Raw genomic sequence first — 61,036 nt, forward strand, 5'->3', positions numbered from 1 at the left:
TTATTTCTTTTGTTGCGCCATTTGTTCGAGAAGCAATCATTTTAGCATAGAGCTAGAGAGAGAGAGAGAGAGAGAGAGAGAGAGAGGGAGGGAGGGAGGGAGAGAGAGAGAGAGAGAGACATGTTTGTGTATATATTAAATAAATTGTCAAATGCGGCAAACTTGTTTATTCAAAATGGAGTGAAATACTTCCAAGTTACATTTACATAGTCATACGTTCCCCTTTCACCCCTAGTATGTTTTACTTTGTCATTAACATTTGGCACGTAGAGGCAGCGCCTTAGTTCATATTAAGATACTAAATTTATGTATTGACATGACTAACGATGTTTAACAGTGATACAATTATTACAATGGATGGGCTTAAGATATATGATATGATATATTTCGGTTCCTTGGGTACGTGTGCACGTACCAAATGTGCCCCCTCTGACTTCAAAACTATAACCCTCCCCTGATAAAGATTTTAACATGATACCATTTGAGTATTTGAAGGATTACTAAAGTAACAATAAACACGTTATTACATGCGAATCGCGCAGATAAAACAAACAACTGCGCATTTAAACCGACGATAGGCGGTAATGGAGTGACAACATTTACTATCCAGTTTATTACAGTGCGTTTACAATAAAAATAAAATGAAGGATTAAAAACATAAAACTCTGAAAACGTTTATCACAATTTTCTTGTGATTGACGAAAACAGTGAGTATATTTATTTTATGTTTTTATAAAACTACTGACAAAACCTATTTTGTTGCCTGTTTTCTAATGGCTATAACTATAAGGAATATACAGTGAATATATATCAAACTTCACAAAAAGATAGTTCTGAAGATCTTTCACGTTCAAAATAATCTAATAGTCTATATTTGAAACTCAGAATACCTACATTAAAGTTGACCACATATGAGAGCTTAACACAACAGTACCACCCTTTTCTACCCTGGAATCCGCAAAACGACTGAAATTCGATACAGTGTCCGGAATTATAATATCTGTCATGTGTTTTTGTTCCGGATCGAAACATCCGACCCGAGGGCACCTGCGTTGCCAGCTAACGAGGCTTGCCGAGCTACCGGCTACGCAACGTGCCCGAGGGTCGGATTTTTCGATCCGGATCGGACACACATGATATATATTTTTTCTAGCATACCTTGAATTACACTTTTTTGTGAAGAAAAGCGCAGTTTTGTAAATTTCACCAAAAAGCACGTGCGATGATGTTAGCTGACGTCATGACGCGCATTAATATTTATTCACTGCATACGTCAAGAAGTTCCTTCAGTATCACGTCTTTTAAGGGTTATTTTGTTGTGTTTTGTAGGTGTGTTTTTGTAAAGTTAATAGTTATGGAACTAATCTATTGAAATCTCATAATTATGTTTACATTAAATGTAAAATAAAAGAAATGAAAAGTATTACGTCACAGCGCGTGACTCATCTGGCATGGGGGATGCCAGATGGAGTTTTCCAGCACGGCTGAATTCACCGGAAATGCCTATCCGATGTGCTAGAATACTGCATACGTTTTAATTGTTATAACTAACGCGTAGCGAGACGTACAGAAATATGTAGGACCGTTACGGTTATATGTAAAAATATGCAAGATAGATTTTTGGAATATTTAAGCCGACACAGAACCTTTTTAATAAAAGGTAGTGTATGCCTTCGTTGCTTTAATCCAGACCAGGCACAAAGTAAATATATAGCGAACAAGCGATACTATCAATATAATACTTGAACATAGAACATCGTCAATAAAAATAAATACTAGATAGTTCATAATAAATACAAATTTAATACAGCATATCTCACATATTTACATATTACGGTATGGAATTCCAGACAGAACTATCTTGAACAGCATTTTCTGTCCGTAAAGGTCCTCTAGGGCTTCAGCAACCAGGTGACTATAAGAAAAAGAAACAATACATATGTGTTTTTACAGAATGTTGAATTGTATTTAGAAGTATTGAGGGATAAGTCAAAAATCTTGATGAAACTGACACACTTTTTTTCCCATTTGCCTTGTGATATTTTAAGTTTTGTTTAACTGCTAATAGCTTTAGTTCTTGATGTAATGCTCAAATAAAAGAGCAAACCAAATAGTTTAAAAAATGACAAACATGCAGAGGTTGTTGTTTCATTTGAAAATGATATAATCTCATGGCCGCGATCGGAATTCAATTATAACCGGCATGAAACAAAGTAATGTAGGAACGAAAACAAACAGAAAAGATACACTGAAAAGACTCAAACTCGCTCAAACAATGCTCCTGATTGGATACATTTTCGTAAAGAGATTGTGAAATACTAATAAATTACCGCATGATGTCTGCTTCAATTTAAGTTTGGCTGGATGGTCTGTCATCATCACCATCTCCAACTTGTTGCAAACAATAACAAATTTATAATAAATTATTAAGGAATTGGATAACTAAAAAGATGCACTATACTGGATTGATGGAATTACTAAAAAACTTATTTTCATGAGGACATTCACTAATGGCTTCGAGTTAGGTTGGTAAAGCTGGCGTTTACATTAAATTGTGTTGGGGGAGATCGGGGATGGATATCAAGTGTGTGAGAGGGGGGGGGGGGGCGCAAGAGCTGTAAAAAGGTCTCAATTACTACTCGCATAACCAGGGAACACTTAAAATTTTCATTATCATATATATAATTTAAATATATAATTGTAAGCAAGGGGGTGGAGGGCTTTGGTTTAAACAGGCAGGAGAGGAACATCACACTCAGGGAGTTGGACCCAATTTCCGTCCTCGCTTTAATAGTTTTCTTGCATACTCGACATGTGTTTCCGGTCATGTTTCCACTTCCCATGATAGATGAGTGAGGTGCAACAATAGGCCACTTATTATTTCTTTTAGTGTATGGTTTATGGCGGGGATGGTTTAATCGGTTACAATTGACTAGTACATTAATTGTTTGTATAAGATTAAAAAGACACATGAGGATTCAATAAATACTACATACATGTATAAAATTAGGTATAAATGAACGCTGAATAAATTTTCTTTCTCTTTTACAATTTGCAAGGTTTACCTGTCAATCAATAACAATACAGCAATAAATAAGACTAGCCAAATCACTGTTCATTTTTTTCATTCAGTAATACATTCGATCTTAAAAAAGAACAGCATTGTGACTCACGTATTTAGAAAGTACAGAAAGTGACGTTTCTGTTTGTTACTGTGTGTTATGGGTCATAATGCAGATCGTTCAGAATATTCAAAATGGCCGTAGCCGTCGGCATGACATTAACAAATTGTTTCACCTTACTATAAGATCTTGTTTAGCAGCTTAATATCCCAAACAATCGTTGTAAAACCGACACTTAACCGTATAATCTGATGCTAACAAACACAATATGAGAAAACCTTGTGAAATAAAAGTAGAAATGGCAATATTTACATTGTGTCAGAAGCGTATTGGAAACGGATGTCGGAGAATTCGTACTCATTCAATATTGTACCGGTATGTCTAGTTAGAGGAAAGGGCACTTTCCGCGGAAAGTACGAAATCGGTGAATGCTCCCGAAACGATAGTTTAGTGGTTACTGGCACTAAAACTCCGTAAATCCGGAAAAACCCGTACCTAGATTGGAACGCGAAGATAGATTAAACGTGAAGTTTCTAGTAAACCGTTTTCAAAATATGAAATTCAATAAAAATTAAAAACATGCATCTCAGATAAACTCACCTTAACAATTAAATCAGACATATTTGCCCTGCTTCCAAACTGGCAGTAGGATTTTGTTATGGCTCCATTTGTTGGTGTTCTTGTTCCATATAAACAAAATGGCGTCCAATGCTCGATTGAAATCTTCATCAAGTTCATTGTAGTATGAAATGCGGATTAATATATTCAAGTTTGATTCCATAAGCATCAAGTTTCAGCGATACGTAGTGATTTCGTTGGATTTAATAACTGCTTAAATGACAAAACCAGTTTTGCTACTTACTATATTGCACAGGAGTGAAACAAGCTTTCCTTTTAAATGCAGTACTATTTTTAACGCATATCCAAAGTTCCTTGCAGCGTGAAATGCGGATTAATATATTCAAGTTTGATTCCATATAAGCATGTAGTTTCAGCGATACTTAGTAATTGTTTTGGATGTAATAACTGCTTCAATGACAAAAACTATTTTGCTACATACTGTATTGCACATAAGTAAAACACGCTTTCCTATTAAATGCTGTACTATTTTATATATATATGGAAGTTCTGATCTAAAAAGTACATGTACCTCGGTTGTTTCCGTGATTAATTTTCATTGGTTTACGGAGGTCAAACCTCGCCCAAAACATGTACAACTTGTTTGCCGCATGCACGTGCTTTACATGAACAATGTATGGCAAGCTTTTCTGGTTCTCATTTTCATGGTTCAAGGTGCCCAATTATCATACCTATCACTCCTTCAAAAAGAAGTAGGCCCTTGCATACACGTACAAACCGTGTTAATATATATATGACGCGTCATGAGACTTTTTGCCCGAAATCCATAGCCTCGATTTCGAGAAAAACGTGCGCATAGTTGAAGCGTAAAAATAAGAATGTAATGAAGTATTTATCTTAAAAACAACCATTAAACATTGTGTCACCCTAGATTGTTCAGTGAAATATACTCTTGAAAATGTAATGTTCATAGAATTAGTGGTTGGTAACCACTTTCTTTCGTATTGTTTATTACTTTCGGTGTTATCTCCTATAGCTGTCATATATATATGCTATATTTTGTAACCCAAATTTGAGGATGTAGGTCGAGCTGAACCAAAGGCATTTACATCAAAATAGGAATTTGTAGGTTAGTAGAATTCTTTTCATTGTTTAAGCATATAATTTAAGAAATGTGTTTATCTTTAATGTAATGCAATAGATTCTAAATTCGGTTAAATGGATGAAAATTGGTTGAAGGAAAGGAAGGCGGAAGTAAAATTTGACACTCTGACATTGAAAATGTAAACAGAAACAAAATCCAGCAGATATTCTCTTTGTGCAAACTTATAATCACTGAAAAGGGACATTAGCAATTTTTCAGCATCCCACCGCAGCCAACTATAATTATTATACTAAAATCGGTGCGGGGTGATATAGGATTCCAATGGATTTCACGTGAATTTCACTCAAAACGTGAAATCAACTCAGAACTCATTCATTTTAATTAATATTTTTTTTTGTATACATATTAAAAAGTGTCCCTTGAAGGGTTTAAATTTCAAATTTTAATGAAATTTATCAAAAAATAAAGAAGTTACAGCAAATATTCGAAAATTGATTGGAATTCGAATTGAAATCCAGTTCTTGAGAAGTAAAATCCACTCATAACTCATTCATTTTTACCAAATATTTCTTTTTGTCGAACAAATAATTGAAAAGGCTTCATCATCTGTTTATATTTTATTTGTTTTTTCAATTGATCAAGAAATAAGAAAGTTGTAGACATATTTTGTAAAAAGATCGAAATCGAAGTGAAATCCAATTTTCGAAAAGTGAAATCCACTTTTTGAAACGTGAAATTCATTCATTTCTCATTTATTTTTAACAACTATTTCTTTTTTGTTGAACAAATAATTGAAAAGGCTTCATAATCGGTTTATTTTTCATTTTTTTCAAATTGATCCAGAAATAAGAAAGTTTTCAACATATTTATTTTTAACAAATATTTCTTTTTGTTGAACAAATAATGGAAAAGGCTTCTTGATACGTTTATATTTGAAATTTTATTCAAATTGGTCCAGAAATAAGAAAGTTGTAGACATATGTTGTAAAAGATTGGATTTATATTTATTTATTATATTTATATATATTTATTATATTTAATATCGGAACGATCGGATCGAAACTATTTGTTAAAAATGAATGAATCATGAGTGGATTTCACTTCTCGAAACCTGGATTTTTCGATTTCCGATTATTTTTCGAAAAAATGCTATAACTTCTTCATTTGACAAATTGCAATAACATTTGAAATATAACCCCTTCATGAGGCACTTTCTAACGAATAAACAATAATGTTTATCTTTTTTCAATATTAATGAGTTATGAGTGGATTTCACTTCTTGAAAACTGGATTTCACTTCGATTTCCGATCTATTTTCGAATTTTTTTATATTAATATAAATTAATAAAATTTGAAATATAAACCATTCATGAGGCACTTTCCATTATGTATAATAATTATTAATAAAAATGAACGAGTTCTGAGTGGATTTCACGTGAAAACTCCTGGATTCCTGTATCACCCTGTACCCTACTAAAATGAACAAACATACATTATGCTTACATTTCAAAATAAGTAGATTGTGTGGTAAGCTATCAAAAGCCTTTGAGAGGTCCATGAGCACAGCTGCCAGATAGCAGGCCTGGTCTTAAGCTTGTTTCCAGTCTTCAGCAATTTTAAGAAGGGTAGTATTGCATCCTTGACCTGGTCTACAGGCAGCTAACATTGGATTAAAGATGCTGTCTAAATGTTCTTGCAGCTAGGTGTACATGGCTCTCTCAAAGATCTTTGATGTTATTGAAAGGAGGCTTACAGAACGGTAGTTTCCCTTATCTAAGGTACTATTTTTTCTTGTGGATTGGTTCAACTTGGGCAATTTTATACTATCTGGAAAGGTGCAATCATTAAATAATCTATTTACAAGATTTGACAGTTGATCTTTTATAACCGGACTGGATAATTTGAACATTTTAACCGAAATAGTATCGTAACCTGTGGCTTTCTTGGCATTCATGCTATTTTACTGTTTCAAAACAAATTGTCATTCATTGGTTTAAAACTCATTTTTCTATCTTTCCCTTCCATTATTGAATCAATCTTTCTAATACTAGAGTGGTTTTCATCAAATATTACCTCACTGTCTCCAATATCCTTAGCTACATTTACATAAAAATCATTAAAAATATTGCATTTTTCCTTCTGGTCAGTGACAAGACTGTTCTAATAAAACTTGTGTTTTTATTACATAAAGCTCCTTTATTTGTTAAAAATGGCTTAATTGTACTCCAAAAATCATTGCTTTTGCTACCACCTGAGCACCATTCAATAAAACATTGTGACAAATTTACGCCGTTCTTTGTTTACCAAATTGCGTATTTTCCTATAATTTTGCCAATTCCTGTCAGTTTTTGCTTTTTGAAATTTATTAAAAAACATTCTCTTTTTATATACCAGTTTCTTTAACTCTGAATTCATAAAAGGAGCTGGGCATCTAGGTTGTTTCCTGGTTTAATGATGCATGTTTGTAGTAACATTTAGCAATTTCTGAGACAAAATCCATTGCTGCCTGATTTATACATTCTTGATACACATATTTATTAAAGCCTGGATTAGTTAAATCATTATAAAAAGCAGATGGATCAAAGTTTTTGAAAGTTATATATTTTATCCATTTAGACCAGTTCTACAAGGAACGTCAGAGTTCAACTGAAAACAAACCATGTGATGAAAATCGCTAAGAACACAGTTAAAATTTAAAGTCTGTACACATTTATCAGGCATGTTGGTTAAAATATCATCAATAAGACTAGGTTCTGATTTAAAACATGTATTTTCCTCAGGTAAAAAATATCACAGATTCCCAAGAGGTTTTTACATTTATCTACCTATTGCAAATCATAATTTTGATCTCCAAGAAGTACAAAATTGTCATAATTTATAGTAATTTTGTCTATTGTTTTAATAAAGTCATTATAACAATCTGATTCTATTGCAGATGGTAGTTTATAAAGTCCTGAAATTAACCATTTACAACCATTTAAAATCACTTCAAAACATACAGATTCAATAATATTGAACTCTTTCTGCTTCCTTCTGTCCGCGGCCAAATCAGAACGTAAATAGGGTGGTTATTCTACTTTCGACTGAGAGTCAGTAGTTGAGATATAAATACGAGATAAGAGTACTGTGTCCGGCCTACATAATATAGTCAATAAGTTGACCTTTTCATAATAAGATTCCAAATATTGCCTACAGCCTAGGCCTTACTGTTTGTAGTAAAACATTTTTCATTTGTCCCTATTTGGGTTGTACTATTTTTTCAGTGCGATAATACATACATGCATATCTATGATCACCATATTATGAAGGAAAAATAACAATATTTATCTATTCAACTATTTCTTTCCAGTCATTAGTTGAATTTTGAGTATGATCTAAGGAAAATGCACAGTATTTTGACAAATAGTTGAATTGTCCATTTGGAGGAAAATTCAAATACAATGGATGTATGAAAATGATATCATTGTATAGTTACTGCTAAAAAAACAGCCAGTTGAGTTTTAGATTTTCACATACTCGTATATGATTTACTTCCTGCTATGAAACTAAATCCCATACTAAAAATGACCTATTGCTACGTGACAGCTGTCACACGCAGTTTATTTTGAGTTTGTTATTTAATCGTATACTATTCTTATGCATTCAACCGGTAGTCTTACGATTTTAACATGTTTGATTTTATACCTTCATCCATATCTTCTGCAGTCAATGGAAGGGATTCAGCATACAGCCATAGCCTATAGTTGCTTTTTTCAGTCTTTTAAACGTAATTAAGTATACAAAATCCTTGCCACGTATATAATAGCTGAAAAGTGACGATATTTATTAAAATGGATCATAAGTGAAACATTATTTATCCTATGAAACCATGCAAGGAACCCAGTGACGATATTATTCAAATGTATAAAATATATTGATTTTATCTGTACAGTTTCTACCGATTTTGTTGAATGGTCTTCGTATAGTTTTAACAAAGGACAAAAACAGGACAGAATAAACTCCAACAGAGCAAAACATACATGTTTTACTATGAATTTACAACATCGTACATCGTCTACAATACACACATTTTTATTTCATGACAACGTGTATATACAACATTAAGTGTTAACAGAACCTGACGAATTTCATACTCACTTTGAAATATATTCAATATCTGAATAAATTATGAAAGAAAACATTCTTCGATGTCTTACACAGAACATGAATGAGTCCCTTTAAATATCAGCATCAAGTTCTTGAATATTTAAAAAAACTGAAGTACTGAACAGTTGTTTGAACCTTGAAATTCTCGAACATGTTGTTGTAGAAATATCAAAGTTGAGACATTATTGGTTCGAACAGGCCAATTGTTTCAGTAAGATTGCTATTTTGCTTGGTAACGTTTCATACAAACTGAATAGCAAAATAATCACAGGAACGTCACCGCCTTTTATTCTGTGACGTAGTCAATAAATTGTAGTCACAAACAAAGGGTGAAAAAGAACATACAACTGTGTTCACATGTTGCTTCATCTATATGCAATATCTAACAGTTTTGAAACATTGTTTTCCTTTATAAAATCTGTATGTTCTTTAGCTCTGACCTGAAAACAGCGGTCTTGGCTGACATGCAGATACCACAGGCTACAGCTGATATGCATACCATGCATAAATGCACTTTTAGTTTGGAACTGCAGACAAATCCTTTGTATCTTATTCATGATTCAAACAAGCTATTTAACCCACTGCATATTATTATTATATACATATTGTATTACTTTGTATAGACTATGAGCCATTGCACCCGTGTAGAATATCACTAAAAATATAGAATAAGTCCTTAACTGAGTTCCAATTATGCAAATGGTAATATATTACAACCGAGAGTAACTTCATACCATTGATGATGAAGAAGTTAACATATTTTATACAAGTTGAATTTGCGAAATTGAAACGCAATACATATATGTTGAAATTTGACAAGGATGCTTCACTTCTGCATTTTAATGTTAATGTCTGTTCACTCACCTGCCATAACATGATCAGGTTGTCAATGTAATGACAATAATGTAACCCAAAATTACATCAACTTATACATTGTTTTAACTTTTAAATATTGTTATAAATATGAGTGTATGTTCTTATTTTCGAAAAAAAGGACACGAAACTGCCTTAATAAAATTGATATATAGATATGAAATTATCTTGGTAACCACACTATAGTGCCCGGCTAACTTCATCATGCATCTTTCGCGCATAAATACATTTAATCTTATTTCATTAACTATTGTGCTTTGATGTTTTTTCTAGCTGTTTGGTAAAATGCTAGTTGTTATGACAAACACAAATTTGTTTAACACTATAACTACAAAGGAATAAAATATAATTTCCGGTCATGAGTAATACTGTTTAGATGCGTATGCAATTATATCTATTTTCCAACCATATTATGGAACGTACATGTAAAATGGTTTACGGAGTTCAGACCCCAAAGAGCTTTTCTTGTTCCCATAAGCTTAACCTCTTGCCTGCATTACATTGTATAAGTGTACTATCCATATACGTCTATATATGCAAATGAAAAGCAACATTTCAATGACTACATTAATTTATAGGTATATGGTAGCATTTCAATACTGAGACAAACATTCAACCTCCATATTTTCTTATGATTATAAGGAATTTTCATGCACACGTTTGTTATCTAAATGATATGGGTTTTTTCAGGCAATGACAGTTTCGGCATATAACGGGAAAGCTGCTGAGCTCAACAAACGGGTATTTGAATTATTGGAGTCTGTCTGTCAGCCTCTCAAAGAAAATGGAACAACTCTTGTGTGTAAGTAGACTAACATTACATTTTAAATCGTTACCGACACATACAAAAAATGAATAAAAATATTTTTTAAATTTAAGGTTTCCATTATGGACATTAAGCAATTGGAAACGAGATAAACAACCATTAGGTCAAACTGCTTAGCATCTGTGAATTCACAGTTTTGAATTAATATTTATAGTTAAAGCTTAAATGTGCGTATATTGTTTCTGTTATAAAGCACAAGGTGGTGTCTCTTTCTACCAAACATCTATTGTAATTCGCCAAGTGGAAAGACCATGGTCGGGTGCTATCTCGGATGAAGAAATAAAGGTATGTTTATATAAGGAAATGTAACTTATAGTCTGATGTGTCCCTAAACACCGATAGCATACCACGGTATATTGCAATACATATAACATACCACGATACGCACCACGGTCTATTAAAAACATAGAAATTTTAAGCAATAAGTGCCACGGTATATGTCATTACAAAATGATGTACAGCTATAATCACCACGATATATGACAACATAAAGCAACGAACCGCAAATCGCACCACGGTTTATTACAATACAAAGTAACGTACATCGATACCGCATTACGGTAAAATGCAACACAAAGTAACATACCGCCATCCATACAACTCTTATGACAAACAAAAAAGGTATCGCCATATATAACACGGTATTTGACACTACAAAGTTACGTGCCGCCATACATACCACTCTTATGACAATACAAAATAACGAAACGCAAAACATACCACGGTATATGACAATACAAAATAACGTAACGCAAAACATACCACTGTTTATGACTATACAAAGTATTGTACCGCTATACATACCACGGTAAATAAAATAACAAAGTAACCTACCGTCATACATACCGCAGTACTGGTATTATTAGTTACACTGTTAGGAGCTGGGGGTGTATGTGATATACACCCCCAGTGGTTTCATACCATGCGAGAGAAGCTCGAGCGTGGTATGAAACCACTGGGGGTGTTTATCACATACCCCCCCCCCCCAGCTACTAACAGTGTAACGAATATATCTCACCCAGTACCTTTAATAATAAGATTATATTTAGATATAATGAATTTGTTATGAAAATATTCAGTGACGTTTAAATATTGTCTCAAAAAGAAATACAAAAAACTTACGTAATCAAGTTTATTTGGAAAAAGTACAATAACAATGTAAATATAGTAATAACATTGTTTGATAGCATATACATTTTCTCAGTAAGGTTACATTTATTTATAACTGTACAAGAAAGATGTATCACAGTCAATAAATGGAATAATAAGAAAAACAACAACAGTTAACTGTTTTTAACACTTATTTCTTATCAATTTCTTGAAGGTAACTCCTCAGCACATTTGCAGATTTCTTGTTGCATCAAAGCGTCTCTTTTGAATTTAATTGTAACCTTTTTTGAGAGATTCGTCACTTGTTGTGCTAAGTTTTGTTCCACATCAAGCACCACGGTATTTTACAATGCAAAGTAACGTACCGCCATACATATCACGATATATTTTAATACCAAGTAATGTATCGCATCATGCACCACTAACCTGTATACTACATTGCAAGGTATCGCCAATCATAACACGGTATATTACAGAAAATAATGAACCGCATAACGCAATATGGCATTTTACAATGCAACTTTACGTATCGCCAAACATACCACAGAATGCCTTAACACAAAGTAACGCACCGCCATACATTCCACTCTAATAACAAAACAATATTACGAACCGCCAAACATACCAAGATATATGACAATTGGTAAATAACATTTCGCCATACATACCACGGTATATTAAAATACCAAGTAAAGTAACGCCAGACATACCACGGTATAAAACAATACAAAGCAGCGTACCGCAATATATACAACAGTATATGACAATATAGAGTAACGTACCGCCATACATACCACGATTTATTATATACCCATTACAAATCCGCAAATATACATATCGCAAATTACGGAAGTCCGTATTTCACTCCATTGCATGAGCTGGTTTGGCTTTGAATGCGCTTTATTGTTGACAAAATGTGATCGATTTAGCACTGAGCAGGCTTAATGAGACATTCTGAGCAGTAAATGGGGTTAATTGGTGTCAAAATGATGTGGTTTATATATTATTCGGGATTGTTGGAATAAGAATGAGTTTGTTCACACAAACTAGTTTAAACCTCCAGTAAATTCACATTTAATTAACCGTTCCAAGGCTGTACACCCCTAGTTTTATATACTGTTTATGGAGTTTTGTATTGTTGTTCAATGTTTTTGGTTTGTGATTGTTTAATTTGTGTTTTATGTCATTAGGCATAGCGTTGATCCTATGCCATTAACCGAGGGTAAAGTTTAAACTTCGACTTCGACTACTGGACTTGTTTCTGTAATTTTTCTTAAAGTCTTAATAAAAGTTGCATATGGGCTAGTTTGGCAGTAAATGAGCTTAAGGCCGCCAAAATTGGTTCATTTTACAATTAATATGCTTTATTGGAGTTGAGCATGTGTTTGTTTTGCTCGGAATGGGCTTTTGGATACGAAGTTATGATCTATTTGGCTCTAAGTAAACTGTTTTGGGCAGTGTTTTGGTTTGTTGGACTCTGAATGGGTTTTATGGTTGAAAACCTGTGTTATTAAATACTGATTAGGCTTCCCAAAAGCTTCCACATGTTTGTTTGGCTCTAAATTGGTTAATAGTTGCCAAAATGACAGGCTTTTAGCACTGCGTAGCTTAAAAAGATATGCATTTATATTTGTTTGGCTCCGAATTGGCTTATGGTTGTTAGCACACATATATTAGGCTTAATAAGAGTTGCACGGGAGTTCGTTTAACTATAATTGGATTTTTTTGCCAAAGTATTGTCTGTTTGGTACTGACTATGCTTAATGATAGCAGCAAATGCGTTTGCTGGCTTTGAATATGGTTAATGGTTGCCAAAATGTTTTTAATATTGCACTGAGTATGCTTAATGAGAGCTTCACATGCATTTGTGTCGCTCTGGAAGTCACAATTTTAATGATAGTGGCCCAAACTGTCTTTAGTATCTTTGAACATGCTTTGAACATGCTTTACTGTAGCCACAATAGGAGTCAGACCCTGAAAGGGTTTGTGTAGAAGCCTTCTGAAGTTTAGAATGCCGATTGAAAGACTGCCTTGGTGTTTGCTTCAAACATGATGGACTTAATTGCAGCTGCTTTTTAACTTATTTGGAACTTGTTTTGATGTAGAAGAGCCCCACTGTAGTATTTATGACACACTAGATAAACTTAATTGTAGCTAAATTTGGATTAAAAAATAGGGAAATAATTTGGCTTGAGAACATTTATATGATTTCTTTACACTAAATGGTCTCAAGAATAGCAAAACTATCGTTTGTTTGACACTTGAAAGAGCTTCATAGAACATCTTTATGATGTATTTTACACTATATGGCCAACTCAAGGATTTCCGGAAACACATATGACTTAAGGACAGTCAGTCTTAGGTGACTGTACGGCATATTTCAGTTAATTGTCAGCAAAGTTTGAACATTGTATGTCGATATTGTTCGTATTTGCTTTTTTGACATTCAATGGCTTTGACCTTGATTTTGAAAAAAAATCTTAGTCTTGTATATCAAAATGAAGTACAATTCTAGAACATCAATTCATTTAGTGCATTTATCTCCCACGTGGGTAAGACTGCACTTTGGATATTGTTTTGTCTCGAAAAGTTGGTATATGAGAAGACTGAATAATTTTAACAAAATGTAAGTCTTTTTCTGTAGCTTTTCGCATAATATTTTTTGAAAAGAACATGAGATATAATGATGAAACTACCTTCACTGACAAACGCTATCATTATCGGTCGCTAATACCCTTTAACCCTTTTAATACTCTTTTTACTAAGCGATGTTATGTTGCAATAATTTCAGGAAAAAAGTAATAAAAAGTAAAAGTTGTTACTGTCAGAAAACACTTAAACTGCACGTATTTACGTTATTTTATTTCTTAAAAATCAAGAATGTGTTTAAAGTTGATAACAGCCAATGTTTCAGCTGAAATAGGATTGCGATAGCTTTTAACTAATTGTATTTGGAAAGTTGGCTTTGCATTTTTATAGCATAAGAGCCTCAAAAATACACCAAAAAGCTAAACTTTAAAAACAAATTCTTAAATCAGACATAAGCAGGGTTTTAAACATTTCAGTCCTTTGTAGTAAATGTCTGCTGAGAAATTTCATGACCATTTGACAGAATAAATAAATTTGTATCTATAAAAAAAAATTGTTTTGTTTTATGTGTGGATTATTTACTGCCATATTCGAAATACCCGCAAGGAGGGGCAATTCAATTGTTGTGTATATATAACATGAAATCGATCCCACCACAGACTGGGGGTACATATGTCACCAAGGATAAATTAACCCACGGGGCTAAATTTCGACATCTAGACGCAATATTACACTTTAGAGTGAAATAGTGAAATATAAAGGCCTCTTGAACGCACCACGTTTCTGCGATAGCATTTGGTAGCATTTATATGATAACACTTAGTTGTTTTCATAAAATCTTAACAACTTTATAAATTGCCAATTTGAACAGACCCTTGACAAAGATATTAGACAACACATTTAAATGTTTTGCTTTTTGTTATTGCAATGGTCATGACCTTATCATAGAAGAGAGGTCTGTTATTGATATTATCATGCATACAATGAATACATTCAATGCAATAAGATATACCTTTGATTAACAATAGCACACATTTAAGTAAGACTCAAGACTAAATAATGCATCAATGGCAATTTTGCGACTTCCCTTGTTTTTCTTTAAATGAACCCTTATTATTATTTTTTTTAAATGAATGCACATTGAATTTTAACACCACTTTTTTAAACAAACTAAGTAACAGAATACTTACGATATGAAAAAACTTTTGCGGTACCATGAGCTAAAAGTGGTCAATGTTGTGAATTTTAAGTACAATATGAGATAATTTTTAGGGTTAGGGCAACAAAAAAGCTTACTCTATAGAAAAATATATCATAATTTATAGGGATTCTTTTTAAATTTTAACCAGAAGAAATTGTATTTAAAAAAACTGTGTTTTTTGAGGTAATGTAGAATGGTTTTGGTAATGGCGGCTATCCTATTTTTTCAAGTGTCTTTGACCAAAACTAGATGAGTCCGTGCGTGGCGTATTTTACCTTAAATTACAAATTTATCATCAGGAAAGGTTTTCATAATTTTGACCCAAAGTGCACATTGGCGAAATTCTGTCACGCCATGACTGGACTAAACGTACCATGATAAGCACCGCAGTATAATATAACAAAATAAAGAAAGGTACCGCGATAAGCACTAAGGTATAACCACAGTGTTAAACTGCACTTTATTAAAGTTATGGCTTGAAAACTTGGTTACACTGAATTGCAAGCGTCTACATGAACTGAAATAAGATTTAATGAATATATTAATGTTCACGACTCAAAATGAGATTTTAAGTATCTTCCATGGCCGAGAGTGTAAGATAGGTTCATTCCGACCCGAGCGTAGGGTGTTTTGCGGAATCGAGGTTTACCGAGTTCCTGCAAAACAACCTGCGCGAGGGTCGGAATGAAACTATCTTACACGAGCGGCTATAGTAGATGCTTTTTCTCCCACCTCAGTTAAACAAAATTAATTGAAAATGTATTTTTTGCTGGAACTCTTTTGTGCTTAGTGAATATAATTGCGTATGGATATGCGATAGCACGTGGTTTTCATGGATACGCGCGCAGTGATCCAGTTAATGTTAATAGTCAAATCGGTCTTTTTAAATAGTTCTAAGGAAAATGAAGCATTGTTTCTTGAATGGTGCGTGAAAACTGTTTTATGGTGACATTTGAAGCGAGAAATAATTAATTAGCGTTCTAAATATTACCATAAGACAAGATTTCCTTGATGCTACTGACGGTCCAGTCTTCAACAAGGGAGGTAATTATAATGTGGTGACCGTTAAAAAGGAGTTCCATACGGGCATTTTATCTTCGCCCGTGGGCAAGATAAGAATATCTAGCATGGTTAAATTATTGGATCTACTTATCTGAGGTGGGAGAAATAACCATCTTTACGTTGATAAAGACGTTAGCTAAAACATATTATGCCTCGTTTATAAACAAACACGTGTTAGGTCATATAGTGGCGGATCAGTGATACAGTGGTAACACTTGATTGTCAATCTAGGGTCGCTTTGCGATCCCCCACCTCAACACTAGTAAAAATAACCGTATTCGTTAACTGTAGTAATGTTTTGGAAGTAATTTGTCTTTTTTGAGATTAGTTTATAGAATGTTCTATTGTATTATACATGTAAATTTCAGGTACAGTTAGAGCAGACATACCTGCATTACGCAATAGTTCCCCAAGTGGCCTACTACAGAAATAAACAGTAAGAGAAAGTATAATAATTATGTTGTATTGTTTGTTAATTACTCACTCGTATCATAAATGATCTGTAGACCAGCAGATATTACTTTATCGTCGGTAATTGATAACTGACTCGCATCATGAATGATTTTAGGTCAGCAAATATTATGTCATCAACAGTTATATTTGCAGGTAGAGAAAAAATGGAAATTCAGAAAAGATAAATCAATATACCATTTAAAATTTGTTGATTTCAGTGAAATATTGTATTTTATTTAACGAGTGTCATAGAAAAACATATTTGCACTAGTGGTTTCGAAATCAACAAATATCCACTATGTCGTCAGCAATTTGATTACTGACTCGCATCATGCTTATTTTACAAGAACGGTTAGCTTCGTCTCACCATATTTCCGAGGAGGCAACTTGGAAAAAACAATACAGAGAGAAAGAGACAAAATATCGGACAAACCGACGGAAAAACCACTGACGTTAAATCTGAGAGAAAAGATAAGAATACTTTACCAAATATGCTGCGCCATTGATTATCTTCACCAGCCACCAGAGTGTGACAGGTCAGTCATTCATGAGGCATAACTATTCAATATCTGAAACAAACTATTTTATGGCATTCATACTGTTAGAAATGAGCATAACTAATTGTAATTATAGATATAATAAAAAATAATATTATATGCATATCCGTGACATGGCACATGGCATAAATTAAAGGATGCATTTCATGAATGAATATTACAATAGGAAACCTTTATGAACTCATCATCTCTCTTTCGGTGAATAAACCTTTTTTTCTCATTAATTTTCACATAGAGTAGCAATTACACATCATTTTCATCTTTATATAATATAACCTTTTATGCATTTTCTATCAGTATGGTTAAGCTCACACACGCACACGCACGCACGCACGCGCACGCGCGCGCGCGCGCACACACACACACACACACACACACACGACAGTGATGTCCCCTACACTTAGATATTCATACAAACAAAACTACGATAGAGATTTAATATTTGATAAATAATTGAACAAATACATACATTAAAAAAATAAGAAAATTAAAAACATGAATCGTTATGGCTATTTGTGTCTTTTACTGATTATGTTAGTTTCAGTATTTCCCACTTTGTATTGTGGGCTTCGGTCTTATCGTTTTTTAAAGCAATTTGTTCTTCTATTTTAATTCTTAAGTTACATCATATCTGCATTAAAGGATAGATGTCTTTTATTACACTTGGTTGAGTTTACATAAAATTTCAATAGAACAATAAGGAAGTTGCAAATATTACTGTTTTACATACTATTCCCAATAAAGCCTCAAGTTTATTGATTACGATATTAATTGTTGTTGAGGCAATGAAATTATTTAATTTGTTCCACAACTGTTGTGTTTCATAGCACTCCCAATATAGATGTTCTATGGATTCGAGACCTGAATGGCAAAATGAGCATAATGTACAATCGACATGTTTGTACTTAAAAAGTAATGTATTTGTTGGTATTTTTCTCAAAAGGAACTTGTTATAAAAACTACGTAAGGTGGTGTCTATTGTTGATTTGTATATATTACTATAGATATGTTTCCATTCCATATGTTCATTTTCGCTTGCTAAGGTTTCTGTCCATTTTAGTTCTGAAGTTGGTGTTAATGTTGTTTGAAGTAATATTAAGTAAAGAAAATTGTTTGATTGCTTACAACTTTTTATTTGAATGATGTGTTGTTAGTGTGGCTAATTCCATCTTTTGTAAGCTTTATTCTCGTTTCCATCGGGATTGATTTAATAAGGGTTTGGTATCTTATGAAATCGGAGCTTTGTATGCCGTATAAATATTCAATTTGATTTAAATTGTAAAATGTATTCGTTCTATAATCAAAAACGTGCTCAAAGTACTTAATGCCTTTTCAATACCATTTTTTATAGAACATAGTGGTTCCTATATTACGAACATTTTGTTATTCCAGACCACTGTTTTGGCATTTTTTTTATATATTATTAGTGTCGTATATTTGTTTTATTTTGTTCCATGATTGGAGAACATCACTAAAAAATGTGCCGTTTTCTGACACTATATTAATAAAACACATTTCACTTTCAAATATAAGATTATTTCCATACATTTTTTTTTTTTGAAAAAATAATTTCCATTGACCTTTATTTAAGTGCCATCCAGGTATCTTTTAACCCAAACAGCTTGAATAAACCTGCATCCCATAACTATGTAATTACAAACCATCGACATGATATCGAAATTCATTAAAGCCTCCTATTATCGTCTGCTCTCTGTATGCACTAAACATGTTATATAATGTCTTATTTTATAGGTGTACTTTCATTGTGTATTTATTAAAAGAGAAAAGTTTATCCAGCTTTAGCAGGTTCCAAAATGAAACATTTTTTGAAGCTGACATTATTTGAAGCTGTATTTGCCTTACTCCATTTACTGTGTGGTTATTTATGTTGTGATCCCAAAACCGTTCTTTTCTACCTTTGGATGTAGTTTGTTTTTTAATATTTATGCGAAAAACTAAAGCATCTATCTCCGAGAATGAATGAATAAGTAGGTTAAAATTAAATTGAAGTTTGGCTTTTATTGATTAATTATGAAATGCTAGCGCGATAACACCAACTAAATGCTTCAAAAACATTTCAGGAAAGCTGTAACCCACGGCTACATAAACATGAAAAACGTTCTTTTGGATAAGCAAAAGAATGCCCGAGTGTTATTTTTTAAACCAAGATCTGTCAAAGGGGAAAAATCGTTTGCAGATGACGAAAAGAAAGATGTGCACGACCTCATAGACGGTATGCGTTTTTAACAACTGATGATAAATCGAAACATTTTTGCAAAACAAAATGAAACACATCTATTCCATAACATTCATCAGAACATTCTATCCACCAAAACACCTACAACAATTGCACGTTCAACTCGTACCACTGCTTCCATTGCAACTGTTACTTAATTTCCTACAACTGCTGTTACCGTAACTACTTCGACTTTTGATACTATGTAGTAAATGAACAGTATATTGTTTGACTACAGCTAAACTTGTTGATTAGTAAGTCAGAGGCACTTATCAAAATTCTTATGTAATCAATGATTGTATGACAATTTACCCACAGTTAGGCCATGCAACTTTAGTTGGAGGTTGTACTTGAACAGTGAAGGGTCAATATCTCGGGGACTGGGGCTAGCAGGTCAAGGTCAATGTTTGACCAACACTGTTATGGAAACAGTTTTCACGCGCAACCATTTATACTCGATATGTTTTTTCAATGCAGAGGTCAGGGGGAATAATGTTTTTAGCTCGACTATTCGAAGAATATGGAGAGCTATACTACTCACCCAAGCGTCGGCGTCGGCGTTGGCGTCACACCTTGGTTAAGGTTTTGCGTGCAAGCACACATTATTTTAATTATCAAAGCAACTACTTGATGTATTGCTTTGAGACTCAATACAATGGTACTCAACTTAACCTACTTCATTAACCAAGTTAGATAACTCTAGTTTGCATTTAATTCAACAAAATAGGCCTTTATTATTCGACTTAGAAATTCTGGTTAAGGGTTTGCGTGCAAGCACACATAGGTTATATCTCAGCAACTACTCGTGGTATTGCATTGAGACTTGATAAAATGGTACTCAACCATCCAACCTACTTCATTAACCAAGTAAGATAACTCTAGTTTGCATTTAATTCAAATAATAGGCCTTTTTAATGTCACGTGATAGTCTGGTTAAGGTTTTGCGTGCAAGCACACATCATTTTAACATCAAAGCAACTACTTGAGGTATTGCATTGAGACCCAATACAATGGTATTCAACCATGCAACCTACTTAATTAACCATGTAAGATAACTCTAGTTTAATTTAATGCAAATAATTGCCCTTTATTATTCACCATAGAAATTCTGGTTATGGTTTTGCGTGTAAGCACACATAGGTTAATTTCTCAGCAACTACTCGATGTATTGCATTGAGACTTTATAGAATGGTATTCAACCACTCAACGTAAATGAATAACCAAGATATATAACTGTATGCAAATAATTGCCTTTTATTATTAGACTGAAAATAATTCTGCTTGAAATTTTCATGTAACCACATTTATGTTAATATTTCAGCACATCATGAATTGCATTGAAATCTAATATAACAGAGATCCATGCATGTTTCGCCAAAACTTTTCAATCCTTACACTGAAAAGCGGCGGAAAAGTCGAGAGTGCTGTCTCTATGACAGCTCTTGTTTTACGAATTCCTTCAATATATCTGCTTCATTAACTTTAACTGTTATATATTTTACAACGGTTGTGAAGGAAACTATGCTAGCTTATACTAAGTCACTCTTGTTGGCACGATGTTGCGCGAGAGTGTAATCTTGTGTTGTGGGTGAACCGGAGTACCCGGAGATAACACACTTGTCCGGCTTGGTGACCACTAACCAAACTCACATGCGCCCAGGCTGGGATCGAACCCGGGTCGCCTTGGTGAGAAGCGGGTGCGCTAACCGGACACTCTGCTTTATTTTACTGTGATATGTTATCTAATTTCTATTGACCATCTATAACACATCTGATTTATTTAACAGTAATGTGTTATGTTGTACTGTACGAAATTCCTCACCTATATACACTTTTTTTACACTGATTATTGTCTTATTCTAAATGAATGTCTTCAAAATATCTGCAATATTTTACAGTGATATGCAAGGTCCTGGAAGAACCTCCAGGAGAAAAAACCGAATATATAAGCACACTTTTGGAGTCCGTCTCGAAACAGGTATGTGTAATGTAAAGTAATGATTACTACTTGTGTGCCATATAAATTAATTTAGAGTCTAAAACCAAAGGCTCATATTAAAAAAAGTGTTATTGACAAACTATGTATCTAAATGCTCATGAGAAAACAATATGACGGTTAAAAAGTCTAGTATACATTTAAATATAAAGATTTTTGAACTCGACGTCACTCCCTGTTGTTTCTTATACCCTGATGAAGACCAGCATGGCCAAAACATTGGCCGGAGGGTAAAACTTACTATTTCTAAGTTAGGCCTTCTTCTTTAAGTATATGTTTTATATGTAGAATCTTGCACAAGTTGCCATTCGATACGTTTACGCAACGAGTTTTGGGAGGAAAAGTAATTAGGCGAGGTGAGCTTTATAACTTTCCTTGAATGAAAAAATCATAAAATTGTGCATTCAATGTTAACTTATGTAAAACGCTTTTTTTATCCAACGAGACAGCGCTGAAAATAAAGGTTTTAATTTATTTTGCGGCAACAGTCTGACGCTGCATTGGTATGAAATTATGACGTCAATGTCTTACCCTAGAGTAATATTAAAAACGCGTATTGATTATTATATGCTAGAACGCAACGCCGTGTGATAAATATAGTCAGAATGATCAGAATAAAACATTGACATTGATAAACAATATGACTTAAAAAGGACACGTTGTCTCCAAGAAAAAACAACCTATTTCTATGATTTTTTTCCAGGACGTGACATTAGCAGCCATTTTGAAAATATTTAAGGTAAGGTTATATTCATTTTTAAAATCCTAAAGAAAATGGCGCAATGTTGATATAGAAGTTTCTATGGCAACTCTGCTCGTTCCTGTGTTTTATATGAAAAATACTAATATGCCTACATGTTATCCATTGTAAGCGTATTTTAAAACATTAAAGACTAACAAAATCATTTTAGAGTAAAGATGTGGCTCTTAAACATCTTACAGAAAATTCCAGCTTATGTATGGGGAAGGGTAACTGTTCTTACAGTTTTTTTCTAGAAAGGTGTTGTTGCGAAAAATTAGATTTTTTTTTATTAAAAAGCCTTCATTGCGAACGCTGAATTTGACAATCAATGAAAAACACAGTTTATGCGATTAATACAAAACATTACCCTCTAGAAGCAAGTCATAAAATTAAAATATATCGTTTTTTGTTGATTTTTTATTTTACAATATATACATTCAGCATTTTAGAATATGTCTAACCATAAAATCTACTTTGATGTTATACACTATTTTGATTGATAACTCAAAGAATAACCGTTCAGTTGAGTTTTCATTTAACTTAATTTTTATACATATTGTAGTTTGGAGTACTTCTGGGAAAAGGTCACCAGCAAGTTCTACTTTTATAGTATATAATATGTTTTCATGTTTAAAAATTGTGATGTGTTTATTAAGATATTGTAACCATTCAATGCATTTTTCATCAATTTCCAGAGTCTTGTCCGAACAAAAGGAATCAAAAGGTGGACACGATTACCAGACGACGCTAAAAATAAGATGTGTGAGATTTGCTGCGTTAATAAGCCCGGTATAGTGTCTTTGTTAATATTTATTGGAGACAAAAGTGATGAAATTTATGACAGGAGTAAATGTTTATGCAAAAAGCTACAGAAACAAGCTCAGTAGTAATTTTTTTAAACATAAACCCGGGTTAGTGGCACTGGGCAAACGCCATAGACATAGAACACAAAATCACAAACAAGAAACATAGAAGAACACCACAAAACTCCACAAACATCACAGTGCATACATACTATATATATAAAAAAACATGTATGTTTATCAAGAATTGTTAGGTACCGCCTTGGAATTTACTGGGGGTTTGAACCAGTTTATGTGCACAAACCTAACTCTTATTCCAACAATCCTTAATAAAGATAAAACGCAAAAGGTAAATCTTATCAAAGTATCAATTAAACCTAAATATGAAAATAATGGCGCCATTTCCATCAATATAGCGTCTTGTTATCAAAGTTGATTGGTGTGTTTGGTAAAAAGCCCGGGATTTGATATGGCTTCAAATTCGATACAATTTCATGGGCTTTTCGCGGTATTCCCGAAATTGGTAAAAAAAGAGTTTAATTAAAAAGTATTCATTTTACATTTATTATTTATCAGCCTCGTAAGAAGCTTTAAATAAACTTTTATGATAATGTTGAATTAAACTTTCTACGACGCATCATTTCATTTCTGGTCAAAAACAAAAGTCTCTGATAATCGCATGCCACAAAGGTGGGCGTCATCCCCTGCTGCGTACAATACATAGAAACCAAAACAAAGTAAGGAAACATTAGTAGATATTGTATCGTTGAATCATGCAAAATAACACATTTTAGTGGAAATTTACCACGACTTGATGATGATTTACATGCGTGTTTCAAACTCATATTGATATAATTATAATTTAAGAGCTTTTTTGCAAAGAGCTTCTACATTGTTCAAACTGCTCGGACCGAATACAGATGTGCGTTGGCTGTATGAGGAACTGGCAGTACAATCCTGTCAAGTGCCACAGCTGTGACCGAGAAAGAATTCAGTCCCCAGTCGGTAAGCTGCAATCACAGAGCATAAACATGCACATACTATCTCTAGCTATTTTTGGAACTTTGGAATGTATTCAAGTCAAGTGTCACAGAAGTTTTAGCTCTAGCTTATAAACCGATGTTTCTTTAAATTCTACACATTTGTGTTCGGATGGTGGACACGCTTGTTATTTAAGTAAACAACTTATCTTTTATCAGTTAAACACCACAAGTAACTTCCTCTGCTAGTCATTGTAATTGTATCAAGTGTAGGATTTTATAAGTGATGACTTTAATAAACCGATCAGCATATTAGCATATTATTAGCTGTGCTAAGCATTATAATCATGACTAGCTCAAACCACTCAACAATACAGTCGACAGGCTGTACAATGGTTTAGTGTTCAGTGTATATGAGCGTTACCTGATTGGAAATGTTATAACATTAGTTTTGATGTCTTACTGTTTAATGGGTACTCGTACATTTATATCTATTTATTAACGAAAAATGTATATTGTTACAATGTTTAGCCATCCTCAGCGAAGGCAATGACTTACATAATTTAAGAGATGCCAACCAGAACAAGTAGCCTCCCACTTAGGTGTGTATGGGATTGGCATTGCATTAATCTTTGTAGCGTATAACAGGTCAGGGTTGGATCTAATGCATGTCGCATTAATCGATAAATGCATTTTAAATAATAACTTCACAGCAAGAAATGGTTGTAAATGTTCGTTTATGGCTGTTTTAGGTGATGGATGGGGTGCTATACTCATAGCTGGCACAGATAAAGACCCTGTCGTAACGAAACGTTTTGAAAAAGATGTAGATGATATGAAAGATAAACTTATAAAAGAAGTGACTATAATGGGTGTGAGGTATTTTGATTTGTTTTCATTGTTCGCAACGGCGTTCAGCAAACGTCATAACTATAAAGCCCATGTTACTCTTCACATGTAAATAGTTTAGACGATCGCAATTGCTCATTTGGCATACCTTTTCTACGTACCTGCATTAATCTATTTCATCGTCTTAAGTGATAGTATGATTCTTTCAGAGAGAAAGATGTAATCCCAGTGAAGACATCTACAGCAACATACCAGGAACAACTGGATAAGGCGTTCACTCAGATTGATACCGCAGATATAAACACTGTCGTATTAGTTTATTCAGGTCACCATGGTGATGGGGGATTTCAGATAGACCCTGGAAAAGAAGAATATATAGAGGATGATGAATTCGTACGTAAAGTGAATAATCTAAAACATGTTCAGAAAATAGTTTTATATCTTGACTGCTGTTTTCCAAAAAAACTAAATATAAAAGATAAAGTAGTGGTGCAGTGTAATGCCGTGAAAGGCAGCGAGACCGCTTCGTGTGGGCCAAGAGGTAGCCAGTTCATCAATGAAATTGTCAACGCAATGACAAATCATTGTAAAGATGAGTGCTGCAATAGTACACAAATTCTCAGCTTTTTTGACTTACAAAGGCATTTGTCACGGAAACTAGACCGAAAAGACTCCACAAAACCTTCATACCAGACTGACATATCAGGGGAAATTGACAACTTCCTTGCGTTTAGACCTGTTAGTTCGGAATGGCTGAAAACGTTGGAAAAATCATTAGAAAGCAGCCCAATACCAGGTCAGTCAATTTTCAAATATTGAGACGCGACTGATATATGTAAATATATAATACTTTGAGGAATAGTAGAATAAAACAATTTTCAATATTTATATGTGTGTGTCTGTGTGTGTAACTACAGAACTCATTCAAGTCAAGTAGAACAAAGTGCGTTAGAACTACACCAATTCTTTTTTAGCCTGCTGTCTCTCATCCAACATATCATTCTGTTATGTCTCATATCACAACATGCAACACCGAGACTTGCAACTCGTCCTTTCTGATTGTGATCGGTCTATATCCGTCGTCCGCTGTCCGTCGTGCATTTAGCGTCGTTAACAATTGTTTTAAACATGACAAGCGAAAGGATAAACTTTGAAAATATTCTTGACAAAAACCGTTAGGTTAGAGCTTAGATATTTGGTGTGTTATATTGTCTAGTAGTCCTCTACTAAGATTGTTTTAACTAAGCCCTGGGGTCAACATTTACCATGCCATTCGGGATCCTGCTTGACATTAAGATATATAGGGAATTCTTTAAAACTCCTCTCGTCCTTAACAGCTTAGCCCAGATCCTTGACATTTGGATGAAGTATCAAAGAGTCGTCCTGTACCAATATTGTTCAAATATTGCCCCTGGGGACAAAACAGGACCCGCTCCTGGAGTCAGATTTTTCTGATATACTTATATAGGGAAATCTTTGAAACTATTCTTGTCATAAAGCATTAGGCCAATACCCTTCATATTTTGTGTGTAGCATCATATAGTAGTCTTCTGTAATGTTTGTTCAAATAATGACATCGACTGTGAATTTTTCACCTTCTTTCTTATGGACCATGTGTTTTTTGAAATCAAATATCAATGTAACGCTTTACGTTTAAATTTTTGGCTTCTGAGCTTGTTTCTGTAGTTTTTCACATAAATATTGGATAATCTTTACTGTGATCTTTTGATCTACTTTCTTATTTTTAGAGCTACGACATTTGGACCATGTTTACAGTTTAAAAAATATCAACGTTGTCTTCGGATGACAGTGATTTTGACACTTTGACCTACATTTTTATTTATGATGCTAAAGCATTAAAATTAAGACCATGTATACAGTTTAAAAACAAATAGTATTGTTGTGCTCGAATGACCTTGATTTTGACCGTTTTAACCTATTTTCTTATTTTCGAAGCTAATGCAATGACATTTAGACCAAGTGTACAGTTTGCAAAAACATCAATATTGACATTGACGGGTAACCTTTTGATATACCTTTTTTATTTTCAAAGCTACAACATTGAAATTTGGACTAAGTGTACAGTTTTTATAACAAATATCAAGCTTTGATATTTTGTGTTCAGCATTGTTTTATGGACCTCTACCAAGACTGTTTAAATTTTGCCTCGGAGATAAAAATTGGCCACGTTTTGAGTGTTAAATGTGTTAATAGATCTATAAGGGAAAATGCCAAGAATTATTTTTCCTGAATCTAAACGGCCTAGAGGTGGGACAGTTGGTGTGTTACATTGTCTAGTGGTAACACAATTTTAAACCTTCAACACTTTGAACGATTTAGGGCCACAATGACCATTTTGTTTATTCAAAACAATCAATCAACATTCGATCGGAATAGATCGTAATGGTTCGGTTAAATACACAAACGAGATTATAGATAATAGAACATTGAATTAAATGCGCAAATATTTTATGATTGCAAAACAGCACTGCCAATTTTTTATGATTACAAAACTTTGACTTCCACCAAATACTTAAAGACAATTTAACACAAAATCTCATTCATAATTTTAAACACAGCAATCGCACCTAACTTAACAAAAAAACCTGTCACCACACCGTCCCTGCATCCGCCAGCCATTTAGAATACCAAAATGGGCAATAGATAGGATTGTGAATATGTTTCCCAAACGGGCCATTAATATCTTTCAGCCTTTATCAATAAACACAGGTCAAGTTAAATGATGCATTAATAATAACAATAAATCATTCTGGCAAGCGCATTCAAATGCTCATAAACTTTACCCGAAACATTTTAAATATTCCTCACCCTTCAATGAACGGACGTATTCTTTTACATTATATTCAATACAATAAAACACAAAAAAGCAACTCTGTAAGATGTATAAAATATTTAACTTCAAAAAAAAATTGTTTGAAGCGAACCCGAAAACTCATTTACTGTAAAGCAATATCGGCGGGTTGAGGCACTTATCTTCAGGCATACACAATGCCGTTACATGTCTCATCTTGAATGGGCCATTTCTATATATTCTTCATGAGCAAACTCTTCAACGGCTCGACCTTTTCACCTTAGAACATGTACCAATCCGCATGGCCAATATTGATGATGTAACGACTCATACCACATACGGACAATACCATTTCTATAAACATTCATCTAAACAGTTTTCCTCTTAATTCTTCTAGTTCCGAAGACGCTTGCACTTAACTCTTATGTGACGTGTAAGTTTTTCCACTGGTAACAATGTCATATACTAGTGGAACACAACAGCTGGTTTCAGTTCCAGATTCATCGTGTTTTTCATCAGGTTATCGTAGGCAGCCACTTTTTACATTCCGCAAAAATTGTGGTCTAGGTGTCTGCCTCTCACCCAATAGATTGTGGGTTTGAGCCCCACCAGGGATACCTTCTCATGGCCTCTAAATAAGTATAAATCAAATAATGATTTCTTCAAATGGGACCATTTAACGCTCAAAACGACGGACACAACAAGGTCGCATTTAGGACTTTTGTTGAACAGGTTTGTTATAAATGGCCCAACATGATAATCTTTATTCACACGATCCTTTCTATGCATAGATGGACACAATATTAGCCAGTGTTGATTTTTGGAGAGTGCGCTTGGTTCTGTAGCATTCGTAACGAAAATACAAATAACTCAAGTGCGAGTATAACATAAGAAATATCATGATAATATACGGGAAGGCGACATGAAAAACAATTTTAGCTTTATTGAATTTAGCATTATTCAGTTTTGGATGTTTCATCTATCAGATGCGCCCATTATTGTTATCCCTAAAAGGTTACACATTTGAACCACACGAAGCAAAGTGTGTGTTGCTAACATGTGATAATTATTCCTAGACAAGAGATAAGCCAAACTTATTCAGACTCCAAGGTCCATTTCTCTCATGTTTATTGAGCGTTGCGTTGGCGATCAAAACCTAGCCCACATTTCAAAGTTCAAAATCGACAATATTGGTGCACATAACCACTCCAATTTCTTATGATCTACTTTGTGACTTTATCTTTAGCAAACCGACGCATGAGCCTTCCCACGTGTGCGTAAAAGTGTTACCCAGATGCCGCCATATAAAGCTAAGATACGTTTGTGGGTAGTTTTAAAGTTCTACAACGATTGCAGGATAATTTGGTCACGATAAAATGGCAGCCATAGATCTGAAAATATTTTTTTAATGCAAATAAATATATTTATATTAAATGTTTTGCTATGTAATTTACTTTTAAATTTTCAGTTTTGAAGACAAGACTTATTAAATTCATATTGGACAAGTACTCAACGATTCCACTCAACCCGATCGTGCATCACAAACATTCGAAGTTGGTTGACTTCTACGAACCTACAAAAATGTCGATAACAATCGAGGAGACAGAACATAAAGATGGTAAAACCTGCAATCCTGATGATGTAGGCAAAACCGATGAAAGGTATCTCTCTAAAATTGACGAATTGTTAACGCCAAGTCATCCTCCCACAAAACAAAAAGTGTACATTTCAGGTGAAGCCGGAATGGGTAAGACAACTTTTAGTCAGTATTTGGCTTTAGCTTGGTGTGCTGTACATGGCGAGAGCGAGGAATGTGTGAGAATGAGAGAGAAAATGAAAAAACACAAACACTTTCATGACATTGAGTCCCTGAAACAGAAACAGTTGCTATTTCTACTTCATTTGCGAGAGTTTGAGGAGGTATCTGATTGTATGATAATGTTGAGCAAATTCCTGGAATCAGACTTAAAATACTCAGTTGAAGATATCGACGGACTGATGACTTATATAAATTGGCCAAAAACTGTATTACTAATGGATGGACTTGATGAATGGACATGTAAAGAACATGCAATGACAAAATTTACTTCAGTATCGAACGCAAGAATCATTTGCACTTCCAGACCTTGGAAGATAGATTCATGTGTTATCGAACCACTGAAGGATTACATCAAAGTAGTCATCACTGGTATTGAATTTGATGCTGTCAAAAGTCTTGTCGACAAAGTTACAAACTGTTTCAGACAAGAAAAAATTCGAGTACATGACAATACTGCGGACTTCATCCAAACACTTCATAATAAAGACCTGAGAACAGTTATTTTTCTCAACGCGTCAGCATCAAAAGAGTTGTTCATGATACCTATGCTTATTGTTCTGCTTCTGTGTCTCTGGCATAATGGGAAGGATTTTGGAAAAACACGTGCACAGATTTATATTAACATGGCTGAGACTCTGTTACATCGTATGAAGAAGACGCCTGGAATGCAAAACGAAGAAACAACTTGCAACTATCACTTACCTGTTTTGTTTAACACTATTGAGGCAACATGCTGTATCGAACAAAGAAAAAATATCGCAAAGCTATCAAAACTAGCGTTTTATTTGTTGTTCACTGGACAAACAGAACACTCTTTTCATTTCTCAGAAAAAGATCTTAGTCGTTTAAAGTTGTCCGGAAGACAAACTCAAGAAATAGAAGGCGTTTTTAATGATATAAAGCAGTTTGGTTTGAACTCTGGAAATATTCGTGGAACAGCCATACCATCGAGTTCATCGCTGGATAAAAAATATAGTTTTATCCACAAATCATATCAGGAGTTTTTTGCAGCTTTACATATCCTTGAACAAAATTGTGATATAAACAAATGTCAGGAAATAGTTGCGAATACCAAAACGCCACAAGATGTGGTTGATTTGGCGAACGTCTTCGACTTTGTCTGTGACCTTGACTCAACCCGCGTAGAAGCAATGGTCTCATTGATAGTTGAGCTAACAGCAAAGCATGCAATGCAAACTAATGATGAAACGAGAATCAAATTCATTACGACGATGCAAGATATTATTTTTGATATATGTTCTAAGTATGTCAAGGCAGGTAAGGTGTCAGTCAATCTTTCGAACCTTATTCTCAATGGTTCGGATCTGAAAAATGATTCACTAAGTGGAGAACTCATGAATGTTCTCAGAACAAATGAAAACACAATTGAAACAAAAAATTGTACTATTAATTTAAACAACAAGTTGGCTGTTCTTTGTTTATCTCAATTGACCCTATCAAGTAACATGGACGTTTCACAATTCGATACGGAGGAGCTTATACTGGTCGAAGTATTGACAGGTTGCGTGAATTTGAGTAAAGTTCAACGGCTCAAACGGATTGCACTTTCCTTAAAGGAACCAACCACTGTCTCCATACCTTTCGAAGATGCAAAAAGACTCACATTTCTCGAAATGAAAAACTGTGTTCTGTCAGGCCCTCTGGACCTATCTCAGTGTCCACTGGAGCAACTGAAGCTGAATATGACGAAGGTCAAGACTGAAAGTTTTTGTATTACTAGATCTGTGGAGAAATGTGAAGTACTGAATATGTGTTGTCCTTTTGACTTTACTGATGCCAAAAATCTAACCGAGCTCAACATGATGTCTTGTTCCCATCTTGGCCCTCTTGATTTGTCTCAGTGTACACTTAATGAGCTGAAGCTTATTAAGGTCGAGACAGAGAAGGTGGTCACAGGCTATGTAGAGACATGTACGGTACGGCATATGGATTGCTCATTTGAATTTACGAATGCCAGCAATCTTACCAATCTCAGTATGCGAGACTGTTTCCTTCGAAACCCACTGGACTTGACTCAGTTTAAATTGTTGGAACTGGAGCTTCAAACGGTTAAGACAACAAAGGTTGTTACAGGGTCTGCGAGGACATGTAAAGTTGTCGGTATGAATTGTTTATTTGAATTTCCGAAGGAAAGTAAATTTACCAGTCTTAGTATGACTGAATGCTTTCTTCATGGCTCACTGGACATGTCCAAGTGTCAACTGGAGGAACTAACGCTTTATAAAGTCGAGACTCAGAATGTTATCACAGGTTGTGTTGTGATATTTAATGTTATTCAAATGGATTGTTCATTTGAATTTACGAATGCAAAAAATCTGAACACTCTCAGTATGCAAATGTGTTCCATTCATGGCCCACTGAATCTGTCTCAGTGCCCACTTGAAGAGCTGACTATGCAAACATGTTCAATGTCTTGCCAACTGGACCTATCTCAGTGTCCGCTAAAGAAGCTGTCTATACAAAATTGTTTATTATCCGGCCAACTGGACCTGTCTAACTGTCCGATTGAGGTGCTGGAATTTCATAAGGAAACTACAGAGAATGTGGTTTCAGGAAGTTTGGAGACACGTATACCACAGCAATTTGATTTTTCATTTGAATTTACAAAGGCAATCACTCTATCCTATCTTAGTTTGATGTGTTGTTCCCTTTCAGGCCCTCTGGACCTATCTCAATGTTCACTACAGGAGCTTAAACTAAATAAGGTTCGAACAAAGAAGGTGGTTACTGGTTGTATGGTGACATGTACGATAGAAAACATGGATTGCCCATTTGAATTGACGAAAGCAACCAACCTTACTAATCTCAGTATGATGACGTGCTCTCTTCCCGGGCCACTGGACCTATCTCAGTGCCCGCTAAAGAAGCTGAAGCTTTATAGCGTTCAGCAAAATATGGTTGTTACAAGAGATGGGGAGACATGTGCCTTAGAGCATCCTGATCTTTCATTTGAATATACGAATGCAACAAAACTTCCTGGTTCTCTCGACCTATCTCTGTGTCCACTTGAGGAGCTTCAGCTTAATAATGTTCAGACAAAGAAGGTGATTACAGGCTATGTGAAGAAATATACGGTAAAGCATATGAAGTGTTCATTTGAATTAAAGAATACAGTCAAACATATGAATATGATGGACTGTTCCCTTCCAGACCCACTGGACCTGTCTCAGTGTCAACTGGTTGAGCTGAAGCTTCAAACGGTTAAAACAGAGAAGGTGGTATTAGGCCATGTAGAGACATGTACAGTAGAGCATATGGACTGTTCATTTGAATTTACGAATGCAGTCAATCTTACCAATCTTAGTATGATGGACTGTTCCCTTCAAGACCCACTGGACCTGTCCCAGTGTTCACTGGAAAAGCTGAAGCTTCATAACGTTAGCACAAAAAATTTGGTTACAGGTAATTTGAGAACATGTGAGGTAGTCCAAATGGATTGTCCATTTAAATTTAGAACCACACTTACCAATCTCAGTATGAAGGGATGTTCCCTTCCAGACCCACTGGACCTGTCTCAGTGTCAACTGGTAGAGCTGAAGCTTCAAAAGGTTAAAACAGAGAAGGTGGTTATAGGCCATGTAGAGACATGTGCAGTAGAGCATATGGACTGTTTATTTGAATTTACGAATGCAGTCAATCTTACCAGTCTCAGTATGATGGACTGTTCTCTTCCAGGTCAACTGGACATGTCCCAGTGTCAACTGAAGGAGCTGAAGCTTCATAATATTTATGTGAAGACATGTGAAGAAGTCCGAATGGATTGTCTTTTTAAATTTCCATCCACACTTACCAATCTCAGTATGAAGGAATGTATCCTTCCAGACCCACTGGACCTGTCTCAGTGTCAACTGGTGGAGCTGAAGCTTCAAACGGTTAAAACAGAGAAGGTTGTATTAGGCCATGTAGAGACATGTGCAGTAGAGCATATGGACTGTTTATTTGAATTTACAAATGCAGTCAATCTTACTAATCTCAGTATGATGGACTGTTCCCCCCTTCAAGGCCCATTGGACCTGTCTCAGTGTCAACTGGTGGAGCTGAAGCTTCAAACGGTTAAAACAGAGAAGGTGATTATAGGCCATGTAATGACATGTACAGTAGAGCATATGGACTGTTTATTTGAATTTAGGAATGCAGTCAATCTTACCAATCTCAGTATGATGGACTGTTCCCTTCCAGCCTCACTGGACCTGTCCCATTGTCAGCTTAAGAAACTGAATATGCAAAAATGTTCACTGTCTGGCCAACTTAATATATCCCGGTGTCCACTTGAGGAGCTGAAGCTTCATAATGTAACGACAGAAAATGTATTTGCAGGTTGTTTGGAGAAGTTAGTTCTTGATAAGGTTAATTCAATGAACGTGAACAAACATACTTATTTCAGTATGATCGATTGTTCCTTTTCTGGCCGACTTGACCTGTCTCAGTGTCAGCTGAAGACGCTGAATATGCAAAATTGTTCACTGTCTGACTATCTTGATCTATCGCAGTGTCCAATAAATGTACTAAAGCTGAATACTGTGACAACAAAAAAGGTGATTATTGGTTGTGTGGATTTCTGTTTCTTAGAGAACATGTCCTGTTCTTTTCAATTTAAAAATAAAACTACACTTATCAATCTAAGTTTTATTAACTGTGATCTGACTCAACAACTTAGTCTTTCCAATTGTCCGTTACAATCCCTTAAACTTGTAGAAGTTGCTAATAGCCACATGATCGTCGGATCATTAGAAAAACTGACAAGACTGTGCATATCAGACTGTAAGTTCCTTTCTGAGAAGCTTTTAAGCGCTTTAACAACATTAGAGATAAAAGAAACGCGTTGCAATCTATCATCCATTGAACTGTCAAGAACATCTATAGGACATCTAATACTGCACAAGCCTAAAATATCCAAATCCGTGTTTGAAAAGCAGATGGAGCATCTCTACGGCCTTCCCCGACAGGTAACGTGCACGGTGAGAGGATCATCAAAGTTCTTGGAAAACACTGAATTGAAGAAGGCTATTGATGAAATTATGAAGGCTAGTGAACGATTTTCTGTGAAACAGAACCCTAGGTATGTCACAATATGTACTAGAAAATAAAACCTGCAAATCAGGTCACAAGCACGGTGTAGGCAGAAAATGTGTACCTTGAGAGCATAAAGAAGTTGATTTCACTTCTAGAGGAATAAATCAGGATATTTTCAAAACTTCAGTATTACGATCAATATTAAATTCGCAAATTAACTCAAAAATCTTTTTTTATTGTAAAAAGACTTAAACTATGATTATGCCGATATGAAATGGTCTAGTGAAAACAGTCTGTGCTTTTTGAAATACCGTTCAACAATTTGTACTGCAGCCTCTAGTTATCTACAACCGCGTACCCGTCTTTATATGATAAAAACATATTGACAGTTAAAATTTGAATAAAGTGAAGTAGTACGGAATATGGAAAACATTGACCATAAAAACAATAATAATAAAGTGAAGTAGTTAGGGAATATGAAACGCATTGACTGTTTAAACAAAATAAATAAAGTGAAGTAGTCGGGAATATGGAACGCATTGACTGTTAAAAAAATAAATAAAGTGAAGTAGTCGGGAATATGGAACACAATAACTGTTAAAACAAAATAAACAAAGTGAAGTAGTCGGGAATATGGAACACATTGACTGTTAAAAAATATAAATAAAGTGAAGTAGTCGGGAATATGGAAAGCATTGACTGTTAAAACAAAATAAATAAAGTGAAGTAGTCGGAAATATGGAACACATTAACTGTTAAAACAAAATAAATAAAGTGAAGTAGTCGGGAATATGGAACAATATTATCAGATCATTGTTTTTTCCTCATATTAATAAAGAAATATTTAAACATAAAAAGGAACATCACTTTGTGTGTGTGTGTGTGTGTGCGTGTGCGTGTGCGTGTGTGTGCGTGTGTGTTTGCTTGCGTGTGTGTGGGTATGCGTGTGTGGATGTGTGTGCGTGCGATAGAAAATTGTTTTTCTACACAAAACAGAAATGTTGAAGCATATATATGTTCTTGATGTATTATGTAAATATGTTAAATGTTAAAAAATAAATGAGAAAAACAACAACAATTAAACTGGTAAAACATATGAATAAAGAGAAGTTTGCACACTTACTTGTAACACAACATTAATAAATTTGGGTACACGTTGGCTGGTTTTACAATATAGATAAAATGTATATTGACAACATGCATAGATATTGGTTGTTCGACAATGGTGTGCGTGTGTGTGTGTGTGCGTGCGTTGCGTCACATTACATATGTGACTAATCCTTGTTTGTTTCTTCACATTGTTCTGATCCCATTCCGGCTTCCAAATGTGCTACATTTATATTAACGTATATTTCAAAACCAATGATACCAGTGACATAAAAACAGTGGATGGTATGATGAATTATTTTCATGTTTTCATTAACAAATTTCAAGTGTTTAGATATGTTTTTCAATAAAATAGCGATGCCAAGAACCTTGTTCTATGGTTATTATGTGTGATTTGCTGTTTGGTTATTTTCATAACCATTACTATGACTAGTGGACATGTATATATCATTTTTATTGGTTTGTCTTTAACAGACGGATAATTTATCTTTCCTGAATTATTGTAAGAAAGTATTATTTGATGTAGATATAATAATTGATCGTTTGTGGTATGCATTTATATATCTAATAACAGATTTAACTATTGAAACCAAGTATGTGTACATAATAAATATGTTCTTTGCTATATGTATTTAGTGTGTACATTTTAAAACGTTTTATTGTAAAACATGCAAACTCGTATAATCAATCTGTAGAGCGTTTATTGTATACTTTCAAAAAACGATTCTTAATTCGCTAAGACATTTGCTTCAACTAAAATTATGTTATTTAGTAACTCTATTCGTATGTATATATGTATCTAGTTTTTTATTCAAATTAATAATTGGTTGTTGTTTTATAAAGATGTGTTTTGATGTTTTAAAGTTGCATGTTTTAGTTTGTAGAGTAGAGTAAATCGAGAAATAAATCGTAAATCTACTCCTGCATTTACGGTCAATTACATCAATACATGTAATAGTTCGTGAAGTAGAGTAAATCGAGGGATAGAGGCAGAAAGGATCTATCTGCTCCTATATTTTAGATCACTTACATCAGTACATGTAGTAGCTTGTAAAGTAAATCGAGGGATAAATGCGAAAAGAGTCTATCTGTTGCTTTATTAAAGGTCTTTTACATCAGTTTGGCTTTCACTCACCGTATTTTTGTGGCTGATTTCTTAAAATATGCGAACTAGTTCAATACGAATTAACATTTTCTGAAATTTATTATATATTATTCTGTACATATTAATGTTTTATTCATTATTTTTCTCTACATCATAAGTGAAATCGCCATTATGTAATAACTCTTCATATACTCTTAATTTTTCACAAGTGTTATATTTATTGTTGTTTTTGCTGTGACACAATATTTTATTTGAACCTTCTTGTAAATATATGGTGGAAGCGCGACAAGTCAATTATAAAACTTGAAAATTGTATATTTTACCATATGATTCATCTTTATATAATATTAGAATGGACTTGTTTATTATACCACACGATATATAATTCATAATTTGTATAAACAAGGAAAAGGCATGTAATCCATAATAATCAACATATATTTTGGCCAGATTCACTTCATGAAACTTAAGTTTTATACCACATGATGTATCTTTGTACTCACAAAGAGTGGGCATGTACTTAATAATCTTAATCACACAGTGATGTTAGTTTCATTTGTATAAAACTTACACCACGTGATGCATCTTTGTATTAACAATGAGTGGGCATGCAATATTGAATCATGAAAACACAATAATGCTATTTTTTCTTCATGAAACCTGTGATTTTTACCACATGATGTATCTTTGTATAAACAAAGAGTGGGCATGTAATTTATAATTTTAATTATGTTAGTTTCACTTAATAAAACTTGTTTGTTTAACCACATGATGTATCTTTGTGTAAACAAAGAGTGGGCATGTTTATAAATGATAATCGTAATTAATAATATATAAGTATGTCAGTTTCACTTTTTATAACTTTTTTATCATACCACATGATGTATCTTTTAAACAAAGAGTGGGAATGTTAATTAAAAGTATACGTAATTAATGATATATGATCATACCACTTTCACTTCATGAAACTTTTTTATTATACCACATGATGTATCTTTATATAAACAAAGAGTGGGCATGTATGTATATAAACATTCACATATACGTATGTCAGTTTTACTTCATAATACTTTTTTATTATACCACATGATGTATCTTTGTATAAACAAAGAGTGGGCATGTTTATTAATATTACGCAATATACCCGAATGCATGTTAATCTTCATGAAACTTATAGTATTTAACCACATAATGTATCTTTGTATAAACAAAGAGTGGGCATGTTTATTAATAGTATACGTAATTAATGACATATAAGTATATCAGTTTTACTTCATAAAACTTGTTTTTATTATACCACATGATGTATCTTTGTATAAACAAAGAGTGGGCATGTTTATTAATATTACGCAATATACCCGAATGCAAGTTAATCTTCATGAAACTTCTATTACTTAACCACATAATGTATCTTTGTATAAACAAAGAGTGGGCATGTTTATTAATATTACGCAATATAACCGAATGCAAGTTAATCTTCATAAAACTTGTATTATTTAACCGCATGATGTATCTTTGTTTAAACAAAGAGTGGACATGTTTATTTATAGCATACGTAATTAATTATGTATAAGTATGTCAGATTCATGAAGTCAGTTTCATTTTATGGAACTTTTTTTGTTTTACCACATGATGTATCTTTGTATAAACAAAGAGTGGGCATGTATGTTTAAACATTAACATATAATTAAGCGTGTTCTACTTCATGACACTTGTTAAATTTACCACATGATGTATCTTTGTATAAACAAAGAGTAGGCATGTTTATTGATATTACGCAATATACCCTAATGCAAGTTCAACTTCATGAAACTTGCATTATTTAACCACATGATGTATCTTTGTTTAAACAAAGAGTGGGCATGTTTAATAATTGTATACGTAATTAATAATATATAAGAATGCCAGTTTCATTTCATGAAACCTTTTTATCATACCACATGATGTATCTTTGTACAATCAAAGAGTTGGCATGTAATAAATGATGCTAAAACACAATTATATTAGTATCTGTTCATGCAATTTGTGTGTTATTCAACATTATGTTTATTTATATAATCAAAGAGTGATTGTGTATTATATAATCCTTAACTAATTGTAATGCTAGTTTCAATTAATAATATTCTTTAAATATACTACTTCATGTTTTTTTTTGTTAAGCAAATAGTGAGCATGCAAATTATATTCCTAAACGTACAATTATTTAGGTTTTACTTCAAGAATATTGTGGTTTTATACCACATTATGTATCATCGTGTAAAGAGTGACATGTAATATGAAATCCTAAAACGCAATTATGTTATTTTCAGTTCTTGAAACTTGTTTATTATACCACTCGACTAAACAAAGAGTGAGAATGTAATTAAAAAAACCTTATCACACAATATGTAAGTTTTACTTCATGAAATTTGTCTATTATACTACATGAAGGTGTTTGAATAAACAAAGGGTGGGCATGTAATTTAAAAACCTTATCACACAATTATGTAAGTTTTACTTCAGGAAACTTGTGTATTATACCACATGAATGTATTTGAATAAACAAAGGGTGGGCATGTAATTTATTATCCTTTTCACACAAATATGTAGGATAAACTTCATTAAACTTTTGTGTTATTTCCTACGTTAATCAAACGTGAGTATAAACTATGTGTTTGATTAATCAAAAGAATGTATCTTTCTATTAAAAACGTCATATAGTTATATATGTTTTACTGACTTAAATCCTTTTTGACTATATAGATGGTTCACACTCCATAAAGTTATGATGGGTGTGTATTGACTTAAATTCTACTTAATTACATAGATCATCCACATGACATTAAGTTATCAATGGTATTTACTAACTTAAATTTTACTTAATTATGTAGATAATCCACATGGCAAAAACTTATACATGATGTTAACTGATTTAAATTCTTCTTAATTATACAGTTGGTCTGCATGAAATAAAGATTAAATGGTGTGTACTGACTTAAATCTTATAGTTTATCCTTAAAAAACAATTATTCATAAATAGTGTTCACTAACTTAAATTCTACTTAATTATGTAGTTGGTCCAAATGACAAAATGTTATAAATAGTGTTAACTGATTTAAAATCTACTTAATTATATGGTTTATCCACATGATAATTAGTTATAAATCGTGTTTACTGACTTAAATTATACTTAATTATAAATATGGCCCATTTGCCATCAAGTTATAAATGGTGTTAACCGACACAAATTCTAATTTATATGTAGTTGATCCACATGACATAAAGTTATAATTGGTGTTTACTGACATATAGTCTATTTAAATTTATAGTTGAACCACATGTTTTTAGCAAGTTGTTGGTTTACATACTTAATTAAAAATTCCGAAATACTTCGAAAGTTTGCTGTCAGAGAATGTTGCAAATATGTTTTGCAAAAACTTGATTTACCATTACCAATTAAAACCCTTATATGTTTTATCGAATATATATCTCTGAAAAAAAACCCCATAAAAAACAGTTATAATGATTTAATATGCTTTCGTAATAAACATTGTAAAATGGAATAGTTGTATATTAAATGAGGACGTTTTTGTGATATACAATGCAAAATGGAAAGTAAATAGATCAAAAGTTATATATTAGATTTGTTTAAAGGAAGTCATATAGTTGTTATGCTGCCATGTTGTCATATATTTATGTACGTCATGTATCTCATCCATGCTGCTTGTAGACATTGCTTATAAATATATGCACACATAAAATCGTGTTATTATTTTTAAGATTGTTTAAATAATGACGCAGTAACTTACACAAGAAGTTATCAATACTTTGACTTCAAATGCCATCCTGTTATAATTAGCCACAGTGGTAACTCTCCAGGCTACATTGAATACACATAGGGGGCCAACACCGAGCTGAACTGTGTACGTAGGTCACTGAATTAGAACATAAGGGACAAACACCGAGCTGAACTGTGTACGTAGGTCACTGAAGTAGAACGTAAAGGACCAAAACCGAGCTGAACTTAGAATTTAGGTATCTCTATATATGTAAGTCACTAAGTATTACATAACAGGACGTAACCAAACTCAACTGTGTACAAAGGTCACTGAATTACAACGTAGAGGGCCAATATCGAGCTCAACTAAGTACAAAGATCACTGAATTAGAACGTAGAGGACCAATATCGAGCGCTACTAGGTACAAAAGTCACTGAATTAGAACGTAGATGACCAATATCGAGCGCTACTAGGTACAAAAGTCACTGAATTAGAACGTAGATGACCAATATCGAGCTCAACTAGGTACAAAGATCACTGAATTAGAACGTAGAGGATCAATATCGAACTCAACTGTGTACAAAGGTCACTGAATTACAACGTAGAGGGCCAATATCGAGCTCAACTGGGTACAAAGGTCACTGAATTAGAACGTAGATGACCAATATCGAGCTCAACTAGGTACAAAGATCACTGAATTAGAACGTAGAGGATCAATATCGAACTCAACTGTGTACAAAGGTCACTGAATTACAACGTAGAGGGCCAATATCGAGCGCTACTGGGTACAAAGGTCACTGAATTAGAACGTAGAGGACCAATATCGAACTCAACTAAGTACAAAGGTCACTGAATTAGAACGTAGAGGACCAATATCGAGCTCAGCTGGGTACAAAGGTCACTGAATTAGAACGTAGAGGACCAATATCGAGCTCAGCTAAGTACAAAGGTCACTGAATTAGAACGTAGATGACCAATATCGAGCTCAACTAAGTACAAAGGTCACTGAATTAGAATGTATAGGACCAATATCGAGCTCAACTTAGTACAAAGGTCACTGAATTAGAACGTAGAGGACCAATATCGAGCTCAACTAAGTACAAAAGTCACTGAATTAGAATGTATAGGACCAATATCGAGCTCAACTACGTACAAAGGTCACTGAATTATAATGAAGAGGACCAATAACGAGCTCAACTACGTACAAAGGTCACTGAATTAGAATGTATAGGACCAATATCGAGCTCAACTTAGTACAAAGGTCACTGAATTATAATGTAGAGGACCAATAACGAGCTCAATTACGTACAAAGGTCACTGAATTAGAATGTATAGGACCAATAACGAGCTCAACTAAGTACAAAGGTCACTGAATTAGAATGTAGAGGATCAATATCGAGCTCAACTACGTACAAAGGTCACTGAATTATAATGTAGAGGACCAATAACGAGCTCAACTACGTACAAAGGTCACTGAATTAGAATGTATAGGACCAATATCGAGCTCAACTTAGTACAAAGGTCACTGAATTAGAATGTAGAGGACCAATAACGAGCTCAATTACGTACAAAGGTCACTGAATTAGAATGTATAGGACCAATAACGAGCTCAACTAAGTACAAAGGTCACTGAATTAGAATGTATAGGACCAATATCGAGCTCAACTTAGTACAAAGGTCACTGAATTAGAATGTATAGGACCAATAACGAGCTCAACTAAGTACAAAGGTCACTGAATTAGAATGTATAGGACCAATATCGAGCTCAACTAAGTACAAAAGTCACTGAATTATAATGTAGAGGACCAATATCGAGCTCAACTACGTACAAAGGTCACTGAATTATAATGTAGAGGACCAATATCGAGCTCAACTTAGTACAAAGGTCACTGAATTAGAACGTAGAGGACCAATATCGAGCTCAACTAAGTACAAAGGTCACTGAATTAGAACGTAGAGGACCAATATCGAGCTCAACTAAGTACAAAGGTCACTGAATTAGAATGTAGAGGAGCAATATCGAGCTCAACTAAGTACAAAAGTCACTGAATTAGAATGTAGAGGAGCAATATCGAGCTCAGCTAAGTACAAAAGTCACTGAATTAGAACGTAGAGGACCAATATCGAGCTCAACTAAGTACAAAAGTCACTGAATTAGAACGTAGAGGACCAATATCGAGCTCAACTAGGTACAAAGATCACTGAATTAGAACGTAGAGGATCAATATCGAACTCAACTGTGTACAAAGGTCACTGAATTACAACGTAGAGGGCCAATATCGAGCGCTACTGGGTACAAAGGTCACTGAATTAGAACGTAGAGGACCAATAACGAGCTCAACTGTGTACAAAGGTCACTGAATTAGAACGTAGAGGACCAATATCGAGCTCAGCTGGGTACAAAGGTCACTGAATTAGAACGTAGAGGACCAATATCGAGCTCAGCTAAGTACAAAGGTCACTGAATTAGAACGTAGATGACCAATATCGAACTCAACTAAGTACAAAGGTCACTGAATTAGAACGTAGAGGACAAATAACGAGCTCAACTGTGTACAAAGGTCACTGAATTAGAACGTAGAGGACCAATATCGAGCTCAGCTGGGTACAAAGGTCACTGAATTAGAACGTAGAGGACCAATATCGAGCTCAGCTAAGTACAAAGGTCACTGAATTAGAACGTAGATGACCAATATCGAGCTCAACTAAGTACAAAGGTCACTGAATTAGAATGTATAGGACCAATATCGAGCTCAACTTAGTACAAAGGTCACTGAATTAGAACGTAGAGGACCAATATCGAGCTCAACTAAGTACAAAAGTCACTGAATTAGAATGTAGAGGACCAATATCGAGCTCAACTACGTACAAAGGTCACTGAATTATAATGTAGAGGACCAATAACGAGCTCAACTACGTACAAAGGTCACTGAATTAGAATGTATAGGACCAATATCGAGCTCAACTTAGTACAAAGGTCACTGAATTATAATGTAGAGGACCAATAACGAGCTCAATTACGTACAAAGGTCACTGAATTAGAATGTATAGGACCAATAACGAGCTCAACTAAGTACAAAGGTCACTGAATTAGAATGTAGAGGACCAATATCGAGCTCAACTAAGTACAAAAGTCACTGAATTATAATGTAGAGGACCAATATCGAGCTCAACTACGTACAAAGGTCACTGAATTATAATGTAGAGGATCAATATCGAGCTCAACTTAGTACAAAGGTCACTGAATTAGAACGTAGAGGACCAATATCGAGCTCAACTAAGTACAAAGGTCACTGAATTAGAACGTAGAGGACCAATATCGAGCTCAACTAAGTACAAAGGTCACTGAATTAGAATGTAGAGGAGCAATATCGAGCTCAACTAAGTACAAAAGTCACTGAATTAGAATGTAGAGGAGCAATATCGAGCTCAGCTAAGTACAAAAGTCACTGAATTAGAACGTAGAGGACCAATATCGAGCTCAACTAAGTACAAAAGTCACTGAATTAGAACGTAGAGGACCAATATCGAGCTCAACTACGTACAAAGGTCACTGAATTAGAACGTAGAGGACCAATATCGAGCTCAACTAAGTACAAAAGTCACTGAATTAGAACGTAGAGGACCAATATAGAGCTCAACTACGTACAAAGGTCACTGAATTATAATGTAGAGGATCAATATCGAGCTCAACTTAGTACAAAGGTCACTGAATTAGAACGTAGAGGACCAATATCGAGCTCAACTAAGTACAAAAGTCACTGAATTAGAACGTAGAGGACCAATATCGAGCTCAACTACGTACAAAGGTCACTGAATTATAATGTAGAGGACCAATATCGAGCTCAACTACGTACAAAGGTCACTGAATTATAATGTAGAGGACCAATAACGAGCTCAACTTAGTACAAAGTTCACTGAATTAGAATGTAGAGGAGCAATATTGAGCTGAACTAGGTACAAAGGTCACTGAATTAGAACGTAGAGGTACAATATCGAGCTCAACTAGGTACAAAGGTCACTGAATTAGAACGTAGATGACCAATATCGAGCTCAACTAAGTACAAAGGTCACTGAATTAGAATGTATAGGACCAATATCGAGCTCAACTTAGTACAAAGGTCACTGAATTAGAACGTAGAGGACCAATATCGAGCTCAACTAAGTACAAAAGTCACTGAATTAGAATGTATAGGACCAATATCGAGCTCAACTACGTACAAAGGTCACTGAATTATAATGTAGAGGACCAATAACGAGCTCAACTACGTACAAAGGTCACTGAATTAGAATGTATAGGACCAATATCGAGCTCAACTTAGTACAAAGTTCACTGAATTATAATGTAGAGGACCAATAACAAGCTCAATTACGTACAAAGGTCACTGAATTAGAATGTATAGGACCAATAACGAGCTCAACTAAGTACAAAGGTCACTGAATTAGAATGTAGAGGACCAATATCGAGCTCAACTAAGTACAAAAGTCACTGAATTATAATGTAGAGGACCAATATCGAGCTCAACTACGTACAAAGGTCACTGAATTATAATGTAGAGGATCAATATCGAGCTCAACTTAGTACAAAGGTCACTGAATTAGAACGTAGAGGACCAATATCGAGCTCAACTAAGTACAAAGGTCACTGAATTAGAACGTAGAGGACCAATATCGAGCTCAACTAAGTACAAAGGTCACTGAATTAGAATGTAGAGGAGCAATATCGAGCTCAACTAAGTACAAAAGTCACTGAATTAGAATGTAGAGGAGCAATATCGAGCTCAGCTAAGTACAAAAGTCACTGAATTAGAACGTAGAGGACCAATATCGAGCTCAACTAAGTACTAAAGTCACTGAATTAGAACGTAGAGGACCAATATCGAGCTCAATTACGTACAAAGGTCACTGAATTAGAATGTAGAGGAGCAATATCGAGCTCAGCTAAGTACAAAAGTCACTGAATTAGAACGTAGAGGACCAATATCGAGCTCAACTAAGTACAAAAGTCACTGAATTAGAACGTAGAGGACCAATATCGAGCTCAACTACGTACAAAGGTCACTGAATTATAATGTAGAGGATCAATATCGAGCTCAACTTAGTACAAAGGTCACTGAATTAGAACGTAGAGGACCAATATCGAGCTCAACTAAGTACAAAAGTCACTGAATTAGAACGTAGAGGACCAATATCGAGCTCAACTACGTACAAAGGTCACTGAATTATAATGTAGAGGACCAATATCGAGCTCAACTACGTACAAAGGTCACTGAATTATAATGTAGAGGACCAATAACGAGCTCAACTTAGTACAAAGTTCACTGAATTAGAATGTAGAGGAGCAATATTGAGCTGAACTAGGTACAAAGGTCACTGAATTAGAACGTAGAGGTACAATATCGAGCTCAACTAGGTACAAAAGTCACTGAATTAGAACGTAGAGGTCCAATATCGAGCTCAACTACGTACAAAGGTCACTGAATTATAATGCAGAGGACCAATAACGAGCTCAACTACGTACAAAGGTCACTGAATTAGAATGTAAAGGACTATTACCGAGTACATAGGTCAGTGAAATATATTAAAAAGGACCATAACAGAGATCAAATGTGTACATCTGTAATTAAATCATAAACATAAAGGACCATGAGCGTAAAAGGATAAAAACCGAGCTGAATTGTGTAGATAGGTCACTTAATTAGAAGAATGACCACAACTGAGCTCAACTGAGTACACGGGTAACCAAAATAAAACACAAGGGACCATAACAGAACTCAAATGTGTTCACTCGTTACTGAATTAGAATCTAAAAGGTCTTAACCGATGCATCGGAGCATACGTCACTGAATCACAATACAAAGGGTAATAACCGAACTCAATTTTGAACATGGGTAAATGCATTTTCGTAAAGGGTCAAAACCGCGCTCAATCCTGTTCAAGGATCAATGCGTTAGAACATATATGGCAATTACCGAAATCAACAATGTACAGCGTCACTTTATTTGAACATAAATTACAATAACCGATCTCAAATGCGTAAGCAGGCCATTGCTTTAGATCATAAAAAACATAAAAGAGCTCAAATGTGTAAATAGAACATAAAGAAACATAACTAGGTTCAATTGAGCATTCATGTCATACAATAAGAACACAAGGGAAGATACTCGTTTTTCACATACGTCCCAAAATAAGAAGATTAAGGGTAATAAGCGAACTTAACTGTTTACTTAGGCTACTGAATTAGAACATAAGATCAATAACCGAGCTCAACAGCGTACATAGATCACCTAAATAGAACATAATGGAGCGTATTCGGAATTAACTGTGTACTTAGGTCACTGCATTAGATCCTCAAGGACAATAACCTAGCCATAATCGAGCTCAACTGAGTGAATTTACCAAATGTGTCTTTTTTTTACTGAAATATAACATAAAGAACCGTAACCGAGCTTAAATGTGTAAATTGGTCATTGATTAGCAGATAAAAGATTATAACTGAGCTCAACGTCGAAAACAGATCACTCAATTAGACCATAAAGAACCATAAGCGATATCAACTATGAACACATGTTACTGAAATAGAACCTATAAGACCCATAACCGAGCAAATTTGTGTTCATAAGTCGTTGCATTAGAACAAATAGTATCATATCCGAGGTCAACTTTGAACAAAGGTCACTTGATAAGAACGAAATGGTGCTTAACTTTACATATGCGCCCGAAGATAAAGGATCAAAACCGAGCTCAACTGTGTTCATCAATCGTCAAAATAGAACAATAAGGACATTAACGAAGCTCATATAAGTACAAGGTCACTAAATTAAGCCTTGGAGAACAAAACCCGAGCCAACATAGGTGACATAGATAGAACATAACGAATTATATTCGACACTAACTTTGTACATAATTGAAACATAATGTACCATAATCAAGCTAAAATGTGTACATAGGTCATTTAATAAGACCATAAAGGAACATAACAGAGCTTCTCTGTTTTACATTCGTCACTGAATTGAATTCCGATTCCAAACGCGCCAATCAACTTCCGTACTTGGAATAGGCCTCTTTCAAACTTCTCTTTGGGACAAATCCCAGTAAATGAAGGCAATAAGGGGTTGACTAATGCTACCAGTAAACTTTATAATAATAATAATTGCTCTCCCATAAACGCATCACATTTTAAGTTACGTTTATTAAATTATTGCATGTTTGTCAATTGTTTTCCTTATGCATTTCGATTACTACCGCGTATTACTCTGACATGTAAATATTTGTTTACAACTGATTCCAAAATGCTGCAAGTCATGTTCGTGTACCGACATGTCAATTGAAAACACTCTTAACAAGCCTTTTTTGATGTACTCGACAGGTTCAAATTACACATTTTACGACTACATCAATGATTACGCAAAAGCAATTCCTTTCCTTATGCAATTCGTTCACTACCGCCTATTACGCTGACATGTAAATAGTTGTTTACAACTGACTCAAGAAGAAAATCTTAAATACAATATGCATGTGCATCAACAAGGAACATAATTTTTTAAAGACAGGGAACATAAATCAAACAGTGCAATTGGTCAAATATTTTAAATTTAATCCTAAGTGATATAACAAGAGAAAGATAACTAAGGTAAAATTTTCAAATTGTACTTTTCTTTTATTAAAGGTATTTGTTTAAACAATTTTTATATACATCGGAAGAATTGTTAATGTGTTCACATATTTCATTAGATAATATTACTGAAAAGAACATTTCAAAGAGTTAAAAACAAAACTAGCGACTATAATAAGTAGCGGCCTTTTCAATTGCCGTAAAACTTTTCCCAATGAAAGCGTTTCAGATAGATTTCACGATCTGCCATTATCGTTAACGTACCGATCAGAATAGCGACCAACTTAACGTTGAGTATCAGAAGCGATGCCGACCGATTACTTTGGTCGTACTAAGAATTTTTTAACTATCTCCTTAACGATCGCCTCTTAAAAGAACCCATAGTTGTACATCATCATCATCATCATCATCATCATCATCATCATCATCATCATCATCATCATCATCATCATCATCATCATCATTTGTTGTTTAAATAGTCACAAAGACTTGAAAACCTAAATTTGATAAACATATTTGCGACCATTAAAATCGCCATTACCGTCACAAAACAATTACTAAAGAAAACTGTTAATAAAATCGCTATACCACAACTCCAACATAATTTACGCAACGCAATTGGTTGAGGACTGGTCACGTGCTGACCCCATATTTTTCCATATTGGGCAACAAATTTATATCGTACAAAATTGGCGTCTATTATCCGGTTCCATTTGAAAAAATAAAACATTTAAACATGTAAACAGGTTGTCGACGTGATATAAACGATACGGTTTTAGTAGGTGACCCGATATGGGATATACGGGGCGCAGGAAACCATATTCGGGTTTGAGCTTCGCTCTCACACGATATGATTTCCTTTGCCCCGTATATCCCATGTTGGGTCACCTACTTACCCCGTAACTTATGATATATCATATCTGTGTTGCTTAAATGTAAACTATAATGGGCACTTGTATAAGTTTGTCGTTTGTTTTCTGATAGTTTATATCTTCATGTCATTTTTCTTTATGCAGCATTTTTTCAAAATGGAAAGACTTGGTCGCTGTCACGTACTCATTGTTCTGCTTTTTATTTGTAAGTCTCAAGCCAAACCATTTTAAAACTTAGAACCTTTTCGCATTCACCCCTCGAATTGAATGTATAAGTTAACGCCTTGGAATGGCTAAATGAATTTGAGCTGTCTAAGATTTTCTTCCCGATTTCTCACCTGTGATATCATCATATCTATTACAATATCTTGTAGAGAAGATGCTTAAAAATAATGAATCGTGGCGGTGTCTTTTACAGTGATCAGTGGGATAGATGAGAGTGAGGAAGTCTCTGTCGTTGTCGAAGATAGGAATGGGGATTCTACCACTACCACAACCGTGAAAGTTGACAACCCAACAGACTGTAATAAGGTTTTCCTTATTATTGTGACAGGATCAGGACCGTTCAATTATGTGATGTATGTTGTTTTTTAATGAAGAATTTATTAATATTTTTTATACTAATGTAGTAAAATAATTATGTTTGTTCATTATTATTGAATTTTAAATAAGAACGTAATTCTTTTCATCGAATATACTGAAATATACAGTTTGGGCGCGAAAACACACACACATGCACACACGCCCTTTCCCTTTTCCCCCCTCCCAAACACATACAAAATGTTAATAGTTGTCATTATATTGCCAGAACGATTTATCTTCTTTGATAGATGCATTAATCGAACTTAAAAGATAAACTCGCCTAAATGTCTTATCATGTATGTTCTTTTTCTAGAGCTACTGGCAACACAGGTGATGCCTTTACCACTGCCCTAGATACAAATAGCGGTGATGAGATACTACAGTGTAACATGGCAACTATAAGAACCAATGCGATTGTCTCGTACAGCTTGTCAATAACGTAAGTTCTCATTTAGTTACATAAATCATCAGTCAATTACACGACACTGATTGTAAGTCAACCATTTGAGTGAAAATAAAGGTGCTTAATATTCTATTGAAATATGATTATGACGAAGTGTTTTTTCCCCGTAAGCTCACTGTTGTATACTCCAACAGTTTTGCTATTTGTTTCCAAACCTGTCATTCTTAGTATTTATGTCTGACACGTACAAAGGGTCATCTAAGGCAGTGATAGTGTATTTATCGTTCTAAAATTATTAGCTCTGCTTTTGTTTTAACCCGTTTCAATGTATCATGTAGATAGAAGTATAACATATGATGGCGCGATATGTTGTTCATAAACGGGCAGGGTCCAACAAACAGACATATTTATCGTTTGTCATATAATAAATCAAAAGAATAAGAGCAGAATAAGAAACACTACCTATAGTTTTGTTATGCGGTAAAATCTTAACTCTCAAAAAACCATTAGCAATGATAAGCTTTCACGAGCCCAATAATTACGGTATCGGAAATACGTCATTGTATTTGGCTCCCTGCTTTGTCTGTGTAAACGTTTGTTTATAACAGCTTCAATGGGTATCACGGAGATGTGCTTTATTAAGATCAGGTGAAAACCAAACCTTTTCTCGCTCATTATAATTGGACAAAAGTAGTACAAAACATGCTCGTTTGTGAAAATCTATTTTTTAAACATGCCCATGTGTAAGGATTTAAACCCAAACATTTCCGGTTGGCGGACCCTATCCGTTTCTATGTCTTACATTGAATATGATACGATAAAATTTAAGCCATATACTCACGTACCTTCATGCAAATGAGAGAAATCAATTGGAACATAAATATATGAAGACTTCATTCAACTGTAGCCACGGGCTGAGAAGATAAATCAATATCATGTTGTTATATAGTGTTCCCCCCATACAAGGAGAGTTATCAATATAATGCAGTCCACACTCCCCGCAACATCTTTCCATGGAGAGTTATCAATAGTATGCTGCCCATACTCCCCTGTGATATCCTGCTATGAAGAATTATCAATATAATGCTATCCACACTCCCCCGTAATATCCTGCCAAGTAGAGTTATCAATATAATGCAGTCCACCCTCCCCCGTAATATCCTGCCAAGGATATTGATCGATATTATGCTGGCCACACTCCCCCGTAATATCCTGCCAATGAGAGTTATCAATATAATGCAGTCCACCCTCCCCCGTAATATCCTGCCAATGAGATTGATCGATAATATGCTGTCTACAATCCTCCGTAATATCCTGCCAAGGAGAGTTATCAATATTATGCAATCCATACTCCCCCGTGACATCCTGCCAATCAGAGTTATCATAATCATGCAGTCCACACTCCACCGTTACATTCTGCCGAGTGGAGTTATCAATATAATGCGGTCCACCCTCCCCATAACATCCTGCCAAGCAGAGTTATCATTATTGTGCAGTCCACAGTCCACCGTTACATTCTGCGAAGGAGAGTTATCAATATAATGCGGTCCACCCTCCACATAACATCGTGCAAGTAGAGTTATCATTATTGTGCAGTCTATACTCCCCCGTTACATTCTGCCGAGTGGAGTTATCAATATAATGCGGTCCACACTCCCCGCAACATCTTGCCATTGGAGAGTTATCAATATCATGCAGTCCTCACTCTCCCGTTACATCCTGCCAAGCAGAGTAATCATTATTATGCAGTCCACACTCCACCGTTACTTCTGCCAAGTGGAGTTATCAATATAATGCGGTCCACACTCTCCGCAACATCTTGCCATAGAGGGTTATCAATATTATGCTGCCCATACTCCCCTGTGATATCCTGCTATGAAGAATTATCAATATAATGTTATTCACACTCCCCCGTTATATCATGCCAAGGAGAGTTATCAATATAATGCAGTCCACACTCCCCATTATTATCCTGTCAATGAGATTGATCGATATTATGCTGTCTACAATCCTCCGTAATATCCTGCCAAGGAGAGTTATCAATATTATGCAATCCGTACTCCACCGTTACATTCTGCCAAGTGGAGTTATCAATATAATGCGGTCCACCCTCCCCATAACATCCTGCAAGTAGAGTTATCAATATAATGTCTACTCCCCGTAACATCCTTCCAAGTGGAGTTATCAATATAATGCAGTCCACACTCCACATCCTCCTGCCAAGTAGAATTATCAATATAATGCAGTTTAACCCCCCCCCCCCTCCTCCGGCCAAGGAGAGTTATAAATATAATGCAGTCCATACTCCCCCTCCTTCTGCCAAGTCGAGCTATCAATATAATGCAGTCGACACTCCCCCTCCTCCAGCCAAGTAGAGTTATCAATATAGTGCAGTTCACACTCCCTCTCCTCCTGCCAAGTAGAGTTATCAATATAATGCAGTCCACACTCCCCCTACTCCTGTCAAGGAGAGTAATCAATATTATGAAGTCCAGACCCCCCTCTTGCCAAGTAGAATTATCAATATAATACAGTTCACACGCCCCCTCCTCCAACCAAGTAGAATTATCAATATAATACAGTCCACACTCCCCCTCCTCAAGCCAAGTAGAATTATCAATATAGTGCAGTTCACACTCCCTCTCCTCCTGCCGAGTAGAGTAATCAATATAATGCAGTCCACACTCCCCCTCCTCTTGCCAAGTAGAATTATCAATATAATGCAGTCCACACTCCACCTCTTCCTGCCGAGAAGAGTATCAATATAATGCAGTCCACACTCCCTCTCCTCTTGCCTAGTAGAATTATCAATATAATGCAGTCCGCACTCCCCCTACTCCAGCTAAGAAGAATTATCAATATAATACAGTCCACACTCCCCCTCCTCCAGCCGAGTAGAATTATCAATATAATACAGTCCCCCCTCTCCTCCTAACAAGGAGAATTATCAATATTTAATGCATGAAGACTCTCCAGTAAATTCGTGTCAAAGAGAGTTTAATGTTTTTGTCAACCACACAACATTAACATATGAAATCACACAAAATCGTGCTAAAGAGAATTGCCCACATAATAGAAATATAATTTTATATTGTTTCCCAATAACAACACTAATATAACATTTTATGAAAAACTCTTAGAATCGTGCCAACGAGAGGTGTTCAAACAATGATATAATATATATTTTCTCTTAAATACATTCAAGGCGCATTCAAGGCTCACAATATAGGTTGATGCAAAAACATGTTGTTGTTGTTTATGGATGGTAATTCACTATCATGTTTATCTTAAATCATATGTTTGTTGCTGTGGTTGTTTTTAGATGGTTATGCATTATCATGTTTATCTTAAATCATATGTTTGTTGCTGTTTTTTTTTACATTAAAGCCACATGACAATGCATTTAAACTTAAAACATATCGGGTCCTCACGGATGTTTGGCGCTTAGGGATAGTTTGCCCTCGTGGATATTGGGCACTCATGGATAGTGGGCCCTCGTAGATGGCGCTCAGGGATACTGTGCCCTCGTGGATATTGGGCCCTCACGGATGGCGGTCAGGGATATTGTTCCCTCGTGGATATTGGGCCCTCGTGGGTATTGGGCCCTCGTGAACATGTTACTTTCGTTCACAAGGATATTGAGGCCAGAATAGGTATAGGGCTCTCATGAATAGTGAGACCTCTTAAATAGCGGGGCCTTATAGATATTGTGATCTTATGAATCTCATGAATATTTGGACCTATTGAATATTCAGGCTCATGCATAGTTGGGACTCATGGACATTCGGTGTGCCTTACCAACTGGACAGGTTTTCAATTAATCGACAAGAGAAAGAATTAGTTTATTTATTTTCCCATCTTCACACTTCTCGCTTTTGTTCCAGTATCACTGATACTAGCGACTCAACGGCAACCACCCAAACTGTTACCGTGACTGTTGAAAACCTCGTTATTCCAAGTAAGTAGATCCTTACATTTTATTTAAGTTTAAATATCCAGCCATTTGGGAAACCACAATGTCTAAGTTTGATGTATGATTATGTATTACTACATCTGTCTTATATTGAGATTTCTCATGTCATAGTGTCTAGCTATTAGCATGTCTAAATTGCATGTTATTATGTCGTAATGGCATACAATGATGTAAATGGCATGTTATCATGTCTAAATGGCATACAATCATGTAAATGGCATGCTATTATGTCTAAATAGCATACAATAATGTCTAAATTGTATGATCGTTTGTCAAATAAACATATTATTATGGCTACATTACTTGTTTTATGTCACTCTGTCAAGCTTTTATGTTTGATCGGTGTATTACTATAACTAATAAGCATGTTGTCTTGTCTGATTGATATGTAAACGTTTTAATTTGACATGTTATTGTGTCAATAAAAATATTATCAAGTCCAATTTACATGGCAATATGTCTATCAGACGTCTTATCCACAGGTCCCTTTATCTTGTTAATACACCATGGAAGCATGACAAATATTCGTTATTTTGTTGATTTAGTTATTGATAACATGTACGAACAACACTAATTATTTGTAGATAAATATTATATCTATATTATGACCTCTCCTCATATTCTTTTTTAAAAACAGATAACATATAAAACATAGATTGCAGTGGCAGTATGGGATGGTAATTAAAAGTAAGGTCGAGGATATCACATTGTAATGGTCAAAACTAACAATGAGTCAGTTAAACATAATAGCATATCCGTCAGACATCATAACCATATGCCACGTGGTCATCATAACAAGCTTTGTGGGCATCATCACATGCAATGTAGACACCACAACAAGCCATGTAGAAATCATAACATGACATGTATGCATCATAATACACCATTTAGACGTCATAAATACCATGTAGACATCATAACATGCCATGTAGACTTCATAACATGACCTTAGGACATTATAACATGCCATGTAGACATCATAACACGCCATGTGGCCATTATAACATGCCATGTAGACATCATAACACGCCATGTGGCCATTATAACATGCCATGTAGACATCATAACACCCCATGTGGGCGTTATAACATGCCATGTAGACATCATACCATGCCATGTAAACATCATAACACGCCATGTGGGCATTATAACATGCCATGTAGACATCATAACACGCCATGTGGGCATTATAACATGCCATGTATACATCATAACACCACATGTGGGCGTTAAAACATACCATGTAGACATCATAACATGACCTTAGGACATCATAACATGCCATGTAGACATCATAACACGTCATGTGGGCATTATAACATGCCATGAAGACATCATACCATGCCATTTGGACATCATAACTTGACCTTAGGACATCATAACATGCCATGTAGACATCATAACATGCCATTTAGATATCAAAACACCCCATGTGGGCGTTATAACATGCCATGTGGACATCATACCATGCCATTTGGACATCTTGACCTTAGGACATCATTACATGCCATGTAGACATCATAACATGCCATGTAGACATCATAACATGACATATGGACATCATTAAATGCCATGTGGACATCAAAACATGCCATGTGGACATCATAACTTGCCATGTAGACATCATAACATGCCATGTAGACATCAAAACATGCCATGTGGACATCATAACATGCCATGTGGACATCAAAACATGCCATGTAGACATCATAACTTGCCATGTAGACATTATAACATGCCATGTAGACATCATAACTTGCCAGGTAGACATCATAACATGCCATGTGGACATCATAACATGACATGTGGACATCAAAACTTGCCATGTGGACATCAAAACATGCCATGTAGACATCATAACATGCCATGTAGACATCATAACATGACATAAGGACATCATGACATGCCATGTGAACATCAAACATGCCATGTGGACATCAAAAAATGCCATGTGGACATCAAAACATGCCATGTAGACATTAAAACATGCCATGTGGACATCATAACATGCCATGTGGACATTAAAACATGCTATGTGGACATCAAAACATGCCATGTGGACATCAAAACATGCCATGTGGACTTCATAACATGCCATGTAGACATCATAACATGACATGTAGACATCATAACATGCCATGTGGACATCAAAACATGCCATGTGAACATCATAACATGCCATGTGGACATCAAAACATGCCATGTGGACTTCATAACATGCCATGTGGACATCAAAACATGCCATGTAGACATCATAACATGCCATGTGGACATCAAAACATGCCATGTGGACATCAAAACATGCCATGTGGACATCAAAACTTGCCATTTGGACATCATAACATGCCATGTGGACATCATAACATGCCATGTGGACATCAAAACATGCCATGTGGACATCAAAACATGCCATGTGGACATCATAACATGCCATGTGGACATCATAACATATCATGTGGACATCAAAACATGCCATGTGGACGTCAAAACATGCCATGTGGACATCAAAACATGCCATGTGGACATCATAATATGCCATGTGGAAATCAAAACATGCCATGTAGACATCAAAACATGCCATGTGGACATCAAAACATGACATGTGGACATCATAACTTGCCATGTATACATCATAACATGCCATGTGGACATCAAAACATGCCATGTAGACATCATAACATGCCATGTGGACATCATAACGTGCCAAGTAGACATCATAACATGACATGTGGACATCAAAACTAGCCATGTGGACATCAAAACATGCCATGTATACATCATAACATGCCATGTAGACATCATAACATGACATAAGGACATCATTACATGCCATGTGGACATCAAAACTTGCCATGTGGACATCAAAACATGCCATGTGGAAATCAAAACATGCCATGTGGACATCAAAACATGCCATGTAGACATTAAAACATGCCATGTGGACATCATAACATGCCATATGGACATCATAACATGCCATGTAGACATCATAACATGACATGTAGACATCAAAACATGCCATGTGGACATCAAAACATGCCATGTGGACATCAAAACATGCCATGTGGACATCAAAACATGCCATGTGGACATCAAAACATGCCATGTGGACATCATAACATGCCATGTGGACATTAAAACATGCCATGTGGACATCAAAACATGCCATGTGGACATTAAAACATGCCATGTGGACATCAAAACATGCCATGTGGACATTAAAACATGCCATGTGGACATCAAAACATGCCATGTGGACATTAAAACATGCCATGTGGACATCATAACATGCCATGTGGACATCAAAACTTGCCATTTGGACATCATAACATGCCATGTGGACATCATAACATGCCATGTGGACATCAAAACATGCCATGTGGACATCATAACATGCCATGTGGACATCATAACATGCCATGTGGACATCAAAACATGCCATGTGGACATCAAAACATGCCATGTGGACATCATAACATGCCATGTGGACATCATAACATGCCATGTGGACATCAAAACATGCCATGTGGACATCAAAACATGCCATGTGGACATCAAAACATGCCATGTGGACATCATAACATGCCATGTGGACATCATAACATGCCATGTGGACATCAAAACTTGCCATTTGGACATCATAACATGCCATGTGGACATCATAACATGCCATGTGGACATCAAAACATGCCATTTGGACATCATAACATGCCATGTGGACATCATAACATGCCATGTGGACATCAAAACATGCCATGTGGACATCAAAACATGCCATGTGGACATCATAACATGCCATGTGGACATCATAACATGTCATGTGGACATCAAAACATGCCATGTGGACATCAAAACATGCCATGTGGACATCAAAACATGCCATGTGGACATCATAACATGCCATGTGGACATCAAAACATGCCATGTGGACATCAAAACATTCCATGTAGACATTAAAACATGCCATGTGGACATCATAACATGCCATGTGGACATTAAAACATGCCATGTGGACATCAAAACATGCCATGTGGACATTAAAACATGCCATGTGGACATCATAACATGCCATGTGGACATCAAAACATGCCATTTGGACATCATAACATGCCATGTGGACATCATAACATGCCATGTCGACATCAAAACATGCCATGTGGACATCAAAACATGCCATATGGACATCATAACATGCCATGTGGACATCATAACATGCCATGTGGACATCAAAACATGCAATGTGGACGTCATAACACGCCATGTGGACATCATAACATGCCATGTGGACATCAAAACATGCCATGTGGACATTAAAACATGCCATGTGGACATCATAACATGCCATGTGGACATTAAAACATGCCATGTGGACATCGAAACATGCCATGTGGACATCAAAACATGCCATGTGGACATCATAACATGCCATGTGGACATCAAAACATGCCATGTGGACATCAAAACATGCCATGTAGACATTTAAACATGCCATGTGGACATCATAACATGCCATGTGGACATTAAAACATGCCATGTGGACATCAAAACATGCCATGCGGACATCAAAACATGCCATGTGGACATCAAAACATGCCATGTGGACATCAAAACATGCCATGTGAACATCATAACATGCCATGTGGACATCATAACATGCCATGTGGACATCAAAACATGCCATGTGGACATCAAAACATGCCATGTGAACATCATAACATGGCATGTGGACATCAAAACATGCCATGTGGACATCAAAACATGCCATGTGGACATCAAAACTTGCCATGTGGACATAAAAACTTGCCATGTATACATCATAACATGCCATGTGGACATCAAAACCTGCCATGTGGACATCATAACATGCCATGCGACATCAAAACATGCCATGTGGACATCATAACATGCCATGTTGACATCAAAACATGCCATGTGGACATCAAAACTTGCCATGTGGACATCAAAATAATGCCATGTAGACATCATAACATGCCATGTCGACATCAAAACATGCCATGTGGACATGAAAACATGCCATGTGGACATCAAAACTTGCCATGTAGACATCATAGCATGCCATGTGGACATCAAAGCATGCCATGTGGACATCAAAACTTGCCATGTAGACATCATAACATGCCATGTGGACATCAAAACATGCCATGTGGACATCAAAATTTGCCATGTGGACATCATAACATGCCATGTGGACATCAAAATTTGCCATGTGGACATCATAACATGCCATGTAGACATCATAACTTGCCACGTGGACATCAAAACATGTGCTGAATAGGTAATACATTTTGTAGTAGAATTGTCAACTTTTGGAAATACTGTCAATGTCTGAAAATATATATACAGGGTGTAAATAGTTTTCTTTAAAAGTTGAAGTTCTCAAGTATGTATGATAGTACTCGCACAAACCAAATTGTACATGCCTTCCTTGGCTTGTATGTAAACTCATATGATTGTTCGATTCATAAATTCGCCTTCTCTTTCGTACTGCAATAGAAAAGAAGTACGTTGATTACGTCACAAACTAAACATACACGCTATTTCGTTCCAACTTAATAATGAACAACCAATATATTGGCGATTCAACCAATATCATAAGTACGATACACTATGGAATTAAAACGTCCAATATCTGGGGCAAAATATCATCCCATAGATTTAAATAAATGATATTGAAATTAAATGAAAAACACTTTATACATATTTACTGTTTATCCCCGGTCTAGGAAAAACGCATACTAATTAGAGTTAACATTGTTCCTCATTGATTTCGGAAAATAATCAGCCATTCGTTTGTGTACTGTATTATACATACAAGTATTTGCACATGAAACACAAAAGACGCTGCTTTTCATTAGCAGAATTGAAGAGACAATTAAACATATTTACTTTTGCATGTTCAATGTCTTCATTTCAAAAATAGTTATTGCATTCATTGCACAGGAAACACTTTACTTTGTATGCACCAATTATTACTTTATTATATAGTCATTTAACACATAAAACAGCCGAATTAAATATATCATTCAAATTAGAAAGAAGAAATAATTTGAAAATGACCTCCAGCACCTGACTTTGATACTACTAAAAAATATTGTACCATGTATCCCGGAAGCTATATGAGAGTGTCGTATTTTTACTTTATAACATTTTATCTCATCATTTTGTCTGCAAATCTTATTCAAATTGTAGATTAAATCGGTACTTGACTATGGAACGCCTAAGCTATGTGATACATTCAATTTTCATTTGCATATATACTTAATTTTATTCAGGTATAACGTCTGTATATGTAGTTTATAAATAACAACTTTAAGCTTAAACCTTATTTTATAAGAATGAAACGACATGATAAAAATTCATTATATAAAGCTAAGACTCCGCTTTATAAGGCTAGTTCAGCATTATATAAAGATAAAACTTTATTGTATAAAGCTACGACTTTGCTATATACAGCTTAAATCTCAATATATAAAAATTAAACTTCCTTATCTAAAGCTAAGACTTCGCAATATCAAGCTTTACCCTCATTATACAATGGTAGAGCGTCATTAAATAAAAAAATTAAAAAAAATTAAGTCAAAACATATAAAAACCATATGATTCTGAATAGGCTAAGTGTTATTCGATTGTTTCTAAGATTAAAAAGTACGTTTTTCACTAGATTACCATATACAAAATTCATTTCAAAGTTGACAATGTGTACTTT

At 34.9% G+C, this 61,036-nt stretch overlaps 2 protein-coding genes across 5 annotated transcripts in view; both read left to right on the plus strand.

Moving 5' to 3' along the window:
* The first annotated feature begins 579 nt into the window (after nt 1-579).
* Nucleotides 580-40,846, plus strand: LOC128223940 (uncharacterized). 3 transcript variants are annotated; one of them, XM_052933439.1, is made up of 13 exons: nt 580-707; nt 10,516-10,627; nt 10,845-10,936; nt 16,982-17,049; nt 17,414-17,602; nt 19,705-19,856; nt 21,758-21,837; nt 22,559-22,594; nt 23,293-23,386; nt 24,268-24,405; nt 25,133-25,259; nt 25,439-26,025; nt 29,510-40,846. In XM_052933439.1, exons 2-13 carry the CDS (start codon nt 10,519-10,521, stop codon nt 34,966-34,968), a joined length of 7,131 nt encoding a protein of 2,376 aa, XP_052789399.1. In that variant the 5' UTR covers nt 580-707; nt 10,516-10,518; the 3' UTR covers nt 34,969-40,846. The 3 variants fall into 3 exon arrangements, with proteins under 3 accessions (XP_052789399.1, XP_052789398.1, XP_052789400.1); XM_052933438.1 differs by lacking the exon at nt 580-707 and adding an exon at nt 4,738-4,830; XM_052933440.1 differs by lacking the exon at nt 580-707 and adding an exon at nt 4,738-4,830 and having other exon boundaries at nt 24,283-24,405.
* Nucleotides 40,847-48,318: 7,472 nt separating this feature from the next.
* LOC128222762 (uncharacterized) overlaps nt 48,319-61,036 on the plus strand; it is an 18,747-nt gene continuing 6,029 nt past the window's right edge. The window contains exons 1-5 of one of the 2 annotated variants that reach the window (XM_052931873.1): nt 48,319-48,497; nt 49,496-49,556; nt 49,770-49,929; nt 50,247-50,372; nt 54,221-54,294. In XM_052931873.1, coding sequence (XP_052787833.1) covers nt 49,508-49,556; nt 49,770-49,929; nt 50,247-50,372; nt 54,221-54,294 — 409 coding nt within the window. In that variant the 5' untranslated portion in view covers nt 48,319-48,497; nt 49,496-49,507. The remainder of the gene's footprint in view (nt 48,498-49,495; nt 49,557-49,769; nt 49,930-50,246; nt 50,373-54,220; nt 54,295-61,036) is intronic. The other variant, XM_052931874.1, reaches the window with a different exon arrangement.

This window comes from Mya arenaria, chromosome 17 (assembly GCF_026914265.1).
Source record: "Mya arenaria isolate MELC-2E11 chromosome 17, ASM2691426v1".
Taxonomy (NCBI): Eukaryota; Metazoa; Mollusca; class Bivalvia; order Myida; family Myidae; genus Mya; species Mya arenaria.

What these genes read in the sequence shown, in the direction of transcription:
- LOC128223940 (XM_052933439.1), top strand. Translation starts at nt 10,519, where the DNA reads ATGACAGTTTCGGCATATAACGGGAAAGCTGCTGAGCTCAACAAACGG. An exon ending in TGTGCACGACCTCATAGACG is followed by an intron (nt 19,857 to 21,757) that starts GTATGCGTTTTT and finishes AATATTTTACAG; the next exon opens with TGATATGCAAGGTCCTGGAA. An exon ending in GTGACTATAATGGGTGTGAG is followed by an intron (nt 25,260 to 25,438) that starts GTATTTTGATTT and finishes TGATTCTTTCAG; the next exon opens with AGAGAAAGATGTAATCCCAG.